This window comes from Trematomus bernacchii, unplaced genomic scaffold (genome assembly GCF_902827165.1).
Source record: "Trematomus bernacchii unplaced genomic scaffold, fTreBer1.1, whole genome shotgun sequence".
Taxonomy (NCBI): domain Eukaryota; kingdom Metazoa; phylum Chordata; class Actinopteri; order Perciformes; family Nototheniidae; genus Trematomus; species Trematomus bernacchii.
In genome coordinates, this window is record NW_022987616.1 from 3330422 (window position 1) to 3402510 (window position 72089).

The 72089-nt window shown below is 41.5% G+C and overlaps 4 protein-coding genes across 4 annotated transcripts in view; 1 reads left to right on the top strand and 3 right to left on the bottom strand.

Annotated features, from left to right (window-relative positions):
* bmp6 (bone morphogenetic protein 6) overlaps positions 1-829 on the top strand; it is a 39088-nt gene extending 38259 nt beyond the window's left edge. The window contains exon 7 of the mRNA XM_034132487.1: positions 1-829. This exon is cut by the window's left edge and continues 906 nt beyond it. The gene's annotated coding sequence lies outside the window, so the exon portion shown is untranslated.
* On the bottom strand, positions 658-7022 carry txndc5 (thioredoxin domain containing 5). The gene is made up of 10 exons (XM_034132485.1): positions 6778-7022; positions 5422-5574; positions 4997-5102; positions 4809-4905; positions 3915-4030; positions 3515-3601; positions 3043-3264; positions 2822-2904; positions 2421-2550; positions 658-1743 (listed from the first exon to the last, which is right to left on the bottom strand). The coding sequence occupies exons 1-10, from the start codon at positions 6960-6962 to the stop codon at positions 1621-1623; spliced, it is 1302 nt and encodes a 433-aa protein (XP_033988376.1). The 5' UTR covers positions 6963-7022; the 3' UTR covers positions 658-1620.
* A 13649-nt stretch (positions 7023-20671) lies between these two features.
* bloc1s5 (biogenesis of lysosomal organelles complex-1, subunit 5, muted) lies at positions 20672-23645 on the bottom strand. The gene is made up of 5 exons (XM_034132220.1): positions 23353-23645; positions 22791-22873; positions 22291-22411; positions 21725-21783; positions 20672-21489 (listed from the first exon to the last, which is right to left on the bottom strand). Exons 1-5 carry the CDS (start codon positions 23369-23371, stop codon positions 21316-21318), a joined length of 456 nt encoding a protein of 151 aa, XP_033988111.1. The 5' UTR covers positions 23372-23645; the 3' UTR covers positions 20672-21315.
* A 20606-nt stretch (positions 23646-44251) lies between these two features.
* On the bottom strand, positions 44252-50321 carry eef1e1 (eukaryotic translation elongation factor 1 epsilon 1). The gene is made up of 4 exons (XM_034132635.1): positions 50214-50321; positions 49383-49580; positions 46803-46898; positions 44252-45201 (listed from the first exon to the last, which is right to left on the bottom strand). The coding sequence occupies exons 1-4, from the start codon at positions 50295-50297 to the stop codon at positions 45058-45060; spliced, it is 522 nt and encodes a 173-aa protein (XP_033988526.1). The 5' UTR covers positions 50298-50321; the 3' UTR covers positions 44252-45057.
* Between the last annotated feature and the right edge of the window lie 21768 nt (positions 50322-72089).

A 72089-nucleotide genomic window follows, 5' to 3' on the forward strand; every position in this document is an offset into this window, starting at 1 on the left:
CCTCCAAAAATATAATATGGACTGAACCAAAGTGACCGCAGGCTATTTTAGAACTCCGCTGCTCCAAATAACCCCTCCGTGTCAATATTTGCCGGGCTCACGCTGAGCTGCGATTCACCACGCTGCTCCGACATGATGCATGTTGTGGCTAAACTGATGTTTTTCTCCAAAGAACCGAAGAATACGGCCTTATCCCCTGGACATGCCGCAATTTGCCATTTCCATGTTGCTGCACTCTCAAAGTTAACTAACGCTTCCACCCCTGACAACCCATCAAGAGATTGTGGAAAAACAGCGTCTGTGCCAGCTTTCTGAAATTAGCCTGTTGCTTTTTCAACCCTGAGGGTCAAATGATGTTGAGTTTTGTGTCCAGTGGCAACATCTTTCCAATTGAACATGTTACTGTGAGCTTTGAATGACATGGAGCTTTTTTTAGAGAACATATTTTTATGAAAAACTAATACGATTTTAAATACCTTACGTGCCTAACCAATCATTAATTACAAAATATACCTCTGGTAAGCTGCTGTTTACATTTGTGATCATGTTTAGACTGTTTGTAAATACTTGTACATTCTCAGCTTATTTATTGCACCTTTTATTAAAAAGAAAAAAATCACATACCTTATTAACAGACCGATGCAAGAACAAAAAGTGTATTTTTGAATCTTTTTTATTATGAAATCTCATGTTACAACTTGTCATTATTCACTTTTTTTGTACAAAATCCATGGGTAGTGCACCCATGACTCGCAAGGAAAAAAATACTTCTGTCACTGGAGTTCCTTAGACCATGTGCTATCCATAAAAACTTTTACTGACAAAAGAACTGCTGTGTTTGACTGTTTATACCTGGGTTAGACAATAAAAGATGCCCGATACTCTTCACATAACCTGGGTCAACGTGGTCCAGGCCTGAGACCCTGAAGGCTAGGAGAGGAGAGAGGGAAGCTGATTGAGATCACAGTCAGAGAATGTGGAAGATGCACACTTCAAATGTTTAGTGTGCTTTGTTCCATTATCAGACCTGTGATGACAATGAAGCCTCCATCACAACTTCTCCTAGACTATGGGGGGGGGGTTCCCTGAGTGTTAAGTCAGATAGGCCATCACTGGCTTGAAAAGAAAAACCCTCAATTCAACACTTAACTTCACATTTAGGTGACAGTACCATAATTGTGATTTTACAACAGAGCCCATTTATAGCATTTGCAAAAGTCCAATGGCTTTAGAGGTTCATCAGAAACAATTACTTTTAAACAGCAGAAACTTGGACATCTGTCCCTGTTGTGAAACCATTTATCTGTGTGAATATTGGTTCTGATTGATGGAGCAGTGCTTGCAAAGTGGTTGTCCGAAATACTTCATTTGCAAACCCAACAAATATGAGGAGATTAAAGTTGGGTCACAGCAACGAGGCATACATTCACGTCCCAAACACTCCACTGAATCATTCTGTCTTTAACACAGGAGAAAGAACAGACTGCAGTCCGTCGTTGGCTGACTCCTGTCTGAAGAGAACCGAGTGGAGAGAAAGATAGAGAGAGGTTGGGCTACTGTAGGAGAGAGAGTGGAGTCCTACTGGCCAGATATGCAGAGTGGTCAGAGTCTTCACTGTTCCTACAGCTCGTCTCTCGCCTGCCGCATCACGAAGCTGTGCAGGCTCTCCAGGTCCCGCCCACCGTTATGCTCTTCTCCCTGCTCCCCCGCCTTGAACATGATCAAAGAGGGGTAACCCCGAACCTGAAAAACAGGATTATTCCATGAGCTTGGTCATCCTTCAAAAATCACCACATTTCTATGAAGCGCAGAAATATGTCATTTATATCTGTTAGTTACACAGTTGAGGATAACTTCCCTTCAGAATACTCTCTGGGTCGGAGAGTCATGATTTTGAGATATTTTGCTGACTGATGGACAAAAAAACATTGTTTGCTAAAAGGTATCTAATCTCTAAAGTGAATTACTGGGGCGATATAAAAACCAATCAGATATTTAGGGATGTTGGATATAAAAACACAACACAACATAAAGGGCACATTCTATCACCGTGAATCATCACTTCAGGTTCCAGAAAGATAACTGATCTGTTGAACCCTGACGCAGCAATTCTGCAGGGTGAACAACTTTTATTGTACACAATGCTAATTATCTTAGTGATCAAGCTGATACGGAGTGATGTGTGTCAACACTTTTTAACACCTGACTGTGTTAAATCTGCTTTAAGATTACAGTGTGCATCTAATTAAAGTATGTGGCAGTTATAAGTGTTTTATGGCTCTGTGATAAAACCTCTGTTTGCTTTATTACATCTTATACAACACATTATCTTGAGGACATTAAAAAGCTGATTGAAAGGTACGGGAAGTAAAGAGTGCTGCGTGTTTAGTGTAATTTGTGGAAGACGCCCATATACTTACAGAGTACTTGTTGCAGATTGTGCGCTCAATAGTGCAGTCCACTTTGGCTATCTTGACGTCAGTGAGGCCGGGAAACTCCTTCTTGGAAAGATCCTCCCATGTTGGAACGAGGTTCTTGCAGTGGCCACACCTACGGCAGACACAGGACAACAGGGATGACATCACTCAAAAGGGACTGAGACTGGGAGTAGGCGCTGGACAAGATTAACATTTCCATGACTAGGACTTTTCTTTCTGATATTTATACATAGTATGACCTACGATATGACATGTTTAATGACATACCATACTGTCTGATCCTTGGCCAGAACAATGTTGAGGCAGTGTTTGACTGAAACACTTTAATACATGCGAGTGCTACTACAAACAGGATGTTAAAATAAATAAAAAGAGGATCTTACCATGGAGCGTAGAATTTAATGAAGGTGAGTCCTTTGGCGACTGACTCTTCAAAGGTGCTCTCTGTGAGGTCCAACACACTGGACTACAGAGGAGAGAAACAAGCAGAATAACTTTACTACCTTGGAGCAAATGAAGAACAGTTTTTAAATAAGTTTAGACAGTTATGTAGTGACAGTTGGCACCGAGGCATGCATTTCTTCTTTTTGTCATTCACACCCACCTTCACCTCCTCCTGGGCTGGCTCCTCAGTGGGGATCTCGTCTGCTTTTTCTTCTTCACTGCCTTGCTCCTTTTCTTGCTCACTGCCTTGCTCCTTTTCTTGCTCACTGCCTTGCTCCTTTTCTTGCTCTTTTTCTTGCTCCTGAGCGACGACAGCCTTCAGTTGGTTGTCCACGAAGTCTTTGAAGGAGTCCAGGTCTCTTTTTCCTTTGAACTGATCTACCTACAAGAAGACATTCAGGCTAGAATTAATACCGTATTGATTTTGCCATATTTACTTGGGCTTATTGGATCATTTCTTATTATAGTGAACAACTTTTTTTTTCACAGCAAGACAGTTTAGTTTGGACGGTTGATTGATGACTATTAATCATTGTTTAACTCAGATCTATAATGGCCAATGTAATGATGGCTGTTGTGATTAACATGTCAGGTTTATCAGGTCAGATGCAGATCAAAAACACCTTTCTTACCTTCTGTCCGTTGTAGAAGAAGAGCAGTGTGGGATATCCCCGCACGCCGTGGTCAGAGCACGCCTCGTACTGCTGAGTGCAGTCCACCTAGTGCAAACATATGAAGATGGGTTATTAAACTAGAGTGAAACATAAATGCAAACACTGACCCTGCAAATTTGCTTAGGGTGTCTAATAAAGAAGTATGCAAATAGGCAGCTTCTCATGTGACCAGCATCCTGTTCTGTCAAACAGGATATCTGCGCTTGTGGTGGAAAGACCTCAAAGAGAAACCTGGTGTGCTTCATGGCTGCCCTGTTTTTACTCGCGTCACAATCTGTTGAGTTTTATTGTTGTAGTTTGTTTTTTACGAGTATTTGATTAATAAACTGTGATCATGTACACAATCTGAAGGACCCACCTTTCCTATCTTGACGTCTTCAGAGTGCTCGAAGGAGGTGGCCAGCTGCTCCCAGGTGGGGGCCATGGCTTTGCAGTGACCGCACCATGGGGCAAAGAACTTAATAAAATGGGCACCTAAAGAAAGAGGACAAATATTTTAGAGAAGGAAACCATTAAGAAATGTAACACAAATGCAAAAAGAAATAACGGACATATTAAAGACAACTGCACAATTATGTACTTTACTGAAGTCTATGCGTTTAGACTTTCATTTAATGAAGCAATGTAAAAAGTTGATTCCACAACAAACTCAACCCATAATGAAAATATACACGTCTTATACAGAGTTTATACGCCACCAATTATACAACGTTTATTGGAGCTCTGTTGCCAAGATGTGAAGGTGGGGCCTATAAACACTGTTTAAAAATGCATATGTCATATCCTGCCTTTTTTAGAGAATTTATTTTTCCTCAAAACCATAACAGTTGACTTCAGCCGAGCTTAAAAGCCACAATTCTAACGAGACAACTATCGTGAGCACTGTTTATTTTTGCAGGCGATTTCAGAAAAATCCAGAAGCGTGAGGTGACAGGAGACAAGTGTTGTACAGTCAGTTCGAGTTGACCGACGTTGTGGATTGTGGCTCTGGTGCTCGTGTTGAAATGTCAGTTATGTCAATCAAGGCAATGTTTCCATTCTCTAAGGAGGGGTCCGAAACACTACTGACTGTGGCTGAGAAGAGAACTGAAAGTGTGTTTTAAATACAGGGCCAAACAAGTTATCGGTTGTAGACTGGGCGCAGCTGCAGAAATACACAAGAATATGCCAACTACTCATTACCTAGGTTAAGTGGTAGAGCAGCATTCTTTTTGAAGTGTTATAATCAGCATGTCTTCTACTGGATCTTTACCTTTGGCTATGTGTGCCTTGAAGTTGAGAACAGTCAGGTCGTACAGGCCCTGTTTGGGCTCTGGGATTTTAGGAGGCTCTGGTTCACTCTCTGGTTCCTGGAGGACACACAACAAGAAGCATGTATGAACACAACTGTGGGTGAATGGTTTATAAACCTGAGGTGTTAACTGAATGACCACAACTCACCGAAGGCTCCTCCTGGAGTGTCTTCAGCATCCAGGTCTCCAGAGACTCTAGATCTCTGGACCCCTGGTACTTCACTGCCTCCTGGTCTGGCCTGAACAACTTCAGCCTAAATGTAAAACAAATGTATTTTTAATGCATGAATTGTGGCCTGACAATTCAATTATAAAGCTTAACAAGATAGTGTACTAAAACTTCTGTCACTCATTATCCAGGGATTGCTGTGTTAGCAGGTGTAGCATGAAGTCAGCAGCTTTCAAGATTTAAGAGGATGTCATTAAGATACTGGCAGAATATTTAACTAAATATAGACTGATGTATCACCTCTCTGTCAATCAGTGATGAAAACTGTTTACAACTTTGTTGTAAGCAGGCAGGTCCAAATCAATGCTAAATAATGAATATGAAAATATGAATCAAGTACTTACGTGGGGTAGCCCCTGACCCCGTGGACATTTGAGCAGAACTTGGTGTCCGGGACGCAGTCTACTTTCACCACATACACGGGGGGGTCCTCCATGCTGTTGTATTTGTCCCCCAGTTCATTCCATGCTGGCTGTAACCTCTGGCAATGGCCGCACCTAGAAACAACAGTGCAATTCAGTCAGTGTGCAATGTAATGTATGTTGGTCTGGTCTAAAACATATTTTGTCCAAACTAATCTGTGATTCAAGTCAAAATCAACATGTGCCCACATTGTATCTAACTTGGCTACATTAGGGCCTATGAGAAAGAGATGATGGTGTATCTGAGAAAATGCATTCTTAGAAATACTATGATGGTAGGCTACTACTGTTAGAATAATTATAAAAGGAACTCTTACTTTCTAGTTATGACATGTTTATTTATTGCACTGAAGATCTTTTGTTTTATGCAACATTTAAAATAAATGAATAAAAGTATCCTGTGTTATTGTGCAAACTGTCATCTGATGAAAACAGACACAAGAAATGTGCATCCTTGTCAATGAAAAATAAAAGTAAAGTCAGAAATTAGAGTTTGAAACCTGTTGGTAATAGTGAGCTATTTGGGTCAATCTCAGAGAAGCCATAGAGACTTTGCATGCAGCAGGAATACTCTGGGTTAGGACAAAGGTTTGGGCCTGGAAGAACCAAGGGAAGATATTTGAAACTTTTGCAGTCATCCTTTGACAAAACTTTTGATCTTATCTTCAGACACATCTTACCCTCTCCCCTTCGAGTTATTCTACTTAACACTACAGTAAATTGATCGATGTTTTAACCGCTCTTTTAATGTAGTGTTCCTTCCTTAGACCTCACCAAGGACCTCTGAGGGTCCGTGGACCCCAATTTCGGAACCGCCGACATAGCATCAGTCAATCAGTGCGTGCCACGTAAGCAGCAGAGTTCCAAAAACTATGACCTGCTTTCTGCACAAACTGTAAATAAGCATAGCGCCACAAAGAGTGTTTAACTATGTTGTGAGTCTCCCTTTCAACATTCACTAAACCGTTTTTAATAAATATGTCGTGGACTGTGATATAACAGCAGTCTTAGCACCGAGGCCACTGTGAAAAGTACAGTAGCGGCTAACGGTTTGGCTAGTTAGCAGATAAGCTAACCTCCCCTGCTATCCAAATGAACGGGAAGGTAGCAAACTAGCATACCGGCTAACTTGCCGGTTAGCTCTAATCCCATTCTTCAAACCCTCCAACGTATTTTAGGTGAGTGTATCTAATAAAATAAAAAAAAAGACAAAGTGCATTGCCAAAGAATGTATTTGACTTCGTCTGAAGAAAACTTAGGAACTAAGTGTTCACTTACCATGGGGCGTAAAACATGACAAAGTGGGGTGCAGTGGGCACCGCCTCGTTGAACATCTCCACTGTGTATGTATGCTTGGCATGCTCATCTTCTTCTGCATCAGCGTCGCAAAATACAGAAGTAAACAGTAACGAAAAATAAATAAAACACAACATAAAAGGTGTGCAATTCAGTGCTGAGGCCATGGTGAATCTCTCGGTGGGTGCTCGGTGTCCCTGCTGGTGTGAAAAGACCAGCTCTGTGCGTGCACGCCCCTCTGCTCTGGCTGGTTAAAGTTGTATAGACTGTGGATGGGTCACATGCGGATGGAGATCGCTGTTACAGCAGCTGGGCAGGCACACGGCTGTTGTGTAGATCTGTGAAAGCCCGCAGGCGCTTTGCAACTCTATCCAACCTGACAGGTTTGAACAAATGGCATTCTTTAAATAAGTATGGTGGCTATTTTAGTAAAAGCAACTGTACTGCTTGGGAGTTAATGCATGAGTACAATACAATTCCCTGAAAATAAAGAAGATATAGTGGAGTGTTCCATGTGTGCATGTGTGCATCAGTCCCTTTATTTGATCTATTGCTTCATTATAGGTCTAGGCCAGGGGTATCAAACTCAATTTCATCGCGGGCCACATCAGCATTATGGTTGCACTCAAAGGGCCGGTTGTAACTATATAACTATACATATAAATATATAATATACATAAAATAATGTATTATATTACATTATTGGCTCTGCATTGGATTATTATCGGATAGGGTAATAACTTCATAATTAACTACGTCTGAAAGCAGGAGTCCAGGGCAAATAATTGCAAGTCTCTTCAGTGCGCATGTCACAAAATGAGATGCATTGTGGGACATGTAGTTTATGAGCAACTTGCTTCTGTAAAGTGGCATGTGATGTGACCATATAATAAACGTATTATATTCTTTGCAAGCTCTTGCAGGCCACATAAAATGAAGTTGCGGGCCGGATTTGGCCCCCGGGCCTTGAGTTTGACACCCCTGGTCTAGGCCTACTATCCAGAAAATTGAAGCGGTCATAGATTTAACTGAAAAAAACATAAACAAATGTTAGCCATTACTTTAAATTCATCTTTATTTCATTGGACAGAAATGCATTATAATATCTAAACAGCATACAATCCAATGTACTATGAACATGAGTATCCTTTTTACTGTTAGCCCCTGATGGAGCGCAAACAAAGAAAAAGCTGATCCTTAATATTTCGTATTATTATTAGAATCCCTAGCTTTTGGTTATTTATTCAAATTGTTGTCAACTAATGTACCAACATCCAAACAAAAAATCGGCCTCTGAATTCAGCATGTAACAAGAGTTAGGCCTACAGTTTGTAAAGCCCTGTGAAGCAAATTGGTGATTTGGACTTTAGAAATAAAATAGATATTTGATTAGGATTTTGATTTAGAATTAAGTGGAGACAACATTCCCATACATACATCATTAGGTTTTTAAAATGTTGGGTGATAGATGAGCCAAATCCCTACATCCCTCATGATATTATGGGTAACCCTATGGAACCTTCTATAGACAGGCAGCCACACGGTTAACAGTTTAGCACCCTATTCAAGATGATGAATATGACATACTAAATTTCAATATGATTAAATGTTAAAGGAGGGTTAATGAAGTCATACGAGGAAGCTTAGTGTGAACGTTTTTATTAGGATATAATTGAAGAGACATTTGAGAGTTTGTTCACCTACGAAAAGCCAAACTGGTTGATTATAAATGGCCCAGTGGTTCTGGTCCACTGCACAGCTCTGGCAGGCAGTCTGAGTTTCCTTCACACCTAAGGCTGTCTTTCTTGAACAAACTGGCTTCTCTTAATGGTACAAATATATCAAAACAAAATTGTGAAAATACATTTAGAATTAGGAGAACACAATCTTAGCGTTGGGCACCATAGCTCAGGTGTCACATGATTGCTCAGGCGACAAATAATGTGTTTTCTACACCTTTGGTAAGATGTGAGTCAGAGTTGCCTCCTCAACAGTGGAAACGAAGCTTGAGAGTGAGAACATTTTAAGGCAAATATAATTAATCCAATTTATTACACTGGATAAATAGTGCCTCTCGTGGGGGCTGTAGCCTCTCGTAATGGCGACAGTTTATACTGTATAAATCATGCATCTATTCCCACAAATGAGTGTGTTTGTGTGTCTGTTCCCAGAGTAGCAAGTACCTGGAGCTTCATGGATTGACAGCTTTATGGCAAGTCCTCACTCCTCTTTTCCTCTTACTTATAACACAGTCATGGTTTCATGAAACTGTATTTAGACAGCCTTCATATGTACAGTATTTCTCTTTAATCATTGCCCTTTTTCTTTTCATCTGCACAACAGGAAGAGTGGGACGAGGAAGGGAAGAGGTTACAGCATGGAAACAGACAGAAGTGTCGCCCACAGCGCACTAACTCTTTCCCAGACTATCACATCTCTTTCAGAAAACCAGGACTTCTTGAATGTCTATATGCCAGAAGTGGGTGGAAAAGGATCCTACCATGCGAAGTCAGGATCTGAAGTAAGGTGTTTAAGCAGAGATATTTATGAAGTTATCTGTGTGTAAATGTGTGATTGTTTTGGTACTTTTAAGGCAACATGTGTCAGTAGATTGTCCGGCTTTTCCCTCAACAACAATTTAATTCCCCTTCAAATTAAACAAGCATAGCGCAAACATTGGTTGAGGAAGCAATATACTTCTAAAAGACTCCCTCACAGAGATAGATGAGGCTACATTGACCTTAAGGGTGGAAAGAGCCGATCTTTAACCTTCAGTTGTAAAAACCTAAATGTATTTTATTGAAATGGTTACTTTTTGGCCATGACCTCCCTTCCAGGGCATGGAAAATAAAGCAGTACAAACTTGTTTGGCCTTTCTATAGCATATATGCACAATAACTAAGGCAATTTGGTCCATTGTGTGTTTGTTTATTGTGACATTTTGCAAAGTATGCTTCTTCATTTTGTTACAGAGAGTTCATTGAAAAAATAATACCACTCTTATGCTAAAAACCGTAGCTAAGCATGAAAGGGGAAAACAGCTAGCTGTCAACAGCACGCCTAAAGATACAAAATTAACAAGTTGTATCTTGTTTGTATAATCAGTTTGAGAAATTGATAAATTACAATTTGCAATTTTAAGAGGGTCAGAACGTTTTCCAAGAAATATATTGCACAAAACCACATAAAAGGTCTATTCTTTCAAAAAAAGTTCAACCCGGTGCCACTGAGGGAAAGAGCACACTGAGTTCTGCCTTCTTGAACCTTTTCCTTTTCACATCAAAGGTATTCTTGTCTGAACTGTTATGATTGCTACGATCATATTCCTGCTCTGATTTAGTCCAATGTGCTGACAAGAAAGTGTCAGCAGTACAAGAACTCCCACCCACAAAAGTTTATTTGAGCTATTATATAAAAAAACGGCCTTGACATCGTGACCCTCAGCTCTCGCTGCACTCTCCTGCACTCTCTCACATTCCAACATTCAAGCATAAATGCCTGTATGGTTAATTAGAGGTGAAAAATGATATATGAGATTATTTTGCTTGACTTTTGCACATGATAAATAACATCTACACACAGGCCCGACCCTTCCCAAAGGGGCTCTATTGTTACCATGGCAAGCCAATAACCACACATCACTATTTAATCTCAACATGTCATATAGCTGTGGTGAATATGACCAGATTGCTGCGGACACATTTTTACATTTTGCCTGTCGAAGTGGGGGCTGCATATTTGTGGGTGTCTACTGGTTACCCATTGTTGAGGGTCAGGCACCTTGCCAGGCCGGGTATAGCATGGTGTAATAGGAAAAATAAAGATTAATGGACCCTGGGGACCTGAGAACATTATGTTTATTTTTTTAATTGCCCGGAGCTAGTGGCTGAGAGTGTAAGAGTCGGCAGGTGGCAGATGTATGAAAGTGAGAGCTGAGAGACAGAGAAAAGCAATGTGTGTGAATTAAAAAACAGGCCATGCTATAGTTAGATATTGTTCTAGGCCACTAACTACAGAGAGTGAGCAATAACTCTTAGCAGGGTGCTAAGACTTTTCATGAGGTGACTCTATGGTCTATATAGATATCTCTAAATAAGTACATTTACTAAATGAAAGCGTGTTTCAATCAAAGAAAAACACATTGTAGTCAAAGTTGTTTCAACAATGATATTTAATTGTTGAGATTCTTTGTACTTCTATACAAATAGGTGGTGTAAAAACGACTCTGTGTCAAGCTGTATCTTATTCTCTTCCAGCTTAACTCCTGGTCAGATGACAGATTAGCATATTTCCAAAATTGTTGCATGGTTGCTCAAATGATGCCCTGACAAATGTATTCACTCTCACAATACTGCCACAGGTGAACATAAAAATCCTCATAAAGAAAGTTATCATCATAACATTGAAATACATTTAAGAAACCGTCTTCTCTAACAGCTGTAGACTATATTTCTCAGAAACAGTATCTATTTCAAATTGGGTCTGCTTTTTGGAACTGCCAAGGAACACACTGAGAAAACCTCCAAGAGAAAACTTTCTGGAATATTTCAGAGGCTATTTCTGACCAAATCTAATTCTGTCATGTACCCATAAGGGGATTACCTTCTTGGACACTCTTTCTACAGTATAGAGCTGTTTTCAGCACAGTCTTCCCACAAAAGGACATCGTGCAATCCAAAGCCAGACGTGTTTCCATTGGGAACTCTGAGACTCATGGCAGTATCATATCCGGGACACAGGATGTGACCAACAGAGGAGAACCAATGTCATTTGCAGACAGCTTACTAAAGCCACTGCGGCAGGCACCTGTGCTGGGAAAAAAACCTGAGAAAGGACTCTCCCACATGATTGGAGCAATCCCAGAAACATACCTTCGGGGATGGAAGTCGGAAAATCTCGTGTCCTTTCATCTGAGGTGGCTAATAGAGGGAGAGGAAGTAGGAGAGGAGAGAAGGAGTACAAAGACAATGATGGAAATAAAGAAAGAAAGTGCTAAATCTTAATAGGATAAAGTGAGAAATCAGATAAAGGAAAGAAGAGGATGAAAGAAACGATTATTGTGGTTGTGGATTACCATGACAACTCTCACTGTATCCCAAGTGTTTTTATGCTCTACTGCTCTCTGCTGGATCCAGGCGGATGACTAAAGCTGTGCCAGGTCTCCTGAGGTATCAACAGTATTGGAACTGCCATCAGTTTCCACCAGAGCTGAACTTACAGGGTCTGCTGCTTTCCCACAGCTGGAGTTCACCTGCTGTAATCAGGTTGGATGGACCTTTTATTGACAGGTGTGACAGGAAATCGCTGCTGTTTGAGAAAAAAACATCCTCATGCAAGAATGACCTTTGGCTTCAAACCTCATGAAATTGAATCAACGCAGGAATGGCCATAAAATGTATAAAGTTAAAAAGGATCGACATTTCAAATTGTAGGTATTTTCCTTAAAATAGCAGCATTACATGGATTAAATAAACTTGTGTTCTATGGTTAAATATATGATTTTAGTGCTAATTCCAAATGTTAGCATGCTAACAGGCTAAACTAAGATGGCAAACAAACGATCCATCTGCAGGCTCACCAACGGGAAACCTTTCATTCCTCATAGAAACCCAGCTTTGAACGTCTTCTCGTGCAACAGGTGTCGAGAGGACCCACCCCGACACACACACAGACACTTCTTGGTCCAGAGCCTTCGCTACAAAAGCCCCACTTCCTGCTGGGAAAGCCATCAGAATATACAGGCCAGATTGTGAGGGGGTTGAGGTGGCGCAGAGAGAGCTAAGTAGGAAGCGAACGAAGAGGACGGGAGAGGAGTGGTGGACTCATTGACCTCCACGTGTTTCCACAGACCAGCCACTTCCGTCTATCATGAACATTGGTGCCTTCTTGGTTGAAAATGTTTAGCTGAATGTTATAATAAAGCTGCCAAATGAGTCATTGGAAAGGTGTTATGTTTTTGAATGTTAACCATCATTAAAAGGAATTCAACACGGATTGATGTTTCACATGTTTTAAATCACTTATAATCCAGTTTTAAAAAGGGTTGTAATATATATCCCCCTTAGCATTATTGTGCTACATGCTAGACATATCAATTTCGTGTTAAAAATAATAAAAGAGATCTCCTTGAAGCCCACACATTGGAAAGCATCCACTTTTCTGAAGTGTCCTTCAGCAAGACATGAAATGCTACCAGCCCCATGGGTGACGCTTTGTAGCCGGGCCCAGCCTCTGAAATAGAAAACCGAGTTTCCACACAGAGATCAATAGAGGATGACATACTGTTTGTGCTGAAGAAAAGAACATGCTAGGTTGCTCTCACATGTGTGGTGCATCGAAATATCCTTCACAACCCACAAATCAAGCGGCTGTCACGAAGGCTTGAAGCTAAAGTGATATTTCAGCAGACAGTATTTCATGTGAAGTGAGCCGTAAATGTCATCGATAACTAATGAGGCTTCACTTATTCTGAGTAAAAGCCGTATATAATGACTGTGGATGGTTTTATTCTTTTTGGACATGCTGCAAGACACATTAAGTGTGCCCCAGTACCTGCCTTCATTGCAACAAGGTTTGTTTTTATTTTCCCCCGTTAAAAAAAAAAAAGAAGAAATGCTGTCACCCACTTACTGGTACTCCCACTTGCTTTCATGGAAAATGTAAAAGGGGCCCAGCCTTGTTGAGGTCAGGCTGACTTTGCCAGTGAGAGGTGGCCAAGTCACAAAACAGATGTTTACTGTTTTTCTAAGAATGATTTGTCCTCTGCTCCATATTGACTCAGGTCCAACCACAACCCAGGTCCCCCCAGCAGCACAGAGTGGGCAGAGAGGGGCACAATGCGTGAACCAGGTGTTTATGTTTGATTGTAAATGTCTTTTATTACATGCATGCTTAATCAGTCCTTGGGTACTTCAAGCGACCTTATGCTTATGACAGGTGTGTGAATTTATCCACCCTCAGACAGATGTGCAATAAAGATGATGGGATGGATCGCACGTAGGAAAGTTGTGCCTGTGTGTGTGCTCCGCTGGATGTGTCATCCTGTGTAGGCAGGGACAGTATTAGGAAGCCTTTGAGTGTGGCTGTGTGTCAGAGCAGCCTTCACCCCTGAGCGTCTGCAGAGGCAGTCATGGACCCGGGGAAGGTCTCTCCACAGAAGCCATTAAGCAGTGAGTCTGCTGGAATAATGTGTTTGACTTGGCTGTGGGGCAGCAGCAGGTGCTGGGAGGACCGGTCTGGAGCTGCTGCTCACCGCCTGCTTTGATATGCAGTCCAGGGAGCAGTGTTCCCTCCTCTGTCTTCCCCTCCCATCTCATCTTTGACTTCCTTCTCCCCTGTTGTTCCTCTGTGTCTCCCTCTCCGTTTTCAGTTTATCTTTCTGTTGTCATTGCTTCCATTCCCTCTTCAGATGTGTTTTTCTTCTGTTCTCCTTTTGTGTTAATCCCCCGGCCTTCCTTACTCTTCTCCCCATATCATAGCTGTGAAAAAGCTTAGTTTTCCTTCAGGCAAACATCTGCTAGACCTCAACAACACTGCAGAGCAATGAGTTCAAGTTTGAATGTATGAGAGACGCAAAGACTTGAGAGTCACACAAAAAAAGTAGATAGCTGGTGTAAAACGGTGTCTTTCTCCAACTTTAGAAGCAATTCTAAAGTCTTTGTGTTCAATTTGGAACTAAAGCCAGAAATGCTTTTTTCTTATTGTATAATGGAGACTGGAAGCGGGGAAACAGCTAACCTCAGAGCAGCAGTGGTGAAGTGCGGCCTTTGATCTATAAGTTGCGGACCGCATTTTACTTTGAATTATTTTTCAGCTGTCCCCCGAGAAAAGTATTGATGAATTATACGAAAAAAGGTCCTGTGTTTAACAACAAATGGTCCTATTGTGGGTGAAGTTTTCCTTTAAATATCAGCATTATCTGCTGAAGGACAGACAAAAACACACAGTGCTCTAACAAGATGACACCCAGTGCTTAACATGGGCATGCAGCAGGTCATCGTTTTGGCTCTGGACTATGTGTGTTTCTCCCTCGGCCTCAAGGTAAAGCCATTACGTTTGAAACGAAGCAGCAGCAGCAGTAGCAAAAGCAGCAGCCCACTTGGGTTTGGAGAGACAGGGGAGGGAAACGATGAAAAGTAAAGCCCAGGGCCGTCCCGGGGCCCTGAAAGAGAGTTGCCTTTTATTGATGGAGCCCACTCCCATGCATTCCTCTGCCAAGAGCCCCGGCCTCCCTGGAGAAAGCCAGGATCAGAGACTGACTCTTATTCAAAGGGGGTTCATGGACTGGAGCTGCTACAAACACACGCAGACACGAAATCACATCCACAGAGAAGCACAAACGAGTGTGCTCCTTGTTCCTTCATCTCCCGCCTGCCTCATTGTACTGTCAATCAGGATGGGTTTTTAGCAGCGATTCACAGCAGGGATCCTCTATTTCCTGAACGGGTAACATGCACACAGGCTTGTAAAGCACAACTGATTGATTTATTGGGTTTCAGGGGCTGAGGTAGGTGGGATATTAGATGCTCCTTGGAGATCTCATTGTGAGATCATTCAGTGAGCGCAGAGGACCTGTTCTGAGAACAACAGGGGAGAAATTCCACTGTCATGGGTCCAACTGAGATTTGGACAAAAGTATTTTTTTAAGGAGCGTTCTGCTTGGTTAGCTTTGTGAAATGTGCTCTACTTGGGGAGCTTGTCTTTTTCTCCCATTGCACTTTGGTTTTCATACCAAAAAACGTCCAGGGATAATCTTGTTCTTGAGATCATTTATCATGAGCTGGAAGGAATCCAAAAAGCTTCTGTTTATACTGGAAGAAAAGGATAATTACATTTACAGCCAATTCACATTGACTTTGTCTATAGTAACAATCATTTTGAAAGACATGATGTCATTAGATCTTAAGTAGGCTATGTTGAAATGTGAGGCTCAAAAGAGGCATGGAATACAGTGACACATTTTTGCATTGAACATTTGTATTGGAAAGAGAATTTCTTGACTTTCATTTCTTTCCATAGGCTGGAGGGAACAAACGTTTAAGTTTTTAATTTAAATACATTCAATACTGCAACATATCTGTTTCCTCAATCACCAAGGCCTTGAATCATCCTTTATATGGCTTACCTTTCCACTCTGTTCCATGACTTATTTTCATAAATCAATACCCAGACAATGAGTTATAAATACCTGATCAAAGAGCTCAAAGCAAAGTCTTTTTTTCATAGACAGTTAATCATACCGCTCATTTCACAACAGGAACATTTTCAAGGGAGGAAGATGTAAATCTAGAGTGCATTGAGTTGGCAGGAAGTTCAGTAATGAAGTCAAGTACACATTTACTGGAGCTAAATCTCCTGAGCTTGTTCTAACTCGATATCCAGTGAGCAGATTATTTATTTCAATGTTTACGGCGTGGCCAACAAATGTACTGTTTTGGTTTAGTCTTACCAACCTCATTGTAGCATTTCCAGCCACAAGAGGTAGCTATTTTGAGCGGAAAAACAGAATATTTAAACGCAGGAATCGGTGGAAACCAAAACCAGAGCTTAAATTGGTTTAATATTGGACCACTCCAAACGAATGCTAACGTTGTTTTAATCTGCTAGCTAAAAGTAGGTTTGCTATCAAGTTAGCCATTAGCTGAAACATGTAGTTGAGGCAAAGGCTGCTGTAAGAAACTCTGTTCAAGAGTTAGCACAGGAGCTAGCATTATTGAAATGGCACCAGCCAAAGAGAGATAACATTGGAAAAATACCTGCCTGGTACAGAAAACAGGGAAAATCAAAGACATTGAGAAGGTATGCGGTTGGCAGTGAAGCCAGACATTCCTCCACGGTTCAGGAATCTACGACAACAAGCTCTGTTGCCGCTGGTGGCCACTGGCCGATGACAGGCCGTATACTCTGCGTCCTCTCTGGCTATTGTTTGCCCTGAGATTGACTGAGGAAGGTGTTTGTTGTTGCTGGACTCTTATCTGTGTTTCTTGGGCCTGGCAGGAACACGGAGCCGTTGTATTAGCTAGGCTGTCTGATGAAACTGAACAGACGCAAAACATCACTCACAGTTCTGCTAATTAGACCTTAGACGCTATATTGCGTAAAAGACGGCAATGAAGTGTGTGTTTCTTTGAAAGAGAGATAATTAGAACAAGAAATCTGGTCAGGAAACTACATTATGTTCACTATACAGAATAAAAGCGTAGGCCTCCATGTTACAGTGTCAGCCCTCACCGGGGAGCATGTCATTGCTTGTTAATATAAGCAATGCTGGCGTTTATAGCTAAATGTGGGACGTTTAATTTCCATCTCTTTTCTTTGCAATGATTGCTTTTATATGCCACCCAGCGCTCATTTTCGAAGCTGTCAGAGTCTGATATTATCCAGCGTGCCTTGCAACTTTCCCTCAGAGAGATATCAATTTCTTAATTAGTTTTACTGCAGCTTTGAGAGCTTTCCCTCCCTTATTTAGCGATCCACTGGGTGAACGTTTACTATTGCCAAATAATTAATATTGCCACCTGCACTACCATCCGCCCAGGAGCCATCATGACTCCCTGGTGTGGTTCTATGCCGGGTTATTAACTTGGAAACGCAGATCTTTTGTTCATTGGCATTTTAATTTTGGACCCTTTAGTAATTGAGTAACAGGGGCCCATCATGTAGCACAAAAGAAAAAGAGTGAGCATGCAGAGGCTGAAAATTCCCATAAGCTGTCAGGAAAGCGGGGGTGAAGGAGACCCACTCGCTTCTATTGTTCCAACACAAAACATTGAAATTGTGTTTCTGTTGGACCTGCTTTTTCTCACCACTCGACTGAAATGAAAAGGCGATCTCACCAAAAAGAACACTTTTATTAACGCCAAGTTAGCTGTCAGCTTTGTAGAAAGTGTAGCAGTCCTCTAAGGTCATGTGAATTGTATTTATTCAAGGAGATAATAATGATATTTCACAATTTTCAAACAGTACAGCAGTAAAGTGGACATATAGGCTATTTAAATATCAAGCCGTATATTTAGCTGTGTTTAACCTGTCTAGTGCTCATAAAAGTGTACATTGTGCCTTTTTTCACAGGTTTGAAAATGTGATACATCGAATGGTCTTTGTCATGATCTATACAAGAAGTGAACATGTGAACCCAGCATATTTTACTGCAATGAAGTGTATCTTTATGAAGCTTTAGGCTTATAATATGCAGTACTTCCTGTCAGAAAGTCGTCAAATCATAAGGCCAACATTTGCAGTAAAGTGTTCATATTGAGTTTGCACATAATTCATTTATGATTTTAAAATGGGGTGATTTTTGTATCTGTATCTACATGAATTACCTGTACAGTGTATTGAGTGTATTCCTATCCAAAAACTACATATTTTTGGTTGGGTTGACATAATGTGTAAAACACAGCTCAAATATTTATATTTTTAATATACTGATGCAAATAATGTCAAATATAGTTGTATTGCCATGATGCATTTTGGTCACTGTTGCAAGCAGAAGTCAGAAGGCCTGCTTGAAGGTAGTGCTGAGCAAAGTGTGGGCTGATTATACAGTTTTTTTCTGTGATCTACTGTGATTCACTTCATTCTTTTCCAGTGGATATGGAGCGATATTCAGACAGAGCTTCAGATTGCATTAACCAACACACCCCTTATCTCCATTCGCTGCCTGGTGGAGCTCCAGCTGGGTGCTGCTGTTTCCTTTACCATTTGTGTTGGCACAGGGAACGGCAGCTCCATGGCCCGGGAGCACCGCTCTCTCTTCAAAACAGGAAGAGCACACTGCTCTCTGATGCTCACTGGAGACAAAAAACAAACCAACGAGGGTCCAGAGGCTTGAGGCAGAAAGCTGAGGAAGATGATAACAGGAGATTTTAGCCGGTGTACAAACCCTTCTCTGCACATGGCGTCGTCGAGATAGTTCCTAATGTTACAGTTTTTCTTTACCACTAAATACAGCATTGATAAGTTATTGATTAACAACCTTATAAATCAACAATAACTTGTCCAGGTGTGGAGATTCCTGGATTTTAACTTAGAACCACAGTTCCTCTAAATGTAGAAATCTGTTGTTGTTGTTGCAATCCCTTGATAACAACAAACGTTGATCTAGATACCAGATTTTTTTGTCAATTTAAATTGTCAAAGCACATGTTTCTATTTTCAGCAGTGGTTCTGTTTTGCCATTCGAAATTGCAAAAGGCAGCTTTAGGCAGGTCATTTCAGATGTTATGGATTTCAACCGAGCAAGGAACCTTCCTGGCATCTACCACAGAAATGAGCTCCTATTGTAGGAGAAAATCCTGGAAGAAAACAGTTTTATGTGCGCCGTTATTTACAAATCACTTTACAAAAGTATAAACCATGTATTTATCAGGCCCAACAAGTACTTTAAGCGTATGACTCTGCTCATGAATAGCTAACACTCATATGACTTTAACGGTGACCTTTCGTGTACTCTGACTGTTTGTCTTTCTTTCCAATGAAACCCAAAAAATAAACAAGGGCAGATGAAAAGGTGCCCTGCTGGCAGAGGTGGGCCATGTTTCCGTATTGTCGCTCCTCGTTAGCTGATGATGGGCTGTCTCCAAGCTGGACAGCTGCAGTCACCGAGGCAGAGGAAAGGCATGCACACACACACACACACACACACACACACACACACACACACACACACACACACACACACACACACACACACACACACACACACACACACACACACACACGCACGCACACACACACACACACACACGCACACGCACACGCACACACGCAGGCAGGCAGGCAGACGTACATCTGCTGGCATGTCCGTGCCCTCTCTGATCTCTGACGCCAGCCATCACCGACTCTCTCTCTCTCTCTCTCTCTCTCTCACACACACATACACACACACATTTATATGTATGCATAGACACAGGCAGAGCAACCCCAGGGTGGTTTTGCACGAGAGCAGGGGGGGAGGGGGGGTCATTGCTTGCCAAATGGAAAAAAGCTGCAGCTTCTGTGAAAGGGGATACAGAACTGAGTTGACTTCATCTCTGTGACACACGATGGAGGGACTCCACTGCCGGGCTTGTTTTGTTTTATTCTTGTTTTGTTAAAGAAACTCTGTTTAACTTAATCTGATGGATGAGGTGGAATCCAAGCCCCCTTCTCCAGATGAGACTTTGGACAGCTGAGGCTAAACAATTGTGCGGTAGAGATGTGGAGGAGGGGGGGGGGGGATCTAAAATATTTGTTCTATTACATTTCCTGAGATGAACTCTGCTGTCAGCCATGCCAGGAATGTGCCCAGTGTGCCCACCCATCCATTAACCTGTCCAACAACCCTCCATTGTCTGGAGGAAACAAAACACTTCATTAAAAGTGCTGTGAAGACCCTCAGAGGCTCTGAGTGTCAGAGTCAAGACCCCCGCAGACAATTTCATATTACAACTTTAATACATTATTGTGTTTGCTGCATAACCGTGACAACAATATATATATATTAATGTGGGTGTAAAGGCTTGTATGTATGTATGTATATATACACATGTATATATTTCTTTTTAAATATTCATATTCTCTGGGATGGTGAGAAACAGAATTTCCATCCCCTTGTCTCTGTTACAAAAATAGAGGAATTGAGAATTATGTTGACTTTCCGCTGTGAAACATGCCTGTGTGCAATTCATCCGATAAACAAAACGTTTTTATTTGTTTTTTTACTTATTATTTTGTGAAGCACTCTTTGTATTGTTGACATGAACAGCAAGAAATTACAACCAGAAGAAAATAAAAAATAGTTTATTATCTTTTAGTTGCAACAGCCATACAAACATGTGTTATGTGATTAATTCAAATCGGATTTGAGCTGGCTAAACAAACAACAAACAGCTGCTTCTGATCATCAAAATAGCTTTATTATAAAAGTTACTTCATAGACAGTTGGTTTACATGAAGCTCATGTCAGAGGTGAAGTGTTTGAAACATGGGAGAGCATGTGAGGGATGATTTGTTCTGGAAACAGTTTTGTTTGAGAACGTTTCTACAACACTTAACCTGTGCTTTAAACACACCTGCTCAGAAAGACTGTTCTAACATTTAATTATCTGGCTTCCAGTGCCTACAATATCTCACCTTGGTGCCAAACTCCAGGTTCCTTTTAACTTGAGGCCTACGCAAATGTATCATCAGCACCCTTCAGACGGGCATCCATTAAAAATCTTGAAATGTTGAAAACTTCACGGCCAAGGAACAATCAAATGATTGCTTGTTTAAAAATGACATATTCCAGACCTTTTAGGTGCCGTGAAAATTCCATGTGCTACAGACAGAAATGTGCAAGTTTGATGGCCTGTGAAATGCTACATTGTTAATCACACTTTCATATTTACGATTTGGAAAATGTTGAGTCTTGTGCAGGAGCAAAACCTCCAAATGTTATGCCAACCAACAGGTTCATCAATCAAAGCCGATAGTTCTTAGCACGTGCAGAACAGACGTCCATAACAAACACCAGCATGGAATAAAAGAGTGAACTGATTAGTGAGGTGAGAACTTGGTCAAGTCCTTCTTCTTTTCGTTGTACGAGGTGCTCAGTTGTCCGACTGCCTTGGCGTGCTCCTCGTCCACCTCCTCCTTTAATCTCTGCTGCTCCTTCAGAAACTCTGCCCACTCCTCCTTCAGACGCTCCATGCTCCCCTGCAGCTGGGTGCTCTGGAAGGGAAAAAGAAGAGGAGAGTTAATGATGTTTAGCTAAATTGCCCTTCTTTTATATCTCTGTATATGCTGAATAACGTCAGGCAGTGTATGGGGCTCTGTGTCGCCTACAGGTGCAATCACAGAGAACACAATATCATAAATGTGGTGGGAATCTTCAATCCAATCTATTCTTCATGGCTATGTAAATGTGAACACCTGCTATGATTCTTTTGCCTGGAGTTGTTTTTACCTGCTGGGCCTCTAGCTCCCTCTGCTGGACTCTCTCCGCCATGTGATTTGCAGCATCCACTGTGGAATAAAAGCAAACAAGTATTTTAATATTTATATTCCACATTGTCATTTACTCTAACTCTAAACAACATATATATGTATATATTGAAATGTGTTTATTGTGATTGTCTAAGAAGGTTTCTTGTGTCAGAGGGATTCAAAACAATTAATTACCATTACATTAAACTATTCATTTGCAAGTTAACATCATTTTAACTGAGTATCTCTCTGCCCTGTGGCTTAAGCTAACACATATTTTCATTATAGTCATTATAATCTGCATATTTATCTACATTAATCGTTGATTGTTTTTTCTAGAATTGTCAGAAAATGTATCCATCCAAATTTCTCAAAGTCCAAAGAGATGTGTTTAAATGTCTTGTCATGTCAGTCCAAAACCCAAATATATGAAGTTAAATATGAAATAGAACAGATTGGATGATTATAAGTCAGCTGAGTCATTCAATTGACACAATGTTAGCACAATTTACAAGATGAAGTGTGAATCTGAGAGATGAGACTCACACCGCGTAAACACATTGGACAGTATGCCCTCCAGATCTGTAGGCAGCATCTGCTCATTTGTTTCCGTAACTATTTTATTGAGGTTCTCCAGCAGTCTGCTCTCCCTGTGTCCACGCTTCTCCTAAGAAACAACAGAGGAAAGTGTTAGCCATACATAATAACATTAACATTTTGCATTACATTACATGTGTAAGAAATGTGTATCCATTTATTGTCTATTCACCAGGTAATCCTCTTAATTGGAAAATAAAATGCAGTTCTTGATTAAATTGCTCATATTTAAGGTAAATACAGATGTACTGTATACTTACTGTGATTCATGTTTAAACATAATGTGTCATATTAGTGCCAGTATATTGTGTCCCCTGCCCACCGACAATTTATTTTTCTGTAAGGCCATACCTCTGTTCATATTTGACGTTCTGATGTGGTGGGTCTAATGATATTTTTTTGCCTGCAGCTTTATGAATAACACATATATTTTGTGACATGACCAGTACCTCAAACTCTCTCACAAAGTAGCGAATCTCTGCATTGATGACCGGGCGGTGGTCCAACAGCCGGGACTGGATGTCCCCTACATCTGCAGCACCAAAACAGCTCGGATTAATTTAATTTAAGCATATACAGTAGGACACACAGGATTTAAAAAAACAATACACATTAGCGTCATCTTTTTTAACATGCAGACATTTTGCACACAGTTGGTGCAATGAAACTGTGAATGGCTAATTTAAAAACATTTTTCTCTAAAATTAACAATTTGAATGATGAAGACAGTTGCAAATTATAAGGTCTAAACTTGTTTATAAGTTTTTTTTTTTATCAATTATGATGTAAAATTAAACACATTATACCAGTAATTGAAGGGTATATTCTTATCATTATATTCTAATTCAAATAAAGTTTTGCATATTTATTATTCAACATGTTTGTACACCATAAAAGGAAACCATTCCTGATGTCTATCACCAATTCACCAACGTTAATGGCAGTAAGCTGAAGAAACCACGCTTACATGCAGACAATGATAAGTATTTTTCTGCTGTGAAATTCACTCACCTTTAGCAATCTTATCCATTTTTGAGACACGTTAATGTAAGGTGTCAAATCAAAGCTGTGTCTCTTGTTTAGCAGCTAGCTCCACCAGCTAAATGCTAACCACTTTGTTAAGTGTTCCAAATGATAAGCGAACTAGCTACTAAGGGTGAAAACGAAAGAGTTACATATCAGTCATTAACATAGCCTATATGTTAATTAAATGGTGATACATAACAGCTACAATATAAAAAAAGTCTGTATAGTTTTTGTAAATTGCAGTCAGGTGAAAAAAAGTCAGCTGACAGCAATGTAAATATTGACTACTGCTTCCGGGTTCGAGGCCACTGGACTGAACCAATGGGCCGAGAGAGGGGTGTCACATTCAGCTCTGGTAAGAGTTCCTCACACGTAATGAGTTTTTGTTTTTTAAAACAACTTGAACAACTTTCTTCTGCAGTCTTGATTTGAGTTAAGCTACAATGACGTGCTTTTTACTCTGTAAGTCTCAAATGTGTGTGTTTGCTGTATGAGACACAGTAGTCTATGTTTTGGACAGCAGATGGCAGTCTTGTTCTGTGCAAAAAAAAAAAAAACGTACGACTTCAATTAATTCTACACACATTTTTTCCAATAAAAATCACATCATAAAGGTCGTTTCTTTTTAAATATAGACCCTAAATGAAACTTTAAAAAATAGTAGGCTATTTTACTAGCTTTTAGGTTGCCAAGATGCAAGTAGCTGATGTTTATTCTTCTACAGCAGCACATTTAATTAATCTTTTAGTTCTTTTTTAATAGGCTCCCTAACCTGCATAGTACCTGAACCAAATTCCAACATATGAACAACTTTGAACAATTCTTAATGAGTGAAAACTGAAGCATGTAAAAACACAAACTCTTCTTCTTCTTTGTAAGAGCTTTGCAGTCTGAATGTTGTGGCTACAAATCAATAAGGACTTGTGTCAGCAGAAATGTAGCATAGTGTTGTCTGTGTTAATCCTGTGGTTAGGATGGTTCAGTGGTAGTGACTCTGTTTCGCATTGCAAAGTTGAATCAGTGTGGATTCAATCCTCACCTCAGCTGCATCACTCAAAAAAAACAATTATTGTGATCAATATGTTGTCATTTCAAATAATGTGCTCAATCAAACATGTACAAATGTTGTATCAATGTTTAACTTGTGAAATGAATCTCAGCTGAAGTTAAGTTGGTTTTCATCTCTGGTTAGGAATCAACCTGTTGTGGGGATGGTGTAGTGGCAATGACACTGACTGGCATCACTCACTAAAATTAGTATTTCAATCAATATGTTTATGCTTTCATTGGGCTGCTGAATAAACACACTGAAAACTTTAAACCTGGTTCTATATACAACTTGGAATTTTTGAATATCTATATCTCAGGTGAAATTAAGCTTCTTTCTCTCTGTTGTTGTCCTTGTTCACCTGAGGGAGAGATGGTGCAGTGGCAGGGATACAGAACATCAGCGCTGAGAGGAAACAATGCGTGTTCAATCCCAGCCGAAGGTATGGCACACTAAAATGTGTCTCTGTTGTCATTATGCAAAAATTAGTGTCTGCTATCAATACTGAGGGTGGTTTCATTGGTCAGACTCAAATAACTAACTAATATAGAATTCGACTTGGGATTTCTGAATTTTAACTTGCCAAATTTCTGCATTTCAACTTGCACATTTATGCGTTTCCATCAGCACATTTTTAATTTGGGAACTTGCACATTTGTGAGTTTGAACTTGCAGCTTGTAGCATGTGTTTTTTTGCATTTTTTTCTGTTCTAGGTTAGTGGACAAAAGTATGCAACAGTAGGTTCTTTACTTGAGACCAGAGAAGATCACAAAAGGATGTTTAAAACAGACTACCAGAGCTGCTGGACATAAAGTTAGGTTTAACAACTGGAGCCTCCAAGTATCTCAAACTAAAACTATTTATTGCCAAAAGTATGTTAATAGATAACCGTTTCATATCTGCCTATTAAATACAAACTTGTGGGTTATTTGCTTCAAAAATAAGCTTGGAGTTCTAGTTTGTTTAATCCATACACAAATGAGTGGATGAGGTATGCCCATGTTTGTTGGATGAGAAACAGTAGTGTAGACTGAGGGTTTGGCCAGCAGATGTCAGTCTTGATCTGTGTATGAAATAAAGTGACATTAGAACCTTTACATTAGTTCTCCACTTCACTTGTCTATTCATGAACATTGTATAAAAAAGAACGTTGCTTTTTTCAAATGCATTTAACCTAAAAGCAATTAGTCAATCCCAAATGTTCCCTAACCGTGTAATTTAAATCACTGTTCCATAAATCAATAAATAAATATAAATAAGTAGCCTCTGTAATTGACTCCTGCATTGTACTTTAACCAAATTCCTTTAAATGAGCAACACAATATTTAAATGTAAATGTTACCTTGTAGTAATTACAAAGAGTCTCTTCACAAGTGAAAAAAAAATCATGTTCAAATAAATAATAAAATTAGGCTACTGTTTAAATTTGATGGTGGAAAACAGAAATTCGTAACTTCCCACGTTGAAATTCAGAAATTAGCAAGTTTAAAGTCAATGATGGAAATTCAGAAATGCTCAAGTTCCCACGTTGAAATTGGAAATACGCAAGTTGAAATTCGCAAGTTCCCACGTTGAAATTCAGAAATTCGATGATGAAAATTCGCAAGTGGAAATACGGAAATTCGCAAGTTGAAATTCGGAAATACGCAAGTTTGTTTGACGACATTGTTTCCCCTGTATTTGTTATTTGAAGCAGACCCTTGAAACCTTGCACAGTTAATTCACACACTCATTCTTGTGTGGCATACCTGCGGCAGTTCTTGAACCTGCATCGTGTCCTCTCAGCGCTGTCGGTCCCTGCCACTGCACCATCCCAGCTGCAGGGGTGCAGAGAGCCAGAGAGCCAGAGAGAGGAAGGACCTACATTTGAGCTGAGATATGTAAGATCACAAGTTAGAAGAGTTGTTTAAAAATGTTTTCTCCTCTACATCCTAAAAGATTTTAGACAGGTTGTCCACAATTAGAGACACCTACTGAAACAGTCCTTTTAGAGTTGACATGAAGAAAAACTCAGCTGGGGTTCAGGTGGGATATGAACTGCAAAGCTGTTTCACTACAACATGAGCTACCAGAAGGCTCTATGTTTCATGCTTTACTTTTCACTTGTTAAGGGAACTCCGAACTGAAACATGTTCAAGGTGTCACAGTCTTCTTCTGTCTTCTCATAGCTGGTCTGGAAGAGAAAGTGCTTTGCAGTCTGAAGGTTATAGGTTCAAATCCCACTTTAAGCAGATGTTTCTTACTTGTGAATTGACTTACATCAGCTGAAATGTAGTTTATTTCTCTGTATCTTAGTCTGTCTGACTTGGGACAGGATGGTGGCAAAGACACTAACTGACAATGTAGAGTGTGGAATCAATGTGGGTTCAAATCCCCTTTTAGGTATGCTAAATAGAAGGAGGAATTGATTCTTCCCTGGTGGAAAAGTGTATATATTTTTTTCAAATGATTTTCTATAAAATAAAATGTAACTAATTAATTAAAAAAGAATAAACTAGAAACCAATATGTAGCTTAATAGCTTGTATTTCATTTTTTGTGAGGTACAGTATTTAAGTACATGTACTTTGTTACTCTCCAACACTGTCAAGAGGATACAACGTGTACCTCTTGCTGCATACTGCTGAAGGGTTTTTCACTTTTACTGACTGATTGACAATCCATATAGTTTTGTTCCAAGCTAGAGTAGATTTTACTTCAGCTTTGTTAACATTGGGACGTTCTCTTTATACTTCAATGACGCGGTCACGCAGAGTTACGTTAATGCGGAAGTGGGTGTGGTCAAATCTAAACTGGGTTGGAAAACGACAGACGCCACGGGTTGCGGTGAATGTTGTTGTTAGCTTCTAGTGCTAGCTAGCTGCGCTAACGGATACAAGAAGCTGTTTCTAGAACAATGTGGAGGAGATACTCTCCTCTGATAACCTCAGCTCAGGTGAGGTAAAAGACTCTCTGAGTGTTTAGATAGTTAACTTTAGTCTAAGTTATCTCTGTGGGTCTCAAACGTTTTGGTCACCATTAAAGTAAACAAGTAAAATACACCTTTATCTATTTAATATAGTTATACAAAAATATCTAGCTTAAATATCGCCTAGGCAGCAAACAGGTCAGGGCCGTCCTTGGATACACATGTATATTAAAGGGCCCATGTCATGCTTTTCCGGTTATTACCCGTCCCCTTGTGTGTTATTATGAAGGTTTTTATGCATGTAAATGGTCTGCAGAGTCAAAAACCCTCAAAGTACACCCTGTAGCGAGTAAAACTCTAACACAGTCTATGCTGCCCCAAAACGCCTCGTTGGAGATTTCTCATTTTCCATTGTTTACTTCCTGGGTACTGTGACGTGTGAATACCCAGAGGCCACACCCTCTGCCAGCATTTCACGAAACAAAGCTTCACAAACCTTTCAGCGATTCATGCCGGATATGTACAGCGTAGGGCACTGAAGAACGATGCTGTTCCTACTTTGTTTGGACCAGCGGGAGATTTGGGTACACAACCTGTAAGTATTCATTGTTGTTTGTGTATTTATGATGTTTAAAACAAAAAAAGGTATCTACCACGACTGTTTAAATGGGTAAACGTTTTTCGGGCTACTAAGTTGGGATCGCGGAGAAATGCTCTCCGCAGACCCATTCTCACAGCGTTATAAACCTTTTTCTTACTCAATATCAAGCCACACTTATTGTTTTTACTTCGGCTGTGAGTGTTTGTGTGTGCTCAGGATGAGTTTCGCTTGTTCTCGCTGTATCGCCGACCGGGGGGGGGCAGGAGCTCCAACAAGCCGTTTAGGACAGAGAGTGAATACCGGTGAATACACATACTTTACAGAGATGCTGTATGAGAAACCAATGTGAGTTTGGAAAATTGCACAGTATAAATCTATTCTAGTAGACCTCAACAATGGAATTATGATCAGTAGAAATGGCCATGACATGGGCCCTTTAAGTATGTGTCTTTGAAACCACCAGTCACCACAAGATGGCACCAAATGACTCACATTAGTTTAGAAAGTCCAAGGCAAGCTAAGCCCTGGTGACTGAATTAGCTTTTATTGCACTTTATGAAATGCTAATATATTGGCATTAATGTTTTAACACAGCACTTGTGGCAAGAACAAAGTATGTGCAGATATTCAGTCCGAGAGAGAAAAGGCATTGTTTGGGGCGAACGTTGCATATTAGTTGTCAAAAGTTTGTTTGTGAGCTCTAAATTCATTAGGACTGTCATGCGTAGTTAAGAGAAAATCATTAAGGCACTACTTAAATCCCCCACTGTCCACACTGTTTAGTTAAACACTTCTTAGATGCACCATTAGTTTTGATTTGGGCCTATTAGGGAGATTAAATGATTGATCAACAGCCGAGGGATAAAGAGAGCTCTTCACTGCAGCCTCATGTCGTCTGAAGAAGCTCGAGAGGACACAACATGTCAGACCCTGCAAAGGCCTCTGAAACAGGAACGTGCATCCTGTTGTTTTGTTTATTCATGACTCTGCAGGGGGAAATTAAAAACATTTAGATCAACCCTGAGAATGGTAGAGAGGCTAGGTAAATGAAGCACTCATTACCATGTGTAAAGCAAGGCAGGGGAACATCCAAATCTAATTTGGGCTTCACAATAATTCATTTTAAAATGTAGAAATATTATAATAACATCATGAATTATTTTTAATATACTGTATATTTTATTAAAAATACTTTCTAGATTAATACAAAATGTGTAAAAGCAGTTTAAATAATGAAACAGAAATATATTTTTTGTAGACCAGTCATTAAATACATATATAAATTGTCTCTAATAAATTGTTACATTATTAAGTCAGAAAGACATTTGAATGTGAATGTTTTATTTTGAAATGATATAAAGATTTAAATTGCGTTTTTCTTATTTCACTGTGTTGGATATAATGCATTTTAACTTTCATAGAGGGAGAAAAACTGGGTCTACTTTCAAACTTATCCAAAGTTGAGTTTTCCAAAGCATTACATTTTTTGGAGAGCGGATCCCACATCAACTTAACGAGGAAGTATCTGTCCTCCTGCATCTCGATCTGCAGCGTCCTGATGCCCGGCTGCAGCCTGCATGCGGAGCTCGTTGCATGAGAGCAGATCTTGTGTTTCTCTGTGTTTCTGTCCCACAGGTCTATTAAGGGAATTCTGCTTTTTATTTGACACCGCTGCGCTGAACATAAAGCCTTTCTGGGACACTCTCCAAAACTGTCACTACAAAAGAAAGACAATGCTCAAAGTTATAAAAGAGCATTACAAATTATATGTTAGATAAATATGCCTTTGTCTCATTCAATTATACGATTACAGCAGCTGTACATTAAGTATCATTTAAATCTGATTAGTATTTTACTATAGTTAATGAATAAAAGTATTCACATTATTTTATTACCGTGTATATTTTATATATTGTCAAGTTGTTTACACGCATGATCATATAAATACTATTTAGCTCCGCCAATGAGTGTTTAAATGTTTGATGTTGGATTTGTTGGAAAATATTAATATATCTGAAATAAAGAAATACATTCATCATAAATTCTTTATTGCATTATGTTTTTATTTTCAACACTGAAGCAATAATTTTATATCATAATATGATACAAAAATATCTAATATATTATATCATATATGATCACATACTGGGTATTTAGGATATTTTTGTATTAACAGTTATAGAGACTCTTATTTTGAAAGCAAATCCATTAAAGATTGCTATTGTGAATTATATAAATATAGGCATAGTGAGTCAACACAATACAGATGTATGTATTTTCCTTCTCATAAGATACAATATTTCACCCCCCTCTTTTTATCACTCTTCCACATATGATCTGTACACAGTGTGCCGGACCAGAGCAGCAGTATTCTCCCCCCCCCCCCCCCCCCTACATGCTCTCCAGTATCCAGATGATCTCCTGCAGCACTTCCACACACGGTCTTCAGCCGTGCAGTGGGAGGTCTGTGATTGTGGTTTCTACCAAACATGCCCAGTGGCCCTGCAAGTTGCCCCGGTGACGCTCTCGCCTCAGTGTGCCTCTCCTCCCGGCCCGACCACACTGCCCCTGTAACGACGGTGCTCGCATTACCCACTGGGTATAATTATTCTGCATTTTACTGCTCTCCATTCTCTCTCTCATGTTTCCTCTGCGTCTCCCTCTCAGCTCGGCTGGGTCTCGAGCACCGAGGTCCAGGCAGAGGGCCGCGGGCCGCTGCTTTGTGTTCACAACACGCTGAACGCCACTCACTGCACCGTGGCTCTGAACAGGTGGGGGGGTGGTGATGGGAGAGGGGTAAGGAGAACGAAAGGAGGGGGTGTTGCTCACTGGATGCCAAGGCCTCTGGGCCTGAGGGGAGGTGGGGGTGGAGGAGCGGCAGGAGAGGACCTTCTGTCCAGAAACCCACCTACCCACTCCTGCCCTTCTCTCATCACATCCACTCTCTCATATCATTTACAGTCTCTCAGTCCCTGGGCTGCAAGCAGGTCGTTTGTCCCGGCGCCACCACCTCCTTGTCCCTCTGCCTGCTGGAGGCGGGGTGCTTCAGAGCCGTCCACCACGGAGGAGAGGTGGAGGGGGTGAGAGCAGAAAATAGAATAAAAGATAGTCAGTTAAAAAAAACAAGAATGGAGTGCAGCAGGAAGGTAAAGACCCAAATAAACACACTGAAGGCCCTTATGCGGTGACACTTTTCAAGTCACCGTGCAGCGTGACACTATCCTGCTGTCACTCTGTCCCAAGGCCTGATGGGAAGACACAGTGGCGGTACATGGCTCACAGCCTGAAAATCAACATATGTACTCATCATCCTGCGCTTTTCAGGGAAGGGAGAATATTTCTCTTTCACAGCAAAACCTTGTCATCTTGCTATGATGGTGACCATTTCCCTCAGAGCTTGAGATTGGTACTGAGGCTTTGAGGGAGGACTGGAAGTGTGTGTGTGTGGGGGGAGACCAGTGTGTCGGCTATGATTAGAGTTCGATGTGGGCCCCTGCTGCCATTTCAGGGCTCGTCCTTTAGATAAACGGGGAACTGCACTGTCATTTCTCCCATGGGGGTCTGTCCCCCTGTCCTCTCCCGTCCTGACACAGGGAGGGATCGCCTCTTTCTCCAAGAGCCAGTGTCGAAGTGGACTGAGGGCAACAGGCTGGGGGAGTCTACAGACCTGTGGAGGCAGAGCGTCCCGCAAAGTGCCCACAATCAAAGTGACAGACGTAAGATGGAGGCAGGACTGAAAGAGGAAATCTCTACATTTGGCAACATTGCTTCTCCTGGCTGCAGCTTTCAAATACACACACATGTGCATTGAAATAACCCATACACACACACACTGAGCAGAGGAGGAGTTGAGACGATGAGGTTGAGCGGAAGCGTCGACTGAGCTCAACTTGATGGTTTTTGAAGTTTTTCTTCAGTTAGTGCTTGGGTGAGTGTGTGTGTGCGTCGATATTCGACGTGGGACAGAGCAGAGCAGAAAGGCAAAGAGTAGGAAAAAAAGGGGGTCTGCCCTGGGGTCACACACACACAAGCACACAAACTCAAACACACACACACACACACACACTTCTCGGGCTGCTGTGGCATGTTTGGAGCGGTGCCTCGTCAGATTAGGGCCATGCTGGCTGTGTTTGATGGCCAACCTGGACAGACAAGGCCTGCCAGGCACAAACTGCTCAGGCACATGATGTCAGGGCGGTCACACACACACACACGCACGCACGCACACACACACACAAAAATTATCCCGCGCCAGACCAAAGAGACAGATGACACCCAGCATGAAGCTAAAGCCAAATCTGTAAGCATCCGCTGCGATCCAGCTGGCTAGCCCTAGGGTACCTGTCTCTGCGAAGTGGAATCAGCGTCACCCCCGTGAGCTGTCAAATTAGCTCACAGGGCTGGAAATGCTGAAGAGATTTGGCCCCTCGTAGTAGAAGAGCAAAAAGAGGGGGGGAGGGAGGGTGGTGTTAAAACATGTTATTAATTCATCCTCCTGTTGGGAAAAATGTTTAAACTCCCAACAACATACATCGCAAAAGGTGGGCTCATCAGTGTGCTTAGTGATGGAGACAAAGGACACATGCACACACACACCTACACATGTGCACACAGCTACATTCAAACACAGGGGAAAAAAGGCAGTTATTGCATGCCCACATGCTCATTCACACACACACACACACACACACACACATATACACACACACACACACACACACACACACACACACACACACACACACACACACACACACACACACACACACACACACACAGTGCCAGGGGCAAGTTTTCAATTACTGCCAATGCTAAGCAGTCACCTGGGAGAGATGTACCATGTTTAAGTGGAAAGGCATTTTTTCCACCAAGATCTTTTTTTTTGTACCTCTTCTTGTCCCAGTTGTTAGACAGCTGTGAATGTCAGGCACATGATCAAAAATGACATGAAACAAAACATTTAATGTTTCCTCAGTGAACATTTACATCACAGGAAATGATCAAGGAAAGGCTGTCTGAGGAGTGAGATTTGAAACAACTGTTGACTGTGTGAAAAGTGCATGATTGAAAGCGCCCTGAGGATTAAGTTGTCAATCTTGTTGAAAGTAGACGGCGTAGCTGCTGTGCTGAAAAACTGAAAAATAGTTCATTTAGTTTCTGAGTAGTACAGCAACACTAAGGAAGACATCACACACTAAATGAACCTAAATACATAAAATACGTAAAGAAATTAAAGAAATCTAGTAAGAACTTGTGCGGTGCTTACCAACGGAAATAAGAAATGTAATTTATATTTTCAAAAGATTAAGCAACTGTGTAAATGACAAAAATTATATTTGCTGTAGACTAAAAGTGAATTAGGAATTTACAAGGATATAACCTTATTAAACCTTAACATTAATGGACCAATAATTTACACACAGCACATTGACTGCCTAAACTCTGTCCTTTGGGCCTCACAAAAACACATTTCATGTGACTGTTTAAGGGCATTTTAGGTATAATTTTACGAGGGAGGAAAGAAATTAAATTATGTTTTTAGAACCCTCAGGAAATCCTTTCCAAAATAAAGTATTTAAAAATCCAAAATGTCCTTAAGAAAGGTCACATGAGATGCAAAATTTGGTTTTAAATGTAGCATTTTCTTAAAAATAAAATAAAATACTTTCACTATAACTAGTACATTAAGCTATTTCCAGGAATCTTCCGAGAAAACGATAGACTCAAAAAGTAATGTAGAACGAAGATTACTTCAACATGAACAGCCTATTGTTATTTTCATTGTATCTCATTATGTAAGCACCACTGCCTGTGATGTACCTAGCTCAAACATTAATTGGTACAAAAGCGGCTTTGTTCATTTCTGTCTCATTCATTAATAACTGTATATTGTGCACTGCCTGTGATCTATTCAGGAGGAAGAACTGCTCACTTATTCTAAGAAGTAGATAAATAAAAGATGGCAGCCAAGTCTTTTTTAAGTCCTCCTGGACCCACCGTGTCGGACTCTAATAGCCACAGCAGGTTCACTGAGTGTGAGGTGACATGGACAATAGTGAGGAGGATCGGACTGCCAACAACAACACTGCTCCCTGGTGTGTGTGACAACATGTTGACCCCTCTACAGCCTGCCCTGAGACAGACCTGTGTGTGTGTGTGTGTGTGTGTGTGTGTGTGTGTGTGTGTGTGTGTGTGTGTGTGTGTGTGTGTGTGTGTGTGTGTGTGTGTGTGTGTGTGTGTGTGTGTGTGTGTGTGTGTGTGTGTGTGTGTGTGTGTGTGTGTTGTGTGTGTGTGTGTGTGTGTGTGTGTGTGTGTGTGTGTGTGTGTGTGTGTGTGTGTGTGTGTGTGTGGGTGGGTGGGTGGGTGGGTGAGTGTGAGGGTTTAAGATGGAACCTGACAGGAGTTTAGCGCTGATGACCACCGTGGCGAGAGATGGCAGCACTCCTCCTTCAGGGAGACGCTGTCACTCTTTGTGTTTGTATGGGTGGGGGTGTGTGATTGTTCTTTACTTGCAGAACATCTCCAGGCTCCAAAAGTGACATTCCTCTGCAAAATGTTTCTCAATATGTCTTTGGAGAAATATATATATATATTTTTTCTTTGTCACTTTTTGCATTTTTTATAAATAAGGACATTATAACTTGAAACATAATGTAAATTGTGCTATTTAAATAATGTTCACCTGGTATCCCCATCATTTTTCTCTCTGAAGGGTTACAAATTGAGATGTACATAACTCTGGGAATTCATGGATATATATTTATTTTCCGTACTTAACCAGCTTAGTCCAATTTAAGTTTGAAACTTATTTTGCCGACTAGGGCCAAAAAATAAATAATTAAATTAAATATAATACAGAAGCATACATCAGATTGAACAACAGAATACTCAGATAAAATGTATATATATATATATATATATATATATATATAATTGTCCCTTCATATTTTGTCTGTAAAGCTTTTGCTGTGATCAATAGGACACTCTGGAATCAATGATTGATTTAATTAGAAATCAGAGTGAGAGTACAGTTAAAACACTTGAATGGTGGACAGTAAATAAAATATGAAAATGTATATTGTCTGGTTTTATTTTTAATTGCATACAACATGTTGAAACAGCTTCACAAATGCAGTGCTAAAAACTGTCATCTTTGAACGTGCGGCAAGTTATGGATTGCAGCTTTAAGGCACTGCATCGACCTCATGGTTCTTCTCTCCTCTTCTCTTCTCTTCTCTTCTCTTCTCTTCTCTGCTGATGTTTTGTCCCTGGAGGAGCTCTCTTAATGTCTTTGACTAAACTTCAGCCAGTCTTGGCAGTGACGGTGCCCCATAGGAACACAGTTGAGAGGAGACCAATATGATTGTAATGGAGGGTTTGAGGGCAGGGTCTATCACACTGTGTCACCTATAAAAAGCACAAAAGCCAACTGGCGGGGTGCATACCACTCCTGGCTACATGGATACAAAAAGTAATCTAAGCTATTCAACACTTCTATGGAGAGGGGACGTTTCCATTTGTGTCTTCCTGTTCACCACTGAAGCATTGCATACAGCGGTGACACATTAGCTGTTGAGGGGATATATAAGAAAATACTTTAGACTTATCCTAATAATGAAGAATGTACTAGTTTTGAAAGCGTGCAGAGATCCTTTAATTTGATGACATTCACAGTAACTACAAACGTTCAGTCATACATGATTGATATTTTTCAGATTAAACAGCCTAATTGACATTTTAACACACAGATCATTAAGAGTGGAGAGAGTGTATCATGTATTAATGATAACATGAACTCTTAAATATAGACTTAATCATACCATAACAACAATATCGATAAAAATGCTGAGACAGTTTACCCTGAAACACAAGTATGATTGGCATGTCATTAGCATTGCAACTGCAGAACAGTGTAACATGACATTAAGACAAATAACACACCACATTAACACCATGTCAGCACTTGGTCTTAACATTTGACTTGTATCTATACATCTGTGTACGTACATGTGTGTGTGAGGCGTCATCACATGCTCCCGTCCCTGGGGTTAGACGATGAATGAAGGCTGTACAGAGGAGCATGACAGCCGTGAAAGTCACAAGGGGAGACCGCCAGCGCCGTAAAGAATGCAAAGTTTCCCCCCCTCTGGGTATGACCTGAGTGTCCATGGACATAATATATATATATCTCTGTGAGGAAGTACAGTGTATGTAGTGTGTGCGTTAACCGAACATATGTTTTTCTGTGTTCTGTGAGCATGTGTGAAGCTGATCCTGGAGCTAAATGCCACACAGTGGAGTCTATTGTTGGTCCTATCCTCAACAGCATCTTTATCGCAGCCTCCCACCTACACCCTGAGGCAGGCAGTGTGTGTGTGTGTGTGTGTGTGTGTGTGTGTTTCTTCAGGATTTCACTTCAAAGACTCGTGTTTTTCGAATAGGTCAAATTTAGTTAAATGCTGAGGCATCTTTGAGATGAATTGATACTCCACCGTGTGTGTGTGTGTGTGTGTGTGTGTGTGTGTGTGTGTGTGTGTGTGTGTGTGTGTGTGTGTGTGTGTGTGTGTGTGTGTGTGTGTGTGTGTGTGTGTGTGTGTGTGTGTGTGTGTGTGTGTGTGTGTGTGTGTGTGTGTGTGTGTGTGTGTGTGTGTGTGTGTGTGTGTGTGTGTGTGTGTGTGTGTGTGTGTGTGTGTACACACCATTAGAGGATCAGGAGGTACAGAGATGACTTTGTGTGTTCCTGTCCAAATGTCAATTTCACACCAGCCTTGTTTGCGGGTGTTTTTTCCGAGAGGCCCGCGATCAGCTGTGTGTCATGTGCTGTTAAATGTTGCCTGAATGAGGAGTGTGTTTTGCTTTTTTATGGAGATCAAATGCTGTTAACGCTGTGCTCAAAACACACAGTGTGTACATCTGTGACTATCCCTCTGGGTCACTCACTTCAGGCAGGATCTTAACCATTTTGTAATGGACATACACTTCCTTTAATAAGTTTAAACATCAGTAATGTATTTCTACTCTACTACCACGCTTTTCACTGTCACTTCTGACATGCAACTGTTGGATTTGAGGCTCTGAATGGAGGCCCCTGGCCCTTCACTCTGACAACAAGGCCCACTGGCTATTGTACTACAGGGAGGCTGTAATTCATTTCATGGGATACAGCCAGTGGAAATAAAAGCGGCCCTTAACAGCACACACTCTGCAAATTGGAAAATTAGCTTGTCTTTAACCTTTCAGCGATCTGTTTGTCTTCTGCTTATCCATGCCTGTCACTGTTAAACACACACGCCTGCGTACTCAAAACACTAAATCTACCCTTGAGCTGAAGTTCTTTTATATTTGAACTGTTGTATTATTTTGTGAGAAAACATATGAATTGATTTTAACGGTTTAGATTGCTGCCTTTACTACACTTTAAACTGCAAGAAATGGGTTAAGGATGTCTCTCAATCTTTGAAAATGGCTTCATTTTATTCACAAATAAATGTCCATGTATACAATATGATGTGAACATGCAAACACTTGTGAAGAGCAAATCCTCTAGTAAGGTAATGAAAGTGTTTTAAAATTATTTAAAATGTTACGAGACGAATGTAACACCATACATCGTTTTAATTTCTATCATGTATTTCTCTGTATTTGATATTTGTCGGACGAAAAGCTTCTATCTACAGACACAGAATGACTCAGGTCAGAAGCACTGATGGCGTGTGTGTGTGTGTGTGTGTGTGTGTGTGTGTGTGTGTGTGTGTGTGTGTGTGTGTGTGTGTGTGTGTGTGTGTGTGTGTGTGTGTGTGTGTGTGTGTGTGTGTGTGTGTGTGTGTGTGTGTGTGTGTGTGTGTGTGTGAGTGTGAGAGAGTTGGCGGGGGACTGTCTCTGCCAGATTGTAGCTCTATGCCCTTAGTCCAGTAGATAACCAGTCAGCAGTGAAGCCACCCTCGTAGCACACGTACTCAAAGAGTGAAATGTGTTTCTGCTTCATAATCACGTCCCTTCAAAATAGTATAGTGGAAGATAAGCCACAGAAGGATCATGGACTCTCAAAAGATGGACCTTATATTTTCATCTGACAATTTGAGCTACTTTCTGAAACAATAATCCAAGATAATGCCCATTTTATGCAGCAGTTGGCCAGTGAGTTTCAAATTCTTGACACAATCATTGAAAGTCATTTTTCTTTCCTACAAACAAGCGCACAAAATAAAGACTTTCCAAAACATACCCATACTGTATAATATAAATGATTATCATGCCTGGCCATTCTCTATGACTGCAGGCTTTAAGTGGGGTTGTTTGGATGCTTTTTTTTAGACAAATGATGGTTGGATTAATCTTTAAAATAGAAACAGAGCATTGTTAAGAAAAATACCTTGTATCTGTGTTGTTTGTGTGTTGTTGGATTAATCCCTGCCCAGGGCAAACTGGTGACTCTTCAGGGAGAGTTTACATTTAAATTACTGGAACTTAAGCGCTTCACCTAAATTGTCTTCAGATGGATTCTCCTCTCTCTTTGTAATGAAATCAAATCTTGTAGTTTTTATGGGGAACGTATCGTGCCAGGTCATTCCTCACAGCATTCGTCTGTCAGCCGTCACCACAGCCCCGTCCTCATTAAAAAATAACTAGCTGGTTTTCACACAAGAATGATAAAGTGAGGGGGGTCATTAAGTTAACAACTCATATTCAAAGTTAATGATATGAAACCTTGTTTATGTTCTATTACATTGTCGACATCGGGCCCTTGTTTTTCTAATCATTAGGGAAATGAGACGCGTTACAAAGGGAGAGTGCTCTGCATTTAACTCCAGGTTTAAATAAATTAGTCATCTCAAATTAAAACCAAAGTGTTATAATGAAAAAGGAAGGGGGAAAAAAATCACCGCCATGGTGACGTATGCAGATGAGATGGAGGAATATGCAAATTGGGAGACTGTTGCTGTTTTTCTCATGGAGGTCAAATTACAGTAAATGGCTGAGGGCAGTGCTCTCTGCTCTCTGCCCACCCAGGAGTCTCTCTATTAGCTGCTCAACCCCCCCAAAACCCCCAACAGCCCCTCAGAATATCCTCTATGCCTATTTCAAATGCCATCCTCCCTGTGCTGCATTTTATTTTCAAGTACACCCCCCTGTCACAGGGTTTCAGCTGCAATTACTTTTAGTATCACTTCTCAGTAAGAAGTCCACTTCCCTGGAGGCCTCCTATCAGAACCTATTACAGCGGGGGGGCAGGCTGAAGTTAAGTGGCATGACCTGTGGGTTGGATGGAGCAGAGGGGGGGGGGGATAAATGTATGGCTAATTTGTGGAACATTTGAATAAAGGGATGAGGATTGTGACGGGGCCGGCCACACAATGTGACGCGAATGAGAAGTCACTTGAAGGATAAGCGTACCATAGCATGGAAGCACTTTAATAGTGAAGTTAAAAAATGTTTTACATTTAATAATATTTTTTAACATTTTCGACCTACTGCTACAGGATCGTTTTCTGAACTCATTCAGCTGAGTGGGTCCCCTCTTCTTCGCTTTTTCGCCTCCTTCGCCCGTTATTCACCTCTTACCCCCAGGCCAAAACCATAACCCCATGAATGGGTGCATGACCACACACACACACACACACACACACACACACACACACACACACACACACACACACACACACACACACACACACACACACACACACACACACACACACACACACTCGTAGACTGGAAAATGCAAAGAAGCTGCAGCTGAGGTTGATCAGCAGAAGGGGTGAGGAGCAATTGAGGCGGCTAATTCAACAACATTTATCCGTGTGTGTGCGTGAGAGAGACTTAAGGTGCAATCTTGTGCTATCTCCTTGCCCCGGGTCACACATATGTACTTAAGCACCATCGTGCCGAATCAGCCACCCATCTCTCTGATTGATGAGCTGAGTAGTTGCATCTCGTAAAAACTCTGTTCTCGCTGCACACCTGGGATCCTTATGCAATCCCAAGTGAGGCTGCAAGAGAAAGAAAGACAGAGGGAATAAAAAGCTCAGGAAGTTTTGCCGGCATAAATGCATACATATGGTAAACTGGTATTTGCAGATTCACGTAAGTGATCTAAAGCGCTCTGAGGCACAGTTTGAGGTAAGCAATCAAACAGATGTTTGATTCAGTTAAAATAATGATGTCTCTTCCACAGATGGTGACGAAAGAGAAGATCAGCATATATTTCCATAGGACCGTGAGAGAAGCATTCGCTAGCTAATCAAAAAGTTAAAGGAGAATCCTATTTTATTACAACTTTGGTTTTATTTTCTAAGCAATAACTGTGTTTACATTCTTTAATTTAGTTTATGGGAAGATACACCTTGTGCCATTACTGAATATGGGACTATTTTACGACCGTTGCCATTTTTATATCGATTCATTCAATCTTAGCCAGCTGTGTGTTACTAATAGGAGAGATTAACTGAGAACATACTTCCTTTTTTACCTCTCTACAACCTCTACTAGCATCAAAACATGTTTGAGAAAACACAAGTAGCCCATGCTAGGGTCCCCACATTGTATCTCTGTTGCCAGCTTAGCCCTACATGTAGTTATCTGTACAAGTGTACGTTAGCTAGCTTCAGTCGTGTTTGGCTAACCTTGCTAACCTTGGGTTTTGTCTATAACCTGTATGAGGTTCTGGCTCTCCATGTTTCCTGCTCCTTGAGAGGTAAAGTTACATTTCTGTCCTGCACGTCAACAGGAACGACTTTACTGCAAGAACGTGTTGTGAAAAACACATGCGCCCCCTCCCTCCTTGTGTCCGTCATAGCTGCATCCTTGCTCATACACTCGTGTAATTGCAATAGACAATCAGATGCCATCTTTATAGGCGCATGGTACAACTGTCACATAGTGTAAGGCCGCGATAAAGCACGGCCGATAAGTCCTGTCAAAAGATCTTACGGCATGCTAACGCTCCCTTCACCACCACGCAGTGTTGATTGTTCCTCTGAATCAGTCAGCCAGAGACGGGGGTCCTGTTCTGAGCAGATGTCGCGGCCGATGCGCTTCCGTCTCCCTGATGTGGTTAATAAGATTTAATGAAGGGTGGTGGCCGCTGCATGGCTGTTTGTTGTTGCGTGGGTGGAGCGGATCTGATATGGTTAGTAAACCCAAGGTGACAAAGGTGTTGGGATATGATGAGGAGGTGACATCGGGTAAAAGCTGAACACTTGACTTCCAGGGAGAAGGGAGGCCCGGCCTGCTGGCTATACTCGGACCCCAGGAATAGACCCTTGCCCCCAGAGGCCTATCGCTGTCACACAGAAAAGCAATAGCCTCCGATATTGTCCAGCTATGATCCCAATGAATCTATTAGTCCACGTCTCCTTCAAAATCTTGTAGTGTTGCTGGAAGATAGAACAGTCAGATCATCATATTACTACTACGGTGACTGGTCGGTGACACATGATGACATGCAACAAGGTTTCAAAACTTTGATTCGTCGACACAGTTCAGCGATCTTGTCGAGGTGTTCCAGGCTAGTTCGATAAAATCTTGATTTCAATCATGTGTCAGACTGCATGATATCAATTTAAACTTTAAAGGCATGCCATATACTGTATAATATTTAGTTTGTTCTGGCGGATCGTACTGTAGCAGCACATTATAACACTGTGTTCAGTACAAAATGGGTATTTTCAACAAAATACAGAAACGTACTGTTACCAAAAGAGAGTTGAGCCATTCAGTAAAAATGACCTTCTCTTAATTTGCTTTTAATGATATGTTGGTTTTCTTGCGCTTCTTCTAGATTGCATAAAAGTGCTTCGATGCATCTCTGTATATTATATTGTGCCAAATGTAGGCTCATTATCTCAGTGTATTGGCCTTTAAAGAACAACGTATTTAATGTTTTGCAGATTAAGTGGGTCTTTCCAAATTGTAGGAGTCAGCAATGAAGACTGAATTCACACTTAAAATATAACTTTTTCATTTCAGTTAAACCTGAACTACAGTTGAAGCCACCAAAAGTTTTCACAGCTTTTTAGACCTCTGCCCCTTTATGCCCAGCTGGAGAGAGACAGAGACAGAGTAATCAGCAGATACTGATGATAATCCTACCTGGTGAGGGAGAGGTCAAAGGTCAACAAGGCTGCCGGGGGCACAGTTGGTAAAGTGGGTGGCTCTTGAGTGTGTCGATCCAGGCCCCCCCCCCCCTGCAGAGTGGAGCTCCTCTCCCCTTCAGAAGTGGGGGGGAAGGTCACCTCTAATTGGCTGCTCTGTCCTGGTCACCTGCTGGGCCTCGTCCCTGCGTCCGGCTCTGACTGAGAGACCTCAACACACCAGCTTTTTAGAATTCTGCCAACAGTCAGCACAGTGACACACAACAAAAGAGGACTTTCAAAATGACTGACAAGATATATTTTAGAGTTGGATTTAATTTCAAGTACTTTGAAGAATATCCTGGAGTATATTTATTTACACTAAAAGATGAAAATATGACCACTTTAACATTTTTGGATTACATTTTTCAATCATTTGTGATGATCAGTTCATTTGAATTCAGGACAATTTTCTACACATGTTATCAGTTTGTCAGTTTATCTGTGGAGTTAGGTACATTTCCTGTTTTGTTAAACCTTTTTTTTGGCCTTTTGGCTCTGGCAGTCTGATTGACAGATGAAACTTAAAATATAAATGTACTTATTTTATTGACAATTATGTAAAATTCAACATCAATTAAAAAATGCTACAGTAAGTGAACAAATGCATGCAAACATATTTGAAAGCATCTGTTTTATAGTGTAGAGCTGTACTTAACTACCAATGGGCACAGGGTGTAGATACGTAAATAACTTTTTTGCCTAAAAATAAAGTACAGTTTCTTCTGTAACCATAGCAACACCACAAATACTAAGTGCATAAAGAACAACTTGCCCAGAAGCAACTTTTGTGGGCTCGAGCTTAATTAATTACATTTCTGAAATAAGAACAACTGTGTGACGATGCACATTGGAAACAGCATTCCAACCAAATGTTAACATAACGAGAGGACAAGGGCTTCTTTAACGCGAAACCACATCATAAAGTACCCCAACGAGTCACAAGGCTCTCTCAAATGACTGCAAGCTGTTTTTATCCCTCACATCTTCACAACACTTGCCGCAAACACACAGCAGGCTGTCTTAACGGAAATCCATTGAACTCTGTCTTGTGGCTGGTTTTCGCAAAACAAATTCAAAAAGGATGCTTCACACTGACAAATCTGCAGAGAAAAGGGGTCATGAGCTGTGGATGCCTTTGATTTATTTGCACCAGATGAACATTGTGAATCTAAGTAACAGACACAAAATATGAGGAGCATGTTAAGATTGGGGAAGGGGAAAAGTGTGACTGAAAGCATTTTAAAGTTACAATTTGAAGATCTCAGTAATTGTGGAAATAACTGAAAGTGTGCTTTTGGAATTTAAATCCCAACTGTGCATTGCCTATGGTTTTTCCCTACAAACGTCGCCACCAGCTATTTATATATTTCATTTTTTTCCTGCAACTTACTTGAACTTCTATGTTTTTTGGACTATTTAATCTTTTCATGTTAAGTAAAGTGTGTGTTGAATTGTTCGAGGAGCCTGAAACTTAATTTTCTTGTCTTCAAAAACTACACTTTTGCACATTTGATAAAGAATTGGAGTCCAGGCACTACATCCAATACCACACATGCAGTTGGGCCATTGTCAATCAACATTGTGTTACCTTAACTCAATGAGATTTATTTTTTAATGACTACTTATCATTAACAGGTCCTGCCCCCACAGGCACGACTTGGCCTGTTAATGGTGATAATAGCAAACACCCAGCCAGCAGCAGTAAGGCTTTCTGAGGCACGGATCATTGTTCACATGTCACTAAAAGATCCCTCGGCCTCTGGGTGCTCTTTTCCCTCTCTCTGTGGCCTCCCTCCCTCTCTCGCTGCCTCCCTGCGTCCTTCTCTCTCCAGCAGCCCCGTGGGAGCGCAAGGGTTGAAATGACACACAGTGGCTGGCTGTCGCCCAGGGGCCCGGGTTCTGGCCTTGGCTGGCTGGATCTGTGTGGCAGCTGGTGAGCCCGCTGCCCTCCCTCTGGCCTGCAGCATCAACAGTGGTGGTAGTGGGACTGATTGGAGCCTCACTCTGATCTCTGACTCTGAGCTGCTCACTGCTGCCCACACGACTGGTGGAGAGGCAGTGGGACGCAGAGGATGCAATCAGGAACACTCACACTAAACTGTCCACTGAAATGGCTGCATGCAAGAAATCTTAAGAATAAAATGTCCTGAAAGAGATGTGAGCTGAGAGATGACAGAACAATGTGGACTCAGTGACTGTGCACATTATGGGGTTATGGTGTTGAACCAGTAACCACTTTTATTTGGACAAACTGTTGCTGTAAATGCATTGATATGGCAGGAAGGACGCTGCTTTTCCTAAGGACATAATGCACTGTCAGTTAAGTAACATTTTATTAAGTCTTGATTCCATTACATGTTCATAGCTCAGATTAAACAAAACAAAAATAATCACCATTTATAAATAGAAACACCTTTCAAACAAGCTAGCAGCACTTCACTTCAAAACCGTACAGCCTTCCCTTTGTAAACAACTTCCAAAAGTCCCACAAAATAATAATAAAAAAAAGAAATTAGACCAATGTCGCTGTCTCACATTTTTGCTTCATACTGATTCAAGGTTAAGACACCAAACCCCCCACGAATATTGTAAGCAGGAAGGAAAATATTGAGAGGTTAAGATAACCTTCTTTCTTCCACTTCCAACTAATTGTTAAAGTCAGATGTTAATGGAAAAAGCAATATAATAAAAAATGAAAATGAAGTGAATTTCATTTTTATTAGCAGGCAATCCCTTAAAGGAGTTTCAGTACCTCAAGCTGTTAGGCGTTAGCTCTTCCTGGTTAAACAACATTTAAAAAGTCTAACAGGAAGTGTACAGGTTTGCGACCGGGACAAGACATTAAGGCAGGAATCGTGAAATAAAAGATGTTGGATACAGATGTGGAAAAGTCCTCAGATAGGGATGATGATGTAAAACACTTTTAGATATTTTGCCCAGGTCTGGTCCAGAAGACAGACCAGCTCGTAATGTATCATGCTGGGAGGGGGGGGGGGTCTCAGTGGTGTTTGCTGGTGTAGATTCTGTTCCTCAGCACAGCGAGAGGGGGGAGGTGGTGTCGGACGCCGGGGCAGCGCTGAATGTGGTCGAACCATCGGGCCACATTCACATACTGCTCCTTCTCCTGGACTGACAGATCCACCTGGGTGAAAGAGAAAGGGGTTTTTATATAAAGAAAAAAAACGTTTTTGTAATATATACAATATATACAATTTGCTATTAAAGGGCATAGTGCTGTAATAAATTAAATACATTTCTTTTGGACCAGCCAATATTTATTTGGAGCTGAAACAATTTGTTGACCAAAGAAAAATAATCACAAATATTCATATAATCAATTAATAATTTAATCCAATAATTCATTTTTTCCGCTAATACGGCATAAAATGCTGTTCCAGCCTCTTACATATTAAGATTTCGTGCTTTTTCTTTGTATCTTAAAGATAAACTGAATATATTTGGGTTTTAGACTGACAAAAACTAGACATTTAAAGACACAAACTGGGATCTAATATTTTCACAATTGTTATTGACCATTATTTTGTAAATGAAGGATACATATTTCATTTTTTTGCTTCTGACTTTTTCAGATTTGAGTTTCTTTTGTTTTTGCTAAAATACTTTGACTTCTTCAGGCTTCAAGTTAACTGTACTGTACGGCTTATTCACACCATTAAGGAGCTATCCGTTTAAAAATAACGTCATATTAATATTTTCTTGTTATTCTTCAATTTGGTGCTAAAATAAAACAAAAAAGGATAATACCAGAACTTATTGGGACATCTTTGGAAAAATCGTATTAGACGTGTTCCTTTTCATTCTCTCATTAACTGGACTGAGACAACCTCCAGGGTGGGGCTCGCTGACCCCGTGTCCCCGAGGTTAAAACCTGCACTGATTGAAACCAAAGTGACGCTCTTCTGCCTGGTGGCGGGGGGGGCAACCTTCCATCTCCGCCACAACCACTGACATCTCTCAACATGTGAGCGCTCCCTCCCTCCCCCCGTCCCATCCCGTCTCCCCCATTTCTGGTCTCACTTTCTTTGAATACTGGAAGGCATAACGAACTTCCTTTTCCCTGGTCTGAGGCTAAAGACATCACTTTGTGCCACATCGCTTTACTTCTCTGAAGAGAAGTGGGAATGTGTTTATAACCAGTGCGTTCTTTGCCAACTTGTTCTCGGTACCCTTTGGCCATATGACTGGTCTAATTGTGTGTTATGCGCTGTGACAAATTGCTTATTAAAGTTGCGGTTTGACTGAAGTGAGTGCTGATAGGGAGGGAAAGGATGGATGAAGGGATGGATGGAGACCTTGGAAAATGGTGGTGAGAACGGCGCAGAGACACATCAAATCAATCACATTTACCCCTCAATGTTCAATTTCATGTGACTGTAGAAAACTAGGGACATATAACATCTACGTCTTTCCAATTTAAGTGTCTTTTTTTAAGTTTCAGTCATTTTAACTTAAAAAAAGATTGAAATGTGTCTTAGAAGTTCACCTGAATTGGCAACAGTTTATCTAAATACACATAAGTTAGGTTACATATAAGTTAAATATAAAATGTACCTTTTTTTTTTTAAAGTGAAAAGTTAACTCTGACCCTAAGCTAACTTGAACCAAATCCAAATCTCCTTTAACCATCTTGCTTCTTTTAAGACTCAGCAATGTTAAAATGATAATAACCTACCAAATCTGAATGGTGTGACACTTAAAAGATGTTAAAGAAAATGCACTTACTATGATTGGATGTATTCCAAAGTACATGAAAGTGTCCGCTAAGGTGAACTGGTTGCCCGCCATGTAGACCTTGTCTTGCAGGTAGAGGTTGAGGTCCTGCAAGAAGAATGTTCACAACATTACCAGCTATGCAAATGAGGTCATTAATTTATGCATCACGGAACGCATTTCTATGTAAACACGCTTGTCTTGACACAACTGATGAATGCATTAGGGGGGGAAATTACATTTACATGAATCGCTAATGAAGAGACTGTTGTTGTTGTTGGCCATGACTTATATTGCATCTCACTAAACACTGTTATGGATTTATTGTACAAATTGACTCTTTAAGGCATTGCTGACAAAAAAAAGAGAAGGCGAATATATGCAGCTCCTTGAAATACAATGTATATTAAAATCTCTTTATGGACAGATCTTCAGTATAAGGGGGAATGACAGCAGGTTCGTTAACCTATATATCTGTGTGTGCGTGAGGTCCGTGAGTCCTAGCTAGCGTGTGTGTCTGTGTGCTATGTGGGTAGGAATAATATGTAACCTGAGGGGGTTTAGCATCCCTCCCCATAACTGGCGACCTAGCACAGATGCTGTACAAAACAGGCTATTTGTTTACTCCACTACCAAATGACTACAACTCGCTTCTCTAATGAAGCCGTCCTAAACTTGGGCATCGTGATGTGTTTTTCTCAGTCCATGTCTGTGCAAAGTCGTGCATGGAAGTGCTGGTCCCAGGGGAAGGGACCATCTTTAGCACTTGTACATTGTGCGAAGGGAACACTCCACGCACACAGAGCATCTTGGGGGCAAATGGAGTTATTGTGCGGCAAGAGTGGGTGATGCCAAACAAGGCATGAAGACGGCAGACTTCCTCCCCTTCCACAGTTAGACCCTGGCTTCTCCTAGCCTACAGCCATGGAGCTGAAGCCCAGTGGAGCATCAGAGGACAGGCAGCTCTCCTTCCACCCCCACCCAGCACATGGAGCTCCAAACCTGGGTTCTTCTCCACCTGCCCCCGCCTCAACTGCACACTCTTATTGTAGATACATTTGGATAAAGCAAAGCAGGCAAAGTTTATAACATAATTTACACAGACTATTACTCCACAACAACCGGGTCAGGGGCAGAAACTTTCTGAAACTCATAACAATATGAACAAATGTCCAATAATTAGTTTTTGCCCTTTGGGTATGTTGTGTACAGGCAGGAAAAGCACAGCTGTTCATTTTTACATTACACAGAAATAGAACTAATATATAAATATGAATACCCCAAAGTATATTTGCATTACTATTGCAATGCATTATGTCTCTGGGCACATTTCTTTGTGATATACTTTTCTACTCTTGACAGTTTGTGACTGCTGTCAGAATACTCCACAGACACTTCTCTATTTTAACCTCACAGTTACTGTCTCAATACAACGTTGAACTGGTCCTGTGCGTTCAGGCAACCATTGCTGTCCCCCCCAAGCTCAGATATTTCTAAATTAAGAAGTTTGAATACCATAAGGCTAAATGTGAAGGGAGATTCTTGTGCAAAATAAAGTATGTATTCTTCCTTTAAATTGTGTAATGCAATACATCTATTCAAGATGTTGGTGGTCTCCTTTGACTAAAGACAGTGAGAACTGACCTTGGTGTAATTGGCTGTATTCTAGAAAATGTTGCTTCATAAAACCAAACAACTGCTGTGGCGGCAGGAAGCCACCCTGCACTAGCCTAATTGGTTTAAGGTGACAGACGTTCCCCAATATTCATTTAACTTTGGGTTCGGGGCGTGTTTATTATCCCATGACATGAGTGACAAGATGCCCACTTCAGAAACAGGTCTCCACTATGAGCTATTCTTATTTGCATCCTGGGGTGAGAAAGTTTAAGAAGTCCTGCAGACAGTTTCTGTGTCTGGACAATTTAATGGGAGATGACTAGTGTGCTTGAGAGAAGAGTGTTAAAGACGGAGCTAGAGCAGCGGGACAGGACAGGGGGCACCAGGCACCAGAACTGAGCTGCTCAGGGCGACTTCCTTCTGTAAGTGGCACCATTAAAATATTTAAGAGGCCTGTCCAGATAACATGCTGCCACACAGCATGACTCCTCAGCCATGCCACAACAGTGTGTCATGCTGAGAAGCACACGCACACACACACACACGCACACGCACACGCACACGCACACACTTCATGCTGACATGACAGTGCCAAGAGGCGCCCAGCGTCCAGCAGACCAGCGGCTGCCGATCCATTTCACGCTGACTGGCGTCAGGCACATTAAAGTGTTTTCCTCTGTCGTGTGGGGCCATGTCACTGAGGGCCATACATCAGTCTGTATTCCTGTTGCTGGAGTTTTAACAAGACAAACACACACACAGTAGCCTCACTGGTGTACACAGAGAGTGGATGTGAGAGAAACTAAAATGCAAAAGTAGGGAATGATTTCTTTAAATGATTGTCCTTTCACAAATCCTAACTTGGGAACAACCAATACAATCTGGGATAATCGTAGGTACAGTTTCATCAGAGTCTTAAGTTATAATACAACAGCTATTGCAATTCGGAAACAACAACAATTTCTTCTTCTCTACCTTCAGGATGGCCTTTGTGTCTTCCTTCGTGCATCCATCCAGCTTGGTGACCCTGTACTCCAGCCACTGCTGCACCACAGCCCTGCTCTCTGCAGAGTCTCCCAGCAGGTTTGGGCGCTTTGCCTCCTTCACCAGGTGAGAGGCGATGGTCCCCAGCCCTACCAGAGGAGGACCATTGTTATTCTGTAGCACAGGCACCTGCATGGAGAGGGCAATGAGATGGAGACAGTGAAAAACCGAGACATCTATTTATTCATTCAAACTCAGACACAATTAACTATCAGACATCATCTTTGCTTTAAACATCCTTTAAAGGTGCTTAATGTTGATTTAGTTCTAAACACAGAAAAAAGCACCCTTGATCACTTTACACGTATTAATAAAGTAGTATGCATCTGAAGAAGTGTCTAATAGATGCATGTGAATATCCATTTTTCATTTATTAAAATTAATTAAGTAAGATAATTTATGGTGCTACAGAAAGTGACAGCTCTCCTCTCATCAGTTGACTTTAATGGACGGGCATGCGCACAGCATTGAGCTATTTCCATTGTGCTGAGTTGTAGAAATAAAACATCTGGTATTAAATGTTTCAGCCTGGTTTTTAGTATCGTTATCAAGCCCAACTGACGACAACACTACTGACTCAAGACTGATAGTAACATTTAGAAAAGCCACTGAACTGCCAGTATTGTAATAACACATGACTAGCTTGTTAGCACTCTCTAGCTAGCTACTGTGTGCTAATTACATAGCTTACAAGCGTCCTATAAGATAAAACACCGGTTTAAAGACAACATTGGACCCAACAAGGATGTATTCTCGTGTCACCTTTTTGTCCCCCTGTGTGCTGTACTTGTTCGGCTTTTTCAATCCTAAATATTTCTCCAGCGATGATAGCTCCCGTAACGCCATGTTTCTGACTGTCGGAGGGGCAGTGCCGTGTGAGTGCGATCTGATTGGCTAAAATACTCAACTCCTGCCCACTATGATTTGACTGACGTGCAAATGAACCAATAGCAACACAGTAAGCAAGTGTGTCACAACATTGCATCAGTGGATGAGCCATCATCTCTTCAAATAAAAATATATAATTGAATAAAATTGAGTAAGTTAATTATTATGAAAATGAATGGCAAGCCTCAATATAATAATAATATAATAATAATAATACAAATAATAATATAACAAATATGATTTCATTCCTTTTTATTTTCATAGTTTGTATTAATTAAGTCTAAAGTGCTAGAGAAAAGTGTTCCTGTCTGTCTGTCTGTCTGTCTGTCTGTCTGTCTGTCTGTCTGTCTGTCTGTCTGTCTGTCTGTCTGTCTTGACAGTCCGTCCCAGCTGTGACATTTTGTGTGTTGTCTGTTAGGATTTGCACTGCACTCCTACGATTTCTCCATAATGAAATGTCACCTGTCAGTCAAAACTGGGCTTATTAAGTATATATGTCCAAATGCGTGTGTATTTTCCGGTATGTACTTGTGTGTGTGTTTGTGACACTATAGAGTGTGACAGCTTATCTGAGGTCACACTACATGCTTTCTTTCATCCCCAGCTGTCTCACTATGTAACAGCTCACCTGGATTACAAGGCTCGAGGTTATCGGTGACTGCAGCAATACAAATCAAATTCATATTTTATCTCTGGATTTTTATTGATGTTATTAAGACTGAAGTAAAAATATTCAAGACATGGATGTATTAAGGAAGACAGGAGAGGCTGGGAGTCCAAACTGAAGACTGCTGTGATTTTCCTACAGTGACATGTCAAAATGTTTTCCATGGAAAAGGCCTTAGGGGGCCAACAGTAATATTAATGAATATATACTCATGGTATTTGATTGATTGATTAACCCTTTTGTGGGTTAACTAGACTAGATAGTCTACTTATACAACATCAACTATAACATCGAAAGCCAATTGTGAATATATTGCTTTTTGTTTATAATAACATAATAAGAAAGCAATCAAAACCTGGGCCATGGTCTAGTCTTGGAGAGTAATCTAATGTTGAGTTTCTAGGACCTTTGAATCTGAGTTGTGCTACATGTGTACCACTTCCATTGATGTTTATTGCCTTGCACATATCCATGTATCCACATCTTTCCCTTTCACTGTGTGTACTTAATATAAAAGAACAGATGATATTTTTAAACCCAATTTGTTGGGAAAAAGCTGTCCCAGAAAACAAATTAATTATAGGAATGAGTACACAGACTATCACAAATGATTAGATGCCATGGAACAAGGCACGGCTAATTCTCTGTATTATTGTTTTTTCATCTAACCTTCCTTTTTTTTGCGGTTTGTTTATAGGCTCCAATACGTCATACACTTTTAGGGGCTTCCATAAATGAATGCCTGCAGCGTTAAAGTGCGTCTCCTTTAACTAAATGCCTCCAAGCTGCCACATCCTGTCTGTACTCAGGCGGGCTGAGGACACCGATCCCCAGTCCTCGGGTCTAACTGTAGCCTGTGGGAGTTTTCTCATGCCGATTGTGATACACAATCTGGGGTCACATTAGTAAGGAAAATCTACAGTGGGGGTCACCGATAGTGCCGTGGGGCTTCCAAAGGCAGGCATAGCCATAAACACAGCCTCAGTCCTGGTAGATATATCTCCCTCTTCCTAGTCTGTAGCTTACAATATGCTGTTACACTGATTTGTCTAGCTGGGATGCAGGGCCACAGCCCCGCCTGTCTCCTCTCTTACCTTTCATGACCTGTGAAAGCTCTCTGACTGAATACTGTATTTTAACCACAGATGCTCGCAGAAGGAGAGGGGAGGGATTGGTTGTGAGTGGTCGACATGAACGCTGTCAGCACGGATTGGTGAAATTGCATATTGGTGCTAGGTCGGATCCCCAGCGTGGAGCGAACACGGGGACGGGAGCCAGGCGGCGGGGTGACAGTTTGGGAGAAGGCTGCGAGTTGTGAGATGAAGACAGGCAGATGTATGGGGTCAGAGGGCTACCCCTACCTTCAGCTCCTGTCAGGTTTTATTTTTGATTTCCAATAGAGCTTGATGCATGGTTGACTTTTTGAAGAAACTAACATGAAGACAGATTTTGGCAATTGAATAGTTAGTACATTGAGCTTTACGTTAAATTAACATCTATTTGGCAGAATAGCTTTATTCAACTAATAACATTATGCTAAATTGAGGTAAAAATTGAACAAAAACTAATTGCATTTTTGGTATATGTATTTTTCTTTTTTTTATCAATTGTTTGATATAAAAATTGTTTGGACATTGTAAAAGAAGTCAAACAAAAGCCTGTCACAGTTTCCCAAAAGCCCCTGGCATCTTTAAACATCTACTTACAGTCCGAAACCAAAATATATTAATTTACTATCACATAAAAACTGAGAAAAACTGAGAAAAAGCAACAAATGTCCTTTTATTCCACTGATCTTAACCTAGTTTCAATGTTCCCTTTTGGAAACTTAATCTGAGAACAAATCCTAAATCTTATCCCCATGACATGTTTCTCATCCACTTCCAAAGCAGATCTACTCCTCAGCCAGTGTAGTATATATATGAGTAGTGATAGTCCGCACACAGTGTGTCTTTGGCTCTGAAGCTTCTGGCTCTTGGAGCGGAGCAGAGTCAGAGGATGCCAGAAATGTCGCACCTGCAGGCCGGGCCTTTGGGCCTTTGTGACGACAACAGTGATGGGATTATAGGAACCACCCTGCTGCTCCATGCAGAAACAGGCACCCATAGGCTAAAAACAACAAGCTGGTCCCCCCCACTCCATCACACACACGCACACATGCAAATGAGTGTATATTCAGATATGTTTACAAGGGGGGTGGAAGGGTAGGATGAGCCAGTGACAGGAGTGTAGTGATGACATTTTTGTGACATTTCATGTCTTTCCCTTAACATTTGTGACACAAGATTAGCATTGGAAGGCATACGTGTGTGTGTGTGTGTGTGTGTGTGTGTGTGTGTGTGTGTGTGTGTGTGTGTGTGTGTGTGTGTGTGTGTGTGTGTGTGTGTGTGTGTGTGTGTGTGTGTGTGTGTGTGTGTGTGTGTGTGTGTGTGTGTGTGTGTGTGTGTGTGTGTGTGTGTGTGTGTGTGTGTGTGTATGGAGGGAGGGTTGTGAGTCTCGGGCTGATCAGGAGAGGCCCCGAGTCAAAAGAACAAGTGATAAAGGCAGTTTCTCTATTTCCTCCTCCTCTGCTTATGCCAGCCCACAAGGCCGAGGGACACGCTGGGGGACACAGCACCAGCTCACCAGCCCTGTCCCTGCCTCCCATCCAGCAGCAGTCACTTAGGACTATTAATTACCGCTCTGAATTTCCTCCTCCTTACCCGTAGCCATCCGTGTCCCCCTCAGACAAACAACCACGGTGGGAGGATCTTGATTATTATAGCTTCTGAAAAGTCAGATTGTCTTTTATTGAAGTTGCCCACTGGCCATGCAGGTTTCTCCCTCTCTCTATGAATCAGACTAAATCTAGGAGGAAACGGTTGTGCCGGAGCTCTTGCTGTGGCCGGGAGGTTGATGAGGGAGACTCCCATGTTGTTGGAGGTTTGAACTCACGCAACTTACGAGAGGTTGAAGCATGCACACAAACACATGCACATGCTAAGCTCTGGCTAGAAGCTGCTAAAGCCTGTGTTTGCAGCTTCAGAATTCTTCTTTTCTGTTCTGCACTTCACCAGCAGGGAGCACTGTGGGTCTTTCAAAAATCACATAGAACAGCCCTCTTCAGAGTCTGGTTGCATCCAAACCAGGATTCTGCTTTGGAAAATTGAACTTCTTTACAATCTGAAACAAAAAAGTGACTATTAAAAAGAAATGGGATCATGCGGAACTTATAGGAGTATTGAAACCACTGTAACTGCATCTTGAGAAATAATTAAACCAACATTTTCAGTTTACGTTTGGTAGACACTGGAGCGGTACAATTTGAATTTTACATTAGAAATGACTTTTAAGACTTACATATGTGTGTTGACAATAGCCAATGCAAATCTTTTACAATAGGAACATTCAGTTTGTGCGTTGCAGTGGCATTTCTTAAGTGCTGTGCTCTGGGGCACATTCATAACTAGGCTACTTTTTGTTGTTTTTAAAAGGTTCAAATGAACCCTCATCTTTTTGATTGCAAAGTTTTACATTCTTAAGAATCAAAGCCATATAAGAACGCATTTGGGAAACCTCTGCCCAGGTCCTAATCCTCCCTCTCATCCGTCTTCATGTCTTTAACCCATTAGTTTGATTCACTACCTCTGGAGCGGGAAAGTGAAAGCTCAGGCCGGCACTTGTCTCTCCTATGACTGTGTCCACTATATCCCTTCTGCGTGGCACTTTATGGCCTGCTGAAGAGGGGTGGAAGGGGCATGAGTGTGTGTGTGTGTGTGTGTGTGTGTGTGTGTGTGTGTGTGTGTGTGTGTGTGTGTGTGTGTGTGTGTGTGTGTGTGTGTGTGTGTGTGTGTGTGTGTGTGTGTGTGTGTGTGTGTGTGTGTGTGTGTGTGTGTGTGTGTGTGTGTGTGTGTGTGTGTGTGTGTGAGAAAGAAGACGGAGAGTGGAGAGATAGATATAGGGAGATTCACAGGGTTATTTGTCCCTCTTCCCCGCTCTGAGAGCCAGGAATCATGGTCTGCATGACAGGTCGCCAGCCCCCATCGGGGGTGATCTATATGAGACCCTCTTTATTGGCAATTTCAACCCAGGGACAGATGAGACTGCAGCCAGCCAGCCGGACAGCCAGACTATGATGAAAGCGCCCAGGACTCACCTGTGACTCTCGCACTGAAGGCTAGAGAAATAATGCATCAGAGGTTATATGTGGAGCTATGTGTGGTGTGTAGATGTATGAGCCATGAGTGTGTGTGTGGTAGAAATAATGTATGGCTGCTGTCATGCCCAGAGGTCTCTGTTTAGTATGGAGAAAATCACTGAGCTGTGTTGCAGGCAGATTTCTATTGAGATGGTTTGGATACTTTACATATTGTTGGAATGTAGGGTAAATCATTCAACTAAGAGCAACAGTGAAGGATCTGTCCATGACTTATTGCTTGTGGCTTCCTCGGAGGAACACGGCTGTTGAACATGCGTGTTCCATCAAAAAGCACACACTGCACTGCATGTGAACAATATTAATAAGTTCTGCATATCGTTCTGCCTGAACATTAAATAGCATTCTAAAACCTGACTCTGATTGTAATAAAACATTAAAGCCACCATAAGTACTAAAACATTACTTGCTGATTCCGATTGAACTGAAACACAACTCCTTTCTCCCACAGACTTTTCTTAACATCCTGCACTGGGTAACACTGATATCACATTCAGCCCCTTCTCTCCCAAGTCTGCGAAACACATTTCCCATTTTTCAAAGTCTCGAATCGCACGAGGCAAATCACTGGGAACTAGCATGACAACATTCAAGCTCTGAGCAGACAATATATCCCGAGGCCATTCCTCCATCCAACGCGCTGCTGAATGAAAGACAGAAGCTTGCAAAGTGACGAACACCATGAAATAGCCCTGTAATGAACAATTGCTCTCATATGAGAAGGCCTGTTCAGTCAGGACCAGCCATTAGACCGTCTCTCTCTGTTCACTCCTAATCGATTAGTACAGTCTGCAAAGCATTGATCAGCGGTTTGCTTTCAAGTGTAGAAATGGTGGAAGGATTTGGAAAATACAGATTTAAGGGTATTGAACAGGTTAAGAAAAAAGCACAGACAATCGGAATAGAAGACGAGTATGAGTTCGAGCCATATACATTTGAGAAAGGAGGAAATTAGGGTCATGGTTTGCTTTAACTTACTTTTTAAAACGTTGTGTTATTGACTTTTTGTCCCAAACAAATCTCTATTTTGCCACTTTCATCAAATGTGTAGTGCAGTTTTTAGTAATGGGAAGGGTCGATACTCAGAGGAAAATAATATTTGTATTTAAAGGAAACTACTTAACCCTAACCCTATCCCTTACTATTACATATAGTATACTTGTGTACATAAAGCAGTGAGTGGACCCCAAACAATGGGAAAGTACATTTCAAGTCAACAAAATACTTCTTGGAGGTGCTGTCGTGGATTCCCATCTACAATTAGACCCATTCATCTCCTGATTGAAACAACTGTGCAGCAGCTGTTTAAACATAGTATTTCAGGCTGTAGAACTGAAAATAAAAGCTTAAAAAAACAGTTTTACGTTTGTGTTGATGATGAAGGAATTTTGAAGAAATGTAGCTCTGGCATGAACTTGTAATACTTTGGTCTCAATTTTATGGATTTGTTGTGTGACACATATAATGGCTATATATTGCAAAAAAACGTTTCTATTGGACAGATCAATCCCACTATGCAGTCAATTGTGATGTAACGTCCACATTTTTACAAAGCCATGTTGGATAAACTACCATCTTATATCTGCTCCCTGATCTCTCGGCAAATTGAAAGTAGTTATTGCCTGAGATCGCAAGCTGTGGTTTTATTAAATGTGCCAAGTGCTAAGACTGTCTTAGGGAAGAAAGCTTTTAGATGTGCAGCTCCACTAACTTGGAACAGTCTGCAAAAAGAATGGAAAATTACCAATCTGGTACCACTACATGTTTTTAAAGCTCGGTTGGATGCTACACAATCAGATGCTGTTGGTACCTGTACATGTGGATAGATATGTAAATTGTAATCCCTGTAATTTTTGCTGTATGATGTCCTTTTGTTGTTCTGTTGTTTATGTTTTTATGTCTTCATGTAGAACCTACTGCTGCAGGTCTCCCTTGAAAAAGAGATCATTGATCTCAATGGGATTTCACCTGGATAAATAAAGGTTTTGAATTTGAATTTGATTTGCAGTAATGACAGACATGCAGGTGCACAGGCTTATTTTCAGTGGACTTTATTAAGGTAATAAGCCACATTATGCAACATCATTTTATGTATGTATGTATAGGTGCCTGTGAGTGTCTGCTTCATTGCACAAAAAGTATATATACCGTATAGGTGAGGATGAGGGTTCATATTCACATTCAAGTCAATGCATGCATGATTTCTATATGTCTATATATAATTCTGTGTGTTTGGCTGTGTTGTATAATCTGCGGTGGCTGTCATCACTCCTCAGTGTTTGTCATTCTGTCTGTCTCCGTTTGTCGTCCTGTCCTGGCGTCCACGTACACTCAGCCTCTAATTAACTTAATAAAGTGTAGCAATTTTGACATTTAGGGGCCTAATTTGCTCCACAGTTGCGGACCGGCTGACCAGCGTTGCAGATAACGCGGACTGACAGGATCAGAGAAAAGTCTGTTTATCTGGGGAATTAAAGGGTAAAAGAGGCCTGGCTTGGTGATAGGTACTCTCCTGTTCAGTGTGTGTGTTTGTGTGTGTGTGGAGAGAACTTTTATGTTTGCATGTGTGTGTTTGAACTTGGATCTGTGCATTTGTGTAAGTGAGAGACAGGCCCAGTTATTACTTAAATGGCTTATGATGTAGAGATGTACAGAGCGTCCGCTTGTTTAAGCCTATCAACGTTGTCCATCCAAAAATTGTCCGAACTTGTGACCTTTGCCTCAGGTTTCTCTTAGCTTGCTGGTGGCGCTTCACATGCCCTGTGTTCTGTCTTTGCAAATCTGCCTCTTAATAAAGCTATCAGATTTCCCAATAGAGGAACAGAGACACACTGCTCTGTTTGCAGATACAGCCAAAGACAATCTTCCCATCTACCTGGGGGGACCTGCTAGCACTAGCGCTTGCGGCTATACACATCCTCCATCAAAAACATCACTGACAGAGAAGTCAAGTCGCTCTCCTTCTCTCCCCTCCTGCCGCCTCCGACCCGTAACCCATTTATCTTGAGATAACTTTGTCAGATTGTCAACCAAACTCTCCGGTGGGAGCCGAGCCCAAAGCCTATTACTGGGGAATCAGCGCAGGCCGAGGCTGGTCACCGCTAAACGGATACTCCCTCCGAGCTCCCCCTGTTTCACTGCATTATTCGGGCTGCTGTTCCCACATCAAGTTAGACAGACAGGCAGCCGGTTATCATGTTGCTGAAATCCCTTAACATTTAAAATGGCGTTGGTTTATTTATTAAATAAACAGAGATTGGTTATCAGCAACATATGTGATACTTGTAAAAATGTAAGTATAACCGCGTTCAGTGTTGTTGCCCCCTTGTCTCCATCCTGTTTTATCTCATAGTTATAAAATGTGCCCATCGTGAATAACCACAACACTTAATTTAAGTGATTTGGTGGCAGTAGTAGCATCAGGGAGATGGTTTTGTGTGAGTGTGTGTTGTGTGTGTACTTTTTCTTCAACCCGATGCTTTGTGACATGTCGCCCAGGCCACTCGGCGCTATTCCCGGCCAGGAGATCTTGGGTTCATGAATAATTTGCCACCGTTAATCTTGAGCGGTCTTGATTTACTCTGGGATGCCTTTGAAGCACCAACGTGCTGAAGGCTTTACAGGGACAGCGACCAAACCGCGGAGACTAACAACAGCAATAAAGAGAGAGCAGGAAGGCGAGACACGGTGAGAGGGGAATGAGGGGAATCTATTCTTCTTGGAAAGTTTCTTCTCTGTATTCAGGGATTAAAAAAAAAAAGACAGCACTCGAAGGCTTTTCACACCAAGAAGGAGTTATTTGTTAAATAATGGCCAACAGTGAAATATTGTTTCTGACTTTGCAATAAGGTGAAGTTAGTATGACTTATTGATTCACCATCTGACTTTAAGATACCAAAGTTCTCTCGACTTGAACATTTCCAAACACACACATTTAAAGTGAAAACATGCTGGTGTTGACAGTATGGAGAGTTGTGTCAATGGATTTTAATACAATTAAGAATTAGCAGTTAAATGGGTCAAAATGGCATGACTCGACTGAGGTCTATAAGGCCTACGAGACAGCTCCATTAAGAAATACAACAGATAAGACAGACTTAACAACCAACAACAAACATTATAGAAATGGTTAGATAGCTATAATTATATATAGTATACTGTACATACTGTACATACATTAATATGGGCTTGGAGTGAGAGTGAAAGAGAGATGTCCACCCATCTCATCTCCCCTATAGCCCCCTGTGTGACACCCCAGTTTAGCAGTGTAATGACCCGGAACTAACAACTTTCATTTCACTCTATCAGGGTCAACGTCAGCCCCTGTTCTCTGAACCAATGGCTGTTAATGAACACACAGACAGGTGTACCATGATATATAAAGTTGATTCATATTAATTGTTAATTTATTGGTTACTTGGAAAGTAGATTTAAGTGCTGCATCAACAAAAGCTGTAACTTCATGAAAAATGTAGTGTACAGTATGTATGTATTAAATATTTACTTACCCAGTAGAAGCATTTAGACAAAGACGTATTTAGGATAGTAGATAGTCGAATGTTATTTTGCATATAAATACATGCAAAAATACATGTTGGCTTTTGATGGATGAACTCTGATGGCTACTTTCTTCAGTCCAACCAGCCTCAAATGATGATAAACAACCAATTTGACCAATAAAGTGACCTACTCTACAGATTTGGTTCCCTGTGCTTTCCTCCTTGTTTTGGGACCAAGCCCCTGAAGGCCAAGGCTGTTGTTTGGGCTCGGGGGTCAAGCGCTGGAATCACTACACTCATCAACCTCAATAGGATGTAGGGGTGTTTACCGAACATACCTGAGGCAAAACATGGCAAACTGTTTGCTGAACCTGATCCACACACTAACAAGGTCTGCGTTAACGGTTTTCTAACTTTTTATGAGGACGGATTTAAGCCCAATTTAGTTTTGCACGCAAGTCTGTTAACAAGTATGGCCTTGGTTTTGTTTCTCTGGTCAGATCTTTTACCGACTCTGTCAGGAAACAAAGAATTTTAAAGAAAATAGCGTAACAACTATGGTTCAATAGTGTTTCTGGAGAGACGTCAACTGGTAGGCTATACTCCCTTTCTTGTCACATCAAGTATTAATTGGCTTTTGGCTCAGTTTTAACACACAGGTCAAATCGGGGCACATTTCAGGGGACAGGCCACCAAAAATAGGGGTATCTGTTCAACCAGAGCTGGCTGTTTTCCCCTGCCTCAAGATTTGTATGCTAAGCTAATGGTCTTTAGGCTTGAGGTTCGTATTTAACAGACAAAACTGTTAATGGTTTTGATCTCATCATCCAACTCGAACAAAGACCACAATGGAAAAAACTGTGCTCTCTGTCTCTACCTCTAAATCTATCCTTGTACAAAAAAATATAACACAATACAAAGTACCCACAGTGTGCGAGTGTGTGGTATACAGTATATAGAATACGGTATTATTGATTTGAATAACATTTACTTTTGGGGAGTGGGTGATGATGGAGCCCTGAGGGTTGCAGACAGAGAAACAAAGCCTAAAAACACAAACGCATATGCATTTAGGGGTTCTGCCTCTGTTAATTTCCTATCTGCATTATCCACTTACAGGCAGGAGAGACTCTGAGATGTGTATCAACGCAGACATAAATGCACTTCCTGGAAACACTTAACCAGGATGTCTAGTTTATTAGTCTTGTCACTCATCGAATGAATGTCAAATACAGTGCAAGCTCTTTATTATTACACATAAGGCAATACCCTTGAACTGTGAAATGTAGCATCCAATGTCCAACTTTTCATTTAGAAATAAGGAAAAAGAGCATTTTATTTAACAATTTGTAGAGGTTTAATTTGGAATTTTCAAAAATAAGTTCATGATAAAATGGTTATTGATATCTGTATGTCCTCGGTCTGGTAAGCTAGCCTGTTATTGCTTGTTCATTGGATTGGCCACCATGTTAGTGACAGTCAAATATCTAATGCCGCAGTGTAACAAGGCGAAGCGTAACAAACAATAATAACGCTAACCTCTATGTGTTTTTAGAAGCAATAAAGCAATAACACACCGGAAAAATCCAACATGCGACCTGTCTGAGGACAACCAGACTATGTGTGCATTGGCCGTGACTAAACACACACAAATCATCTGAGAAACGAAAATGAAATGGGGAAGCATTATATCGATTTCTTCTTTTGGGGCTCTTCTGTTTTGAAGGCGAGCGGTAACTGAGCGAGACGGACAGCCCCATCATTACCCAGAGAGACGGAGCGGGGAGCCTCCACCTCACCTTCCCACTCAACTGGCCCACAAGATAGGGACAATGGCACAGTAGTGGGGGGGGTGGGATGGGATGGAGGACTCGTGGCTGCTGCAGAACGGGTAGCCTGCCTGTCATCTCTGTCTCCTCCTCACTCGCCAATCTCACTAACTATACTCTCCCATGGCCCGGCTCTCCCTCTCTCACTCACTGCCCGGGTTTTCTACCAGCGCTGACAACCCACATATAATTAAGGGCCATGAATGCAGCGCTACCTATGAGTGGAGATGACAGCGAGAGGCCTACCTATAGCTCCTCTCCTCCTCCTTCTCCTCTCCCATCTCCTCTGCACCGGTTGGGCAGCAGCTCAGTGGAGCGGTGGGGCGGCTGAGGGACGGTCGCGGACCCACTGGCCCTAATTGATGGTCTCTTATTCTGGGGAGGGTGGGCGTGAGGAGGTGTGGGGGTGGCTGCTCTTGGATTGGGGGGTGGTTGCATATCTAGACGTCCCCCTTTTCCAGTAAACATTCCCCCCACCCCCCTTTGGTGCATCTCTCGGCCTGCTTCTCTGCTAAGTCTGGCACAGTTGCTACAGAGTGTCTGTCTCACTGTTTCCATCTCCATTCTCTTAAAGGGCAGGAGAAGAGAGTCCACAAGTTGCGGCACTAGCAGAAACAACGACGTAAATGTGCTGTCTCTCAATATAGAGCATAGGAAGGATGCTAGCTTAGCATAATGTGCTTCGTGGAATCGGCTAGCTTATCCTGGCCTCAGAGACAAAACAGGGATTGACATATAGACTAAAAGAGAAGAGGAGGAAAGATGTAAAGAGAAGATGGACAGAGAAGAAAAGAGAGTGACAGGGGAAGGCGGAGTGTAAAAAAAAATGGGGAGCACTCTCAATGCTATACCTCAAGAGATCAGTGTTACCGCGTAGACGGTTGTGTATATGTGTCAACGCTGAAGCCATGATAATCGCAGGACACTTCAAGAAGATCCATCCGGGCGCCGCTCAAGTCGCACACACCACGATGTTGTTACCAAGCCGACGAGCAAACGAAGGCCGTGGATGGGGGGGTCGGGGGGGCAATGGTGAGCCGTAGAGTGATTAGAGCAATTACTCGTCAAGGATCTGTCACAGCCAATCACATCTGTCCTTTCCGTCTCTGCAGAGACAGGCGAGGGGGTGACCCAGACCTGCCTGCGCCGGACCGACTACAGCCTCTACTGAGAGAGAGAGAGTGTGTGTGTGTGTGTGTGTGTGTGTGTGTGTGTGTGTGTGTGTGTGTGTGTGTGTGTGTGTGTGTGTGTGTGTGTGTGTGTGTGTGTGTGTGTGTGTGTGTGTGTGTTTGTTTGTGTGTGTGTTATGCTAGTGATATTAGGGTATGCAGGCCTGCCATGCCTTGACACACTCTTGGTCATTATCTCTTACTACTGATTTCACGGTGCAGTGGTGGTAATGGTGTTGCTATGGATGCTTAGTGATTGGGAGGGTAGTTAGCTTTGGTGGGGTCATACTGTGTCGGAATGCGGGTGTCTGTGCACCTGAAAGGGTGCTCACAAGACATTAACTTGTATTATTGTATGTTGTCTGTAGGAACTTAATTCCCTTAAGAAAATTAAGATTCCTGCCTGGGCAAGTGGCAAAGGCTGACCTCAGAGAAGTATCTGATTATACCTTTATTCAAAGGCTGACCTCAGAGAAGTATCTGATTATACCTTTATTTAATATATACTGTAGGGTTTAATCAAGGCAGGACAGAACTCTCCACTGTACACAAAACAAGGGTCCAACAAGACTGAACAAAAACCAGTACTGAATGAGGGGATGAGGTGCAGGTGTGCAGAATGGCAGGTGGTTGCAGGGCTGATTGGGAACAGGTGAAGCTAATTAAGCCAGGTCAGACAATGAAAACAGCATGATACTTTCTTGACATTATTAGTGAATTGCTTCAAATCCCATTCCGTATCCCATATTCTCGCAATATTCCAAAGCATTCTATAATATATAATTTGATGTAATTTCAATGCTGACCTTTGATATTGAAAACTTACTCAAAGACATTTTGCTATTTGTGTAGTAAATATCCTCAGAGCTACATTTAAGGTAATCATGTTGTTGTTTTAGATAATCAAATTATTAAAGTGTTTTAGTGCAATACCAATCTCCTAACCTAATTTAAAACTAAATTAGGAGATAATTAAAAAAAATGACATCACACTTTGGTGTTCCTGTTTGTGATAACTAACAACGTACAACTGATGTATAGTACTCTGATGTTATTAAATCACAAAAAAAGAATCATAATCATAGAATTTCACAATCAACGGCAAGCATTCATTTTTGTTATCACTACACTCACTATCAGACTACAGCTGTACTTCACTCTGTTTGTTCTCTCTTTGATACTCCATCTCTCCTCCTTTCCTCTCCTGCCTGTTTGACTCTGCTAAATTCAGAGCTGTGACACTAAACGAAGGCTTTTGGCAGCACCGCAGCGTTATGGAGGACTGACTGTTGGCCTGCGGATCCCCTGCTGCCAGAACCCTGTCCGAGATCACTGCGGATGACCTGCGTTGTTGCTGAACTGCTTGTGTGTCTATGCGCGCGGTTGTGTTGTTGTGCCTGTGTATTTCTCAGTCCTGCTCGACCTTCACTGCTGCAAGTGCACAAACATGTTATTTCAGTGTTGAGTTACAGTCTCTGAGGTACTGTACATCCGTTTTCAACGTTCTCACTATTTATTCCTCGCACATCTATCAAAATACCTAGTCGCATGTGAGTTACAGCAGCAAACATGAACAGTGTAATTATGCCAATCCCAAAATTGACTGTATGCACATGACTAAAGCACTTAGGCCTACATGATTATCTAAAACATATTGTTTCAAATGGAAGATGGCAGTTTATAGTACTGTATGTGGTATTCAAATCATGTTCATTTAAATAACAATGTCAGGAAAATCCATGGATGTTTGACATTTTTAGTAGCTTGTATACTTCTATAAGTAGTCATAAGTGTGTATGCATGTGTGTTTGTGTGCATACTTTCATGCTCCTGACCTCCCCCCTTTGTGCCGTGCGCTCTCCTACAACTACTCAACGCCTGATCTTCACACTGCGGTGTGTTTTAAGTGATTATAAATTCATGGGTGTTACAGTCTTACTGTGAGCATAAATGCACAATGCGGGTGACGTGCTTTCTGAAACCCGAGCATGAATAATTTCAGGTTATATATACATATCGCACCCTGTGTCTTGCAAATGGGGGTGATTACCAGTGATTATCCTCAGAAATCCCCGCGTGTAGCACATGTATGTCATATCTACGTGATTACATATGTGCATAAATACAAGGATTACATGTGTGCTGTAGTAGGCCTTTGCAATGTTAAGTGTACGGGCACAATGCCATTTCTTTCAACTCTGAACTTTCTCTTGTTTTTACGACCAAGGCATGAAAGAAGAGACATGACAATATTTGCATGATGTATTTAGTTACATATTTATTTTTGTATGCTTGTTCCGCCTATGGACTGCGCTTTTAATTAATGCTTTTTAAATGTAGTAATTTGTTCATTGGCAGATCCATGTCTGTTTGTTAAGTGGGCTAATCTGCCTTTTAGAGAAGCGACCACTAAGAATAGCAAACAGTGACAATCTGCCAGAAACTGTGACTGGCTGGGGCTCGGAAAATGTGCTCCAGGCGTTTTCCAGCCCTATCTCAAAACCTTACATCATCTATTATTCTCCTGCTCATATTGATATGTAATTTTCTCTTTTATCCATGTACAAATTCAACACGACAGACGCAGAAGAGCAAAGAAGAACAAAAGAACTCAATTTGTAATTTCCTCCCCATTCCTCCTTGACTCCAAACAGACACACACATATTTCTGTATGATTGTTTTTGAAGTTGAAGTCAGATATATTGTTTGTGATGTCTCCGTGCAGTCCGGCTGTCACCCGCCTCCAATGTCTACATTCTAGATATTATTTCTGGCTGTCCGTACTCCATCTTGGGGCACAATGGAGCCTCTTTCATTTTCTGTGTCATAATGCGATAGCACAAATTTCCCTGCGAGGCATCACACTATTGGAAAAGCGAATAACATATGTTGTGTCTCAGACTCACCCTTCTTCCCCTTATCCCACTGGTGCAGATGACCAGTGAGTCTGCCAGTGCCAAAGGCTGAGGACGAAGAGCGCAGGCAGGAGGAAGAAGAGGGAGCTCTGGAAACATGTCACATGGACTATCATTCATCTCCAGTGTGAGCAGCAAAATAATATGAATCCTCACTATCAAAACCCACAAGAGGACCCATAATGCATTGCATTCAGAGTAGCACCACCACCAAACATGGCTCTGTAATGTATTGCGTGTATGTTTTATTGATATTGGAGGAGAATAGTCTATGCGCTGCCTTGAGGAACCTTCACAAAGCAGATTATCTTTTCCTTGGCATGTACTCCGACTTGGTGCTGCTTTCCAGGAGGGTGTGTGTTTGTATCTGTTTTTCTTTTTGTATGGTATCATGTTTCACTAGATGGCTTGGCCATGCTAATCTTTCACTCAACACCAAGCTTTCAGGGCATGCTGGCAGCTTTGTTCTGCAGAAAAGAAAAAAAACAGGAGGATAAATAAGTGCAAAGCTAGAAGAGCAGCATATCCTGACTGTAGGCTCACTCTAATGCGCCTGTGACGAGTGTTTCCATATACTTCTGTGAGATGGATATGACAGCAACGTAACTTCAGATGGCTCGACGATCCCTTGATTAGAGTACGAGCGGCGGTCATTAAAGCGAGATAAAGAGAAAGTGAAATGGAGAGCATTTGAAGGAGCCAGTGAGCGGGAAAAGAAGGAGAGTTGGTGAGTGGGTTCAGATGAGGCGAGAGAGATGATGAAAAGAGTAGCCACTTGGTCCTTTGAGACTCTTTTTCTTCCCTTGCCGCCAAATTAGCCCAATTAGTCAGAGTGGCCTCTGTTCAGGCTGCTGTCAAACCCCGACACCATACAGCAGCGCCAGCGGTCATTCTCTCTCATTTAAGTCAGGCTTTTGACTCTCTCCTCTCCTCTCCTGAGCCACCTGCACATGTCTCCGCTGAATGAGTGTGTGTGTGAAGCGAGAGCCTCAGTGTGTTTGCATGTGTTTGTGGAAGAAAGCTTGAAAGGGAGACGTTCGCTTCAAATCAATCCCCAGCTCACCATGGTGCCTGCGTGTCCTTCTCATAGCCGCGGCTTCCAAAGCTGAGGTGTGAGAAATCGTTTCAATCCTCAGGTAAAATCTACCAAGTCTCTTTAAAGCTGGCTATCGACATAACTCTTTTATCTTAACACATCTGAAGAACCAAACTTTTACACAGTGCAAAGGATAAGATTTGAGAAAAGAGAGTGAGTATGAGTAAAGTCTAGGAAAAATGCCTTGAGCTCGGGTGAATGTATATGTGCTGATTTGGCAACACAATAATAATACTTCCATTTACTGCAATGGTTTACAGAAAAAGCTCCAGGTAAGACTAATGGGCACCTTCACCCTACAGCATCTCCCATGACATCATTCCGTCACCAAAATGCACAAAACTCCCCAAAGAGCCGCCCGTTGTTTCCAAGATGAAGGAATCACTTAAAACTTGATAGCCACAGTCATCTTTCATTTCAAATCTGTGGAATTGAAGGAAGAACTGGTCTCTGATAATCACCTGCCCAACGGCTGTGGGAGAACAGAGGCAGAAGAAGTGGGAGAGAGATGGAAGATACAGAGATATAGAGAGAGAGAGGGGGCTAATTGGACGACCTCGTTGCATGAACAAACACACCTTAAGCCACATGAATGGTGGCGGTGAGACATTGAAGTCACCGAGTGAGCCAAAGTGCACGCATTCATCTCTTTAATTTACCTCACCAGTGTTGTATTTCACCCTGGGCCCCGTCAAAGGAAAGCCAAACACAGTTCTGACCGGCTGAGACGAAAGAGGATGTCTGTTTACCTGTGTGTGAGTGTGTGTGTGTTTATATTAATCTGTCAACGCTAAGAGGCGGTCTAATGTATTTCATATACACACAGTGCCAATTAGATGCTGCTAGTTAACTTGCCTGAGGACACCAGTTCTGCTTTGTCTGCAGCACATAGAGCTGAATGATTTAAGGCCTTTTCACACCAGGGGCGTGACGAATAAACGACATATACAATGCAAAAATACTGGCTTGTAAATATTTCGCAATAAAACTATTAATACCGGGTTTGCAATGCAAATTTGTGACGGTTGAAACCCTTCACCTTTCAGAAACATTTTTAATTAGATTCACGCAGACAAAAGACCCAGGATCCTATTGAGCATCGCCTGGTAGTCCTAACGTGTAAAAGAAAATGTATCTTAATCCGGAAAAAAATCCTATCGTAAGAGCTGTAAGTGGATAACTGGCATTGTCATATATCTACTATTAAACGCATTGTGTTTTTTTTTTAAACATGTCAGATTAGCTTTCCTCTAGACACATTTACATGTACTGAATCAAGAATAAAGACTTGGATGACTTTAAAATCTTTTTTATACTTCAGATCACTGCATACTGTCAGTGCAGGGAAACATTATTATTTTCATAGATCAAAGCACCATTCCCTTTATTGATCTAATATATCTATCTACTGTAAATACCTTTATCACCATAATCAGGTTCCTTGTCTGATGACAGCCTGTCACAATCCTGTCTAAACAGGGTATCATTGCTGAAGGCTAATGATGATACTGTTGGATTTGTGTCAAAACCTGTTTACAAAAATGATCTGAAAGGGGCTGATGGGAATGGATTCAAATCTGCACCGTGTTTGTCAAAAACATTGACATTTGGCAGATGATTTTATTTTGGAAAGGTAAGTAAAATAATGTAGATCTAGCGTCTGATTGGCTGTGCTCACATCCCATTAGAGTTGTGGTTGGCTCTCTGGCTGTGTGTGGGATGTCTCATTCAGAGGCTGTGATGTGACCTGATGAAAAGAGAATGACAGCCTTGTAATAACCTCCCACTCCTCTCGTGAAGATGTATGAACACGCATGCCGTTGCACACAACGTGACCCCAAAACCCCTTTCCATACCACATGTCACTAAAGTGACCTAATTGTTTGAGTGAGGTCTTCATTCCCAGCCTCCTCTTCCCCTCCTCTCCACTACTTGAACCCTGTCTCATTTCTTCTTCTTTTGCTCCTAATTTCTCCTCCACTTTTTCCCTTCTCTATAATTGCTCCTCTGCTCTATTCCCAACTAAACCCCTCCTGTCTTTCCTTTTCCCTTCTCACAGGAGCTTCCTATTTTCTTCTGTCGTCACGTTGTAGGTTTCACATTGTAGGTTTCACATTGTCATTGTTCAACCTCGTGCAGGAGAGACCACACCTATTCACACCTCCTCTTCATGCCATCTCCTGATCAAATCCAGATCTTCAACATCACCACCAGTGTCTAGACCCTTGGGGGGGTTTCCTATTATACTCACGGCTGCATTTAAGATATCAGGATCGGGGTCTAATAACCAAAGACTATTAACATTTCTATCATATGGCGCATGTGTCAATAAATGAAGTCTCTCCTGATAGTTTTTTTAGAGACATTGCAACACCAGTCCATAAACCAGTATGATGCAAAAATGTTCCACAAACTAACCCTAACCCTAAAACCTACTGTCTCAAACAGAATGAAAGTTAGGACTCAGGCTGGTACGCAGATGCTCAGGTTCTAAAAGAATTTAGCTGCAAAAATAACCATTGATGTTATTGTGTGTGCTCCAAAAAGCAACTTTCTAAACAGAGGAACACTGGCATTTTGTCATACTTTCAACCAATTTCCAATATGCTGTGTGAGCTCCAGGGCAATGAAACATGTTGTTTGCGCTGCGGATGTCAGCTCCCAATTACAGCACAGTAAACAAAAAGAAACTATAACAATGACTATAATGGCCCAACAAGAGGAAACTTTGACACCACTGTCTTTCATTATCAAACATTGGAATATTCATGCTCCCCATATCAATCTGCTCCACTCCCATTCTGCTTTGCTGGAGGGATTCAAGCGGACCACCTCTTAGGCCCTGCTGGCCACCTTTTAACCCCATCCAGGCGTATGTCAGGCTGCTCCCGGATCCGCCATGCGCTTCCAAAAGCCCACCGACTAATTAGGCCCTCCGCATGGGTCTGATAAGAAGAGCTCACCAGCGATGGAGAAACAACGCAGTCCTACTGAGCGACCAAATGAGCCGGGCACGGAGACGGATGAACAGACAGATGGCTGCTGGCTCACTGGTGTGAAGGGGCCGGGCTGAAGAGAAGACCCAGGGACCGCTAGGGCTGGGTAAAAGGGGTCGAGGCGACCCAGGTCTGATGCCATACACATAATAATAAAAAGGGGAGATATTGAGATACAAATAAGAAGGAATTTATAGAAAAATGGACAGACATGGAGCAACAGGACATCATCTGGGGATGTTTAAGGGGACAGAGGGAGTACATGTTTAAAATGAAACCGGGGTATTCTCATTAACCCTTTGTTTACCCTTCATATTGTTTTCTAGTTTTACCTGAGGCATCTATGAGTACAGAGACCTCTGACTTTGAAAGCCCTTAATTTTCATGTTACATCTTGACATGAATAATTACAAGTATTCACTTGAGACTTACATTGATGTATGGTGCCTACTCAGAAAAGTGACTGCAATCAAGTTGTTCATTTTGTAATTTAGTTATTTTATCCAGTGAATAAAATAACTCAATAATATTATTTTGTGACATAAATGTTTCAACCAAAAGACAATAACACATTTTACACAGGCCGAACCCATACCTCACAAACACACATTTCCTTCATGTGCATCTGTTTGCGCTGGACAGTTTCTGTGCCTCAGCAGATCCCCTCCGAGCTACAAAGATCTCAGTGACAGAAACATTCAAACCTGTTCCTGAGTGTAGAAGTCTTTGTCTGTCAAACAGCCTGCAGACAGAAGCAGAGAGGGCATTAGCCTAGGCATCAGTCTTTGTGTATGTATGACAGCTAACGTCCACCCTGGTGACATGCTAGCAGCTAGCCCCCGAGTCGTGCTTTGACAAACCTTCCACTATGAGAATCATGAACAGTACAGAGGTGTGTGTGTGTGTGTACGAGTGCTTATGTGTCATTCCATGTGTCATATGGGCGATGTTCAGCACTTTCTAGGTGGCTAAGAGCCTCAGTCCTGAATCTAAAAAGACAAACCAATCCACCTCCTGACAGGCTCTCAGTAGCATTGAGACACACATTCAACATTAGTGATTGAAGAAGGGAAAAAGTGAGCAAATGTGCATCTTTATGTGTTTACGATAGCTATTTTCGAGCCTTGCGCTAAGCTAGGCTCACCGAGTAACAGCTCTCACATTTAGCATACTGGCAGAGATGTGCTTTTTTACAATGCCATTTTTTGTTTCCTGCAGTTTAATTTCAGATATTTAAATGACTTACAACCAATGATCTCCATAAAATGGCAAAGACGACCCATCGAACATGGACACAACTGCGAAGAAAGCTGCTATATTTCAGTTTTATTATGTTTATCTTTCTTGTGGAGCATGGCAGATCTCTTTATTTGCCAAGCTAGTTTTCAGTGTTTGACTACTGAACCATCAGGCAATATGCGTGTTTGTGTGTGTGTGTGTGTGTGTGTGTGTGTGTGTGTGTGTGTGTGTGTGTGTGTGTGTGTGTGAGAGAGAGAGAGAGATGCACTTAAACCTCTCCATTAAAGGCTCTCAGTGCTACACCCACCCAGACAACCCACAGTTCACCATTTCAGAAATAGAATAGGTTCAATCTTTCTCAAATTTGACTCGCGGTGCAGACGCACATGCCCTTTTGTTGGACGCTTTTATCCACAGTCCCTACAACACAGTAAGTATAGGGGGGCCCACAGGGAATCAAACACTTCTCTTTTTCTCTCTGTCTCCTTTTCTCTCTTTTTCCTTGTTCTGAGGTGCGTGACTGAAGATCTGTATTGGCTTGTGAATGATCAGAGTTCAGCTACTCAGCAGTCTGTCTGAATATACTTACAAACAGAGAGAAGATGCTCAGGGGAAATTATTTCAGGTGCTGTATTCTGATAAAAGTGTTGTATTAATAAAGAATCATTCTCCAGATGCCTTTGTTTATATTTAAATCTCTCCCTCTTATTAACTCACAAACACAAATGTTGACCGTCTTCTCTTATCTGGTATTGATGTGTAGGTACATGTCATGTAGGTGTGCCGTGTGTGAGGTCTATGTGTGTGTGTTTTTGTGCGTACCTTCATTCCAGCTCCCCCAGGAGACTTGCTGTTCCAGGCTCTTTAAATTGGAGCTGCTGAAAGGCCTTTGGCACAAATGTCACCATGCAGAGTCTTTTCCAGGCTTATCAGATCATGTTCCACTTTTTGGACGCTTGTTTTTCGTCTCCTTACCTTCCCACCCCTTTCCCTCCAACAGGCTCTACCTGTCTCTGAACCAAAGCAGCTGCCAGGTATCCGTCTCACAGTCATTTTAAGTCCGGCCAGCATTCATTCGCTGCCTGGACTGTCGTCTGTTGCAATTTGCGTCTCTCAAAGCCAGCTTGATTTCTAAGTAGACGAC

What these genes read in the sequence shown, in the direction of transcription:
- bloc1s5 (XM_034132220.1), bottom strand. An exon ending in ACTTTGTGAGAGAGTTTGAG is followed by an intron (nt 22,412 to 22,790) that starts GTACTGGTCATG and finishes GTTGTTTCTTAG; the next exon opens with GAGAAGCGTGGACACAGGGA. An exon ending in GTCCAATGTGTTTACGCGGT is followed by an intron (nt 21,784 to 22,290) that starts GTGAGTCTCATC and finishes TTTATTCCACAG; the next exon opens with TGGATGCTGCAAATCACATG.
- txndc5 (XM_034132485.1), bottom strand. Translation starts at nt 6,962, where the DNA reads ATGGCCTCAGCACTGAATTGCACACCTTTTATGTTGTGTTTTATTTAT. An exon ending in GTCATGTTTTACGCCCCATG is followed by an intron (nt 5,575 to 6,777) that starts GTAAGTGAACAC and finishes TGTTGTTTCTAG; the next exon opens with GTGCGGCCATTGCCAGAGGT. An exon ending in CACTCCAGGAGGAGCCTTCG is followed by an intron (nt 4,906 to 4,996) that starts GTGAGTTGTGGT and finishes TGTGTCCTCCAG; the next exon opens with GAACCAGAGAGTGAACCAGA.
- eef1e1 (XM_034132635.1), bottom strand. Translation starts at nt 50,297, where the DNA reads ATGGCGTTACGGGAGCTATCATCGCTGGAGAAATATTTAGGATTGAAA. An exon ending in GCACACAGGGGGACAAAAAG is followed by an intron (nt 49,581 to 50,213) that starts GTGACACGAGAA and finishes CTCTCCATGCAG; the next exon opens with GTGCCTGTGCTACAGAATAA. An exon ending in ACACAAAGGCCATCCTGAAG is followed by an intron (nt 46,899 to 49,382) that starts GTAGAGAAGAAG and finishes TTCTTCTTGCAG; the next exon opens with GACCTCAACCTCTACCTGCA.